At 46.7% G+C, this 70,761-nt stretch overlaps 5 protein-coding genes across 6 annotated transcripts; all 5 read right to left on the bottom strand.

The window, feature by feature from the left end:
* Window positions 1-3,112: 3,112 nt before the first annotated feature.
* Window positions 3,113-3,951, bottom strand: LOC123142092 (protein LITTLE ZIPPER 3-like). Its single transcript, XM_044561111.1, has 2 exons — window positions 3,875-3,951; window positions 3,113-3,701 (listed from the first exon to the last, which is right to left on the bottom strand). Exon 2 carries the CDS (start codon window positions 3,678-3,680, stop codon window positions 3,441-3,443), a length of 240 nt encoding a protein of 79 aa, XP_044417046.1. The 5' UTR covers window positions 3,681-3,701; window positions 3,875-3,951; the 3' UTR covers window positions 3,113-3,440.
* Window positions 3,952-26,601: 22,650 nt separating this feature from the next.
* LOC123145999 (uncharacterized) lies at window positions 26,602-29,707 on the bottom strand. The gene is made up of 8 exons (XM_044565558.1): window positions 29,400-29,707; window positions 29,147-29,234; window positions 28,955-29,043; window positions 28,388-28,466; window positions 28,244-28,303; window positions 27,594-27,715; window positions 27,439-27,510; window positions 26,602-27,064 (listed from the first exon to the last, which is right to left on the bottom strand). Exons 1-8 carry the CDS (start codon window positions 29,654-29,656, stop codon window positions 26,962-26,964), a joined length of 870 nt encoding a protein of 289 aa, XP_044421493.1. The 5' UTR covers window positions 29,657-29,707; the 3' UTR covers window positions 26,602-26,961.
* A 289-nt stretch (window positions 29,708-29,996) lies between these two features.
* Window positions 29,997-32,577, bottom strand: LOC123145998 (pentatricopeptide repeat-containing protein At5g38730). 2 transcript variants are annotated; one of them, XM_044565555.1, is made up of 3 exons: window positions 31,279-32,577; window positions 30,393-31,024; window positions 29,997-30,307 (listed from the first exon to the last, which is right to left on the bottom strand). In XM_044565555.1, exons 1-2 carry the CDS (start codon window positions 32,531-32,533, stop codon window positions 30,486-30,488), a joined length of 1,794 nt encoding a protein of 597 aa, XP_044421490.1. In that variant the 5' UTR covers window positions 32,534-32,577; the 3' UTR covers window positions 29,997-30,307; window positions 30,393-30,485. The 2 variants fall into 2 exon arrangements, with proteins under 2 accessions (XP_044421490.1, XP_044421492.1); XM_044565557.1 differs by having other exon boundaries at window positions 30,410-31,024.
* Window positions 32,578-34,420: 1,843 nt separating this feature from the next.
* On the bottom strand, window positions 34,421-40,206 carry LOC123145997 (betaine aldehyde dehydrogenase 2). Its single transcript, XM_044565554.1, has 15 exons — window positions 39,920-40,206; window positions 39,680-39,822; window positions 38,891-38,971; window positions 38,660-38,805; window positions 37,943-38,035; window positions 37,741-37,864; window positions 37,587-37,652; window positions 37,359-37,425; window positions 36,451-36,527; window positions 35,970-36,083; window positions 35,392-35,469; window positions 35,161-35,312; window positions 34,985-35,045; window positions 34,729-34,835; window positions 34,421-34,651 (listed from the first exon to the last, which is right to left on the bottom strand). Exons 1-15 carry the CDS (start codon window positions 40,032-40,034, stop codon window positions 34,564-34,566), a joined length of 1,512 nt encoding a protein of 503 aa, XP_044421489.1. The 5' UTR covers window positions 40,035-40,206; the 3' UTR covers window positions 34,421-34,563.
* Window positions 40,207-58,352: 18,146 nt separating this feature from the next.
* Window positions 58,353-59,061, bottom strand: LOC123142091 (uncharacterized). Its single transcript, XM_044561110.1, has one exon. The coding sequence runs from the start codon at window positions 58,968-58,970 to the stop codon at window positions 58,650-58,652; it is 321 nt and encodes a 106-aa protein (XP_044417045.1). The 5' UTR covers window positions 58,971-59,061; the 3' UTR covers window positions 58,353-58,649.
* Window positions 59,062-70,761: the final 11,700 nt, after the last annotated feature.

Below are 70,761 nucleotides of genomic sequence, written 5' to 3'. Positions count from 1 at the left end.
AAGTGGACAAAAAACGGATGTTTTTTCGTTTGCTCCGGCGCATTGGGTCGCGGTTTAATTTGTGTCCGTTTAGCCCCAAACGGACGCGGCCTGACCATTTGGGGTCGTGCATTGGAGTTGGCCTAAGGTTTGAGTTTCTTGACGTATGTGTAAGATAGTGAGATTTCATGTCAGACGCTTTGGATCTATTCAAGGGTTCAATGGCGACAACTGCAGCTTTGGAACGCTGGTCCTTAGGGCATGTGCACAAAAACTTTCTAGCTCTCATCGACAAGGTCAGGTTGATTCCGATAAGGCAGCGGCAAGAGCGGCGCGTCGGTTGCTCGTTCTGATGGCGGTAGTGGTCATTCGGTGGTCCAGGAACTCGATATAACTCTTATTATGTTTGGGTACTCTGTATTTCTGGCGAACATATATAATAGATCCGGCGTCTTTTTTGCACAAAAAAAGGTAAGTCATGAGTGTACAATTAGGGCTCCTCGTTTGATTCAAAGGAGTTTTATAGAAACTTTAGGGGATGATCCTTATGGAAACAAATTGCCAGGACGTTTGATTCACATGATTGATATTCATATGATTTTTCTACACTCTACAATGAAACTTCTCAAATCTATTGCTATAATTCCTTTTATTTTTATGGTGTCAACACTATTTGTTCTAAACTCATGTATTGTTTTAATCATGTGTGATTATATAGGACATATGATATTCTAACATAGACCAAATAGTGTTTTAGTGCAAAAAAATTAACTTGATTGCTTCAACGGAGAAATGCCAAAGCCCCTAATAGTAGTAAAAACTAGTATCTTAATTTTCTAGATGTCAACTAAGTAATACTCTCTCCGTCCTAAAATAAGTGTCGCTGATTTAGTACAAGGACGGAGGGAGTATGGCAGTTGGTGCTGAGGCTCATCTTTGCGCTTACTAAATTGTGTTGTACTCATCTTTTGTAGCTGTCAACTAAGCAATATGTTTGAGGACTTTTCTGGGAGTAAAAGTTTGTTAGCCAAGCGATGAAATCGATAAGTTTAGATAATCTATTTATCGTAGTCCACCGTGATGGCAAAAAGCATACTTAATGATGTTGTGCGATCATCCTTTTGTGAGAGATCAACCTGTTTTTCATTTCTGAAATGTCTAAAGCAGAACCGTCCCTTTGATGCTTTTCATTCATTTTATTATTGATCGTCATGTTTTCCTATTTAAACAACATTCAAAGTACACATTCACAACATGTTCCATAACACACATCTACATTCATGTCACATTTGCATTGCATTTTATAAATAGATTTATACATATCCAACAGTAAGAGACAAAGTGCTAAAATCTACAGTGTGTCTATGGTCAATATATGCAATATTTTTAAGATAAGTAAGGTCGGTGACGTTGCATATTTCACATTCCAATGAGTCCTTCAAATCACTGGAAAGAGTGCCATCTTCTCATGTTATAGGTGAAGAGGGGCGACACGGTCAGATCTACAATATAGATATATTTGCACAAGAATGTAGTAAGTAGTTCATATGGATTTAACAAATTTTAAAGACTTATAAATGATGCACTTGTAGGGTCCTCGTCGTACACCTCCTTTCACTATCTTTGCTTATTGCAACTAAAATATAGTGTCTCTACTGATGTGACATTTTAGTTACAGTACTGCGTAAGACACTCTTATCAAAATAAGTGTTTTGTGTAGTAAACTAAAAGGTCACAATAGCAACATGTGTGTAGAAAACTCTGGTTGCAAACAATAAGGCCTCCTTTGGTTTAGAGGAATCTTGTAGGAATTTCATAGAATAGGGTTTTTATAGGAAAAATTCTTTTAGAGCCCTTTGGTTTGTAGGAATGAAATCCTATTCCTATGGAGGAATTCTTCCTATCCTCCAGGTTTAAACATTAGCCTAGACTCAATAGAAAAAATCCTACGATGTGAATCAAAGGTCATCTCCTTTCCTATTCCTACTCATAGGATTTGAGATACACGTCATCTTATTTCCTATGACTTCCCTATTCCTGCGATTTTCCTACCCTATGAACCAAAGGAGGCCGAAGTAGAATAAGCTTAACGTAGGAAAATTAACAGTATGAAATTTAACACAGACATTGCAAAGCTAATAGCCAATTTCATTTAGCAACAAATATGCATACAGTTTCCTAACTAGGATTGTTTGACTTTGGTAGAACCATAGAAGAACCATGTGCTTGAGTCATTGTTGCATGCAAGGAATTAAATCAAATGCCCAAATCATACTGTGTCATATCAAACCTGGAAGCATACATATATATTATTAAAAAATTAGAAATTGTGAGTTGATCTACCTCTACCAAGTAGGAACTAGGGTTATTTCACGGCAACAAAAAAACTAGACCAGTAGGGGAAGAAGCCCCTACTGATTTTTATAATAAAGAAGGAAATGTGAGACCCGTGTAAGAACCAAGGTTCGAACACGCGCCGGCTAAGCACTGCCCCCTGACCACTGAGCTGAGAGCTCATCCACCCACAGAAGAGGAATGGATAAGGAGGAGACGCAAGGACGGCGGCGACGGTGACGGAGAGAGTTGAGGACAGCGCGGGTGGCACGGCAACAACATGCCGTACGTCTGCTCGGCGCACGCAATGACAACCGATAAGATCGCCGTCGCGGAGAGATCGAGTTGGCAGCGGTGAGGCAAATCTACTATGGCGGTTAGGGTGTGAAATGGGGGAATGGGCTAAAGTTTGGGATGAATTGATGATAGGGGGTTATGTAGTTAGGGTATAACAGCGCCAAAATTTATTGGCACCAAGGCTGATGTGGCAGAACAAGAGAACGATGTGAGCCGGAATTTACACGAAGTAAAAATTGAGCTCCAAACAGCTAGTTCCACACCTTCGCTCGTAATATGAGTGGTGTAACAAACTCTATTCTCCTTCTTAATTAATGGATGAGGCAAAGATTATGTCTTCATCTTGAAAGAAAAAAAAAACTTCACGCCTTCAGTCGGTAAGTGTAGTATTATTGCAATATTTCTGTCAGGAGCCTCCCTTTCTATAACTCCTTCACACCCCTGTCTGGCAGTCGAGCCATTCCATATACACGCCGTGTTTGTAAAAGAAAGATTTTCGCAAATTGTTCACATTAAACTACAGATTTTCATCTTACTGGTAGTCTAGTACGCTACGTACCCATCACCATCAAGGCAATCAGACTTAAACAAGAAATGGCGCCACAGAGGCAAAGCCATTCAAATACAAACCCCAAAAGCGCTAGCTGCCACCACCACTACTTCCTCTAGCTAAACAACCGAAAGTAGAACTAAATCGTCCACTAGGACTACTAGCTTGTGCATGCATGCCAGCTCTAATCTACAATCTGCTGAGTACATATAGTGCTACTTAATTAACTAGTACTCCTCTTCCACGACTGCATGCACGCACGCGCGCGACTCCGGCGAGATCACTGGGGCTGCTGCTTGCCGGACTTGAGGCTGGCCGCGTTATGGCCGGACGGCTCGCCGCCCTTCACCAGCTGGGGCGCCGTCTTGGAGGAGGCCGCCATGTGCTGCTGCTTGCGCTTGAGATCGGCGAGGAGCTGCTCGTTCTCCTGGGCCAGCAGCTGTGCCTTCCTCCGGAGCCGCTCGTTCTGCTGCATGATGCACAGGTTCTCCAGGTACAGCTCCGTGTTCGCCCGCTCCATCCTCCACGCACTGCTATCCACCTGCAGCACATTCACATCCATCTATAGTTAGATAGTACTCAAACTCAAACACATTCCAAATGTCTGCGCTTGATTTAAGAAGAACTAGCACCTAGCAGCCCTCAGGATTCAAGAAAGATGGCAAGAAATGCAGTAAGGATGGATTGTGAAAATGCAGTGCTACTTCTTCATACCTCTTTCTGATGGTAGTACTCGGGCTTGGAAGGCACGGACAGACACTGGCACTAGGAGCAGAGGAAGAAGAAGGCTAGGAAGAACTTGTGGGAAGGAGACGCGCGAGAGTGCGTATTTATAGGCAGGCCCCAGCAAAGCAGTGGATCGAAATGGTGTTCTCCTCTCCTGCACAGCTTCAATGCGGGCCGAGCTAGGGCTGGAGGATGTGTACAGTGTACATTCATGGAGGTGGTTAGCTGTCAATGAGAAAGTGTGATGATGGTGATGAATTGATGACGCACTTCTGGTTCTCGTCCAAAGATACGCAATCATTCTTATTCTCGGCCGTGCCGTGCGCTTCTCCCGGCCGGCAGCATTTCCAACGTAGTACCCATCCCTCCAGTCTCTCAGTCTCTCTCTCTCTCCAGAAACGGTCAAACTTATGGAGTTACACAGCCCTGAAGAATTTGCAAACCAGGCGCATGCATTCTCGACGAATTGGTAAGCTTTCTCTAGTCCAAAAATGAGCAGTATTTGTTTTTTAGAAAACTTCGGATCTTTTCATCATGCCATGGCGGTATAAAAAAGAAAAAAATCCATTTTACTACCCTGGACAAATTTATTACCCCCTGATTTTTTTTCGGTTCCCTTACCCCCTAAACAATCCCATAACGGACAAAAAACCCCGTGGGTGGTTTTCTGGACTTGCAGCTGATGTGGTGCTGGTCAATGCTGGTTTTGACTTGCGGGTGGGTCCCACTTGTCAGTTTTTTTAATAAAAACTAAGAAATATAAAAGAAGTACTGTACCTGGGCCTTACCTCTTGTAAATTTTGGCCCAGCCCAACCCAGCGAGGGGCAGGGTCGTCTTCAACAGCCGGCGCTGCTCGTTGAAAGCACGCTGCCAGAGGTAGACGTTTGCATCTACGCGGCCAACATCCACTCCTCGTCAGCAAACCTTGTCTACGAGGGCCTCCTTGCCCTAGAAAGCTCAAACGTCGACTCAATCGATCGATGACGCCCAAAATCGAATGAATCGAGCTCATCTTCCTCACTTCCGACCATCAGTTGCCGCCGTCGATCTGTTGCCTCTCGAGTCTCCCCGACCTTTGTGACCTTGCCGTGAGCTCCATGCGGTGCTGCCAATCTTCCAGACAGGTCGTTGATGAGCGCCTCTTCTTCCAACCCCCTCCCCACGATGCCTCACTCCGGCGACCGCGGGCGAGGTCCGTGACCTCGCCATGGGCCCTCCCCAGCCCATTATACCGCTTTGGCATGCTCACGGTGAGCGCCTAATGCCAGTGCATCCCTCTCCCCTCTTCCATGTGCCTTGTAGTGCCCTGCCACCTAGCTTCGAACGGCTCCGCCGCTGGCCTCGGCCATGCCTGAGGGTCTGACCGTCCCCGCTCGCGCTACCACCTCCGTTCTACGCGGAGCGAGCCCAGGAGCACGCAGGACGAATCCACCGGCCATTTGGTCGCCGGGATAGAGCTCCCACGCCCTCTGCTGTGACGTATGCTCGCCGGCGGCCTTAACACCGGTGGTTAGATTAGGGGATTAGTGTTAGGTTATGTTAGTCTTGGGTCACTGACCACAACCCCCATCTAATTAACTCTTGTGTTTAACCACCAAGCCAATGACGTGTGGCCCCCCTGGCCGGTTTGACTAGTCAGTGCTGGCTGGGCTGACTTTTTTAACAGGTGGGCCCCTCTCTCACTTGTCAAATACCGCTTTGACCTTGGGGAAAACCATCCAGGGTCCGATTTTGTCCGGTATGAGATTGTTTAGGGGGTGAAAGGAGCAGAAAAAAGGAACAGGGGTTATGTGAACCACCAACTTTGTTGAGGGTAGTAAAATGGACTTTTTCTATAAAAAACATAGAAATCCGAGCAAGAAAAGTAAACTCAAAAATAACAAAATTGCATCCATATTTGTAGATCACTTAGAGCAATTCCAACGCGCCGACTCAAACGGACGACGGATTTGTCCGCTTTTTGTTCGTTTGGATCGGCCACCCGCTCGGCGTCCGCCCTCTTTAAGATTTGGGTCGGCGGTGCGCCCAACGGCAGCGACCCATTTCATGTCCGCACGCAAATTTTGAAAAAGGCCCGCAGACATAGATCATGCCAGTGGCCATGTCATCACCCGAAGTCCATGCCGGCACCATGCTAGCTTCAGAAAAACAGCACGCAGTTCAGCTGGCGCACTTGCCAGCGGCCGGCACACATGCCAACACACAGAAAAGGGGCGGGAGAGTTCATCCACGCTTGCCGCCATACAAGAAAGGATGGCGCTCGCCGCCATAGATCACTCGTCGTCGAACTTGAGCATGTCAGCTTGCATCTTCTCGAACCAAGGCCTCTTCCTTGGCGACACGGTGTTGAGATCCACCTTCATGATCTCCACCCCATCATCATGCTTGCGAGAGCCACTTCTTTTGCCTTGGTCTTGGCATTGGCGGCCTCGATCTCTAGCATCTTCGATTGCCTCTCCACCTCCATCTCAAGCATCTTGGCTTGCTTCTCCGCCTCCATGTCAAGCCTCCTTCTTTGGATCTCCATGAAGGCGTTCATTTGTTCTTCCTTGTATCGCCGGCGCTCTTCCTCCCTCGAGTCCTTCTTGGTCATCATGCCCTCCACGCTTGCGATCAAGGCGTTCGACGCCCCATCCCGCTTGTCCTCCTTCTTGGAGTTGGTCTCCCCCCGAGGCCGTGGCTTCTCGCCGTCTTCCTCCTCCACGGCCTTCTTCCCCCCACGCGACTTGAGGGCGGCATATTGCGCCTTGAACTTCTCCTCGTCTTTGATGACCCTCCAACAATGGGAGAGGTTGAAGCACTTGCCATCATGTTGGACCTTGAATGCCTCCAAAGCTTGGAATGCCTACAAATGAATTGCATGCAAGTATATTGGCAAATGGATATGGAAATGAACATGCAAGAGCATAAACGGAATAACACAAAAAGAGGGCCGCTTGCTAGCATACCATCTCTTGCATGCCGATGCCGCTCACAGGGTGTGCCTTGATGCTCTCAAGAGTGGCACAAAACTTGTTGCACTCTTGTTGGATCACCTTCCAACGATTCGAAATGGACACCCATCCGCGCGTGTTTTGCATTTGGTACGGTGGAAACTTCTTGCGCTCATGGAACTCACGATGGACACGGGTCCAAAAGGTTGATGCCTTTTGTTCGGCGCCGGTCTTGGGGTCTTGCCCAATGTCCCTCCAACACTCACAAAGAAGCTTGTCCTCGACCGTCGTGTACGCCTTGGTCCACCAGCTCTTGCGCTTCGGCTTCCCCCCGGCGGCTTGGTTGGCGACTCCCTTGTCCGCTCGTCGGCCGTCAGCTTCTTCTTCGGCTTGGGCGCGACGGCGGTCTTGCGGGGGCGCGCGAGGCTTGCCTTTGTCGGAGGGGGCGAACGTGGTGCCGGACGAGGCGAGGGAGGCGAGGCCGGCGGCAGCATTGAGGTCGGCGTCCACGGTGAGTGGTGGGAGCGCGCGCGGGCGAGAGGGTTTGGGGAAAATGGAGGGAAATGGTGGAGGCTGCCACCAACCAACGGGCCAGGGGAGGAGTAGGCGGGAGCGCGCGCGTTCGTCTCGTGTCCGCACCGACGCAATTCCGGCTCAAAAATGGGTCGGCAGGCGGACGAAAAGCGGATGCGCGTCTGTTTGGGTCGACGAGTTGGGTCGACTTTTCTGTCCGCCCGACCCAAATGGACGAGCGCGGACGAAATGGGTCGGTGCGTTGGAGTTGCCCTTAGCAATGACTACAAGCACTAGTAGACACCCGGGAGTCGTCGTGCTAAGGCGCCCAGACCAGCGCACTAGAATAACAACCGCTAGGGCTGATGAAGAGAAGTATACATTGAAATAATCCAATTCGTACATACACGAACGAAGACGAACATGGACAGGATCCAAGTAGATCCACCGAAAAGTAGCACCGACCGAATTCTGCGAGATCCGCCGGAGACACACCTCCACACATTCTCTGACGATGCTACATGCATCATCAGAGCGCGGGCTAGGCGGGGGGGGGGGATCTTATTCCTATTTCAAGGAGCTACCACTATCTCATCCTCTTGAGTAGGACACAAAACCTAAATAAACTCACAAAAACACCTAAAAATGGAGCAAGATCCCTTCCGCACACAAGGGTCGGGGTCCACCGCACCTCCATGGCCCTAGGGCCACCGAAGATGAGGCGAAGAGATGCCGGCGCGAACGAGAGGCAGAGGAACCCTAAGTCTTTTTCTTATAGAGGACCGTTGGTTGTGTCTAAAAAAATAGTAGTATTATCCTTGGGGATATGTCAAATGTGTAACCGACTGAAATGTGTGTACAATGACAATAACTTGTTTTAACTATTGGATCCGGAGTATTATCGTTGAGGATACGTCATGTAATGACAATGACCGAGATATCTTTGTGGCGGCCACCAAGGTTACTGTGGTAAAAACAGAAACAAAGCAAAATTTTAGGATTCTCCATGGCTCAAGGGTATTGGGCCAAGAGACATCGCCTCCAAGATCTATGAGCTCTCGCGAGAAGAGTTGCATTGTAAGCAAGGCACTGATTGGTAACTTGTGGGTTAGCCACCTTGACACCCACCATGACATTTCTTTGGAGCACATTTCAGGAATTTCTCACCCTTTGGAAAAAGCCCTCTCATATTTACTCTCCCAAGGAATTCAAGACACCATAGCTTGGGAATTCACTTCCAATAAAAAATACTCCGTGTCCTCGGCATACAAGGCTCAATATGTTGGCCTCGCCTCCACTGTCATGGTTCCAACGGTTTGGAAGATCTGAGCTCCCCTTAAGTGCAAGTTTTTTCGTGTGGCTTGTCATCCAAAATAAAGGATCGGCGACCGATAGATTGCATCGCCATGGATGGACGAATTGCGGTATGTGCCCTCTGTATAAGCGAGTGCATGAGTCTACCGTGCATCTCACTTGTCATTGTAGATACATATTGCGCCGGGTTTGGAAGGAGATCACTAATTGGCTTGGGCTTCAACACATCATGGTTACGGATTGGCACCTTGTGACCCTTGTGAATGATTGATGGAGCGGTTGGCGGGCATAAGGGTCCAAAATAGAAAGTCCATCCACTCCTCGATGATGCTTGTAACTTGGGAAATATGGAAATAAGGGAATTTGGGATTTTTTTTCGCAACCTTAGGACCCCTCTTTGGGGTTTCTCAGGTGCTATGCATTTGAGTAATGTAATTCCACAATGTTTCCCCGCTTGGCAGGTCTTTGTTTAAGTGTCGTTCCTTAATCAATGAAAACAACAAGCTTTTTGTCTTGCTTAAACAAAATAATATAATCCCATACACGATTCAACATAATTACTACACATATTTGAAAGATTTGCCCAAAAGATTGATAGAAAAACGGCTTCGTGTTACTCAGATGGGAGGCTAACCTAGCCACCACCGGCGTGAGTCTTTCGTCCTCCTGATTTCCCAGCGCCGTGCCGGATGATGCCTGGGGGCCTCCTATGGTCGATGGTAGCAATGGGTCGGGCAGCTATAGGTGGTCGGATCTGATGTTCAGTGAAGGTGATGGCGGGCGTGAAGAGGCCTGGCATCAAAGATGATCGTGGAGGGCCGACGGATAGCTGGTGCTCGTGCTGTTGCGGTGGCTTGTTGTGGGGTACGACAAGATCTGGCTAGACTTGGTGTGATGCATGCAATGTGACGGCATGGTTGGGGGCGGCTTCCTCTAGGTGGGATGCACATGTGTGGAGGTGGCGCTTTGGCGAGGGAGCCTCGTCCGGATATGCTTGTCTACCACCTCCGGCAGCTCTCTCAGGAGGATGGTGTTGGATGGTGATGCGGGCTTCGGCATCAAGGAGATTGCGGCATGGTGCGGGATAAGACATGGCATGGTGCCTACGAGATGTGGGTGTGGACGCTGGGAGGGTGACCCTAGGTTTGTGGCATCGACGGCTTGGGCCATTGTGGTGGCTAGGGATTGGAAGGCAGTCGGTTCAACTAGTTTCGTCTCGGAAGTGTGAGGCGACACCGGGTGAAGGCTTGACTCCGATTGTGTGAGTCTGCAATGGTGGCTCCCATGGATGTCGTTGCCTTCTTGAAGACGTTGTTGTGGTAAAGTGCTCCTCTCCCCTACCAGTCCTTGCTCCGAGGGAAACCTCAGATCCGTGCTTTCGTAGATTGGACGATATCGACGCCTTGCATCGTGCCCCTGTTAGAGCAACTCTAGCAGACCCCGCAGAACGCCGGCCCGCAAAACGCGTTTGCAGTTCGCGCAAAACCGCTTTTGCGGGCCGGCGAGGGCTAGCACAGATGCAAACCCCCCAAACGGACCCGTAAAAAGGTATATTCGCAGAATATGCTTTTTTACGGGTCGGCTATGCGGGTTTTGCTCGGGCAACAGCGCAACAACCCGCAAAACAGAAAAACTGCAAATCTGAAATTTGTCATAGGGCCTCACAAACAAGTTCAAATTCAAATGACATAAACAGTTTGCGCGCGAATAAAAGCGAAGTTCATTACGCAAAAGAGGGCATGCAAAGGTATGCGCCCATGTCCGGCATCATCTTGGGGGTCGATCTTCACTCGGCGCCATGGAGTCCATCTTGAAGTTCATCGGCGCCACCGTAGCAACCATAGCCACCTCCGTCGCTTGTTCCAACTCCCGCACCGAAATCATCCACATTGCCACCGTATGGAGCAGAGAAAACATCACCGGAACTGGCAGACGGACCGGCCGAGGCGACCATTCTCCTCTTCAAGATCTCTCTCCTTGCCATATCATGCCATGTTTTGGTGACGTCGTCCATGTCATTGCGGTTCATTGACATGATCTTGTTCTCTTCGGCGAGCAACAATGACAGCGATTTGTTTTCAGAGGCGCGTACTTTTCTCTCCTCAATGGCAGCTCTGCGCAGCCCCTCTTCCTTGAGCATTTGCCATTTTTCTTGCTTCTCTTTTGCCTTCTTTTCGGCCAACTCTTTCTTGATCTCCAACGACTTCAACAACATTAACTCGTTTGATTGCACCATGGCATCAATCTTCTCCCTCAAGCTCGATGCTTCTTGCTCTCTCTTTATCTTCTCTCTAGTCTTCTTGTCGCCATCGGGCTTGTTCAAATTTCTTGGGCCATCATCATCCTCATCTTCATCCATGTTTGTAAGTGAGCCTCTCTTTGGTGGGGACTCTTTGTCGATCAACTTCCACTTGTCGCACTTTTGGAGCAACTCCCAACAATGCTCTAATTTGAAGAATCTGCCTTCCGAAGCTTCCATGTCCTTGTATCTATGTTGAGCAATCTTGTCCTACACAATGCGAACAAGATGTTGCAATCATTTTTCATGATACATAATGATGATGCACAACTTGAACAAAGGCAAAGCAAACTCACATAGTCGGACTCCACGGTGCCACTTGGAGGTGCATTGCGTACTTGCTCCAAGCAAGCTGCCCAACGGCTGCACATAGGCTTGATGTTCTCCCAACGACCTTGAAGCGACCGAAATGTGCGTGGAGTCTTGTTGGGGTAGTTTTTCATAATGCGGAAGTATTGATCTTCGATCCTTTGCCAATATCTCTTGGCGGTTTGATTAGTACCCGTGCATGCATCAAGAGACACCGCACTCCATGCTTTGATCAAAGCTTGATCTTCCAAGATGGTGTAGTTCTTCGATCTTTGGCTTTTCCCAGCTTTTGCTTGTGAATTCTCAAACGCTTCCGCTTCGATCTCAGCCAAGTCGTCCGCACAACCATGGTCGTCCACGCCGCACTCTGTTTCATTGTAGTCGAAAGGTTCGAAGGGGGCTTGATCAATGTCAACCGCGTTCGTGTCCAACAAGTTCACGAACTCGGTTGTTGCATTGTTCGAACCACCGCTATACCGAACGATAACAAGTCATGAGCTATTGAAAAACAATGGCAAAAATGAAAGAGAATCACCAAAGTCCGAAGAGATATACCTTCCGGCCATTTCGTCGAACACCTCGCCCGCGGGGCGGGGGGGGGGCGGCACCGTTGAACGGCATCGTCGGAGCACCTCCTTGCGGGGGGATGGAGTGAGAGGTTGAAGAAGATTTGTTCCTTGAAGTCGGAACCTTCCTCCGCTTTGCGCCCGTGGCCTTGCCGGCCTTCTCCGCTGCCGGCCGGGATCGCACAACGGCATTGCCGCCCGGAGTGCGGGCCATCGCGGCGGGGGCAGCCGGATTCCCGCCTTGCACAAGCACGTTGCCCTGCCGCTTGCGGGCAGGCGTGGCGTGTGCTTGGGCGACGCCGGCGGGGCCTACATGGCCGGCGACGAGATCCGCCCGAGGGGAAGGGGCGTGCGCGACCTCGACGGTGACGGGGGGCAGCATGGGGTCGTCCATGGCGGCAAGGGACGGCCGGGGAGGAGCAGCCGGAGCTTTCGGAGGGGGGCAATGGTGGTGGAGGGTGCGGGAAGCGGGAAAGGGGGCGCGGAAATGTCCCTCCCGCCAAATCTCGCGCCGGATGGGGGTTGAGCTCGGGTCGGCCTCCCAGCCCGTGAAGATAGAGGTTGGGGGAGAAGATTTGCCGCGCCCCGCAAAATTTTTTGCGGGCCGGGGCGTTTTGCGGGGTTTGCTCGTGCAGATTTTTCGGCCCCGACCCGCAATTTGGCGGTTATTTTGCGGGCCGGGGCGTTTTGCGGGGTCTGCTAGGGTTGCTCTTAGGGCTTTATTTTTGAAGGAGGGCTCGGCTAGAGGGATAAGTGGCAGGTGTGTGTGTATGATAGTAGTGTTGGCGTCAGGGATCCGAATGGCAATGATGATGGGGTGAGTGATGTCGGAGTCGTGGCAGTGGCTGCGGTAGTTGTGTCTTCTCCGGCGTCTCTGCAAGATTTCCTCAAATTGTTTGTTGCAGCGGCGTGATCCCGATGGCAACGATGACATGTGGTAGGTAGTTTGCTCGGTGATCTTCAGTGCCGCCAGCCTCGCATATCTCCCCTTCTTACATCTCCGCCCGAATAAGAGTTGTGTTGTCCTTGTCGCGGATGGCTAAGTGCTTGGCATGGATATTCATTTGACTCTGTGCGACCTCTAAAATACAGGTTGAGTCGGCGGTGGACTGCGGTAAAATTGGAGTCGCTTGCTCATGGAGAAGGGATGGCGATGACGCTTGCTCAAGGAAGTAGAGATGATGACACCATTGTGCTAGCTCGACGAGGCGTTTTTTGTGCTGTGGTATGCGCGGTATATTGTGTGTGCCGCTCAGCGGATCGTGACAGATTTCATCTGGTTTTCGTGAATTAACCAATCTTTTTTTAATTAATCGATGAACCAAATATTTTTCCTCGGTTTCAAATATTTTTTTAAAGATTACCATCATTAGAAAAAGATTTTCGTTCACTACATGTCATTACAAAAAGCTTGTTTTTAGTACTCAGTACGTCATGGTGAAAAAAACAGAGGTAAGCTTGGCCACCAAAGTCAATGGCAGAACATTTGATTAATACACTTTACTCCCGTACTCGAGTGCAGCAGCGCGGTAAGTCTTGCTTTCAAATCAGACTCGCCCTAGCTGATCTCCACACAGATCTCGTACGTCCCAATGCATCAACATGATGATGAGATGCATTCAAGAAGGTGCAGCTGGTCTTCACTGCTCTATGTGTTGCCAAGAGCAACCATCTAGCAGAACAGTAGTACCAGTACTGTGAATATCTATGTATAGCTCATCTATTCAAACGTCCATCATCATGGCACATCACTTCATTCTCCAAGATTCAATGTGGAACAATGATCGTATCTTGTTCAAGATTTTGGAAAATGTCAAGAATGTGATTATTTGTATATTTTGCAGACAGTTCTTCAACATCTTAACCGTCTAGTACTATTAAGTTTTTCTCTGTAGCAGAATGAAATTTAGCAGCAATGTGCAATTTTCCCATGAACAAAGTCCTTTCTGTATATCATCTTAGGAAGAATAATCCTCTCTGTATCTGTAATCAAGACCCAACTTCAGCTCACTTTTGTGGGTTTTTTATCATAGTTTGATCTATGAACTTTGCTTCGGTACAACCCCTAGAAATGTTTACGATTTTTATGTAGATTAGAAGGTATACTGCTTCAATAAATAAAATAGTCATTTGCATCCAAATCAATCTATCAAATATGTTCGATCTGGAAGCTAACATGGCGATAACCTTTTTAAGTAACTTTAAGATTCGTGCAAAGTTTTTAGGAGGGTGTACCGAAGCAAAACTTTTGATCTATTTACCGGTAAAGATCTTGAATATGAAGAAGTTTGCTACTTCCTCGTCCATAATATAAGAGCGTTTTTACACCAAAAGCGTTTTTACACTAGTGTAGTGTCAAAAATGCTCTTATATTATGAGGAGGGAGTAAAACAAAAAGATTTCTGAAGAAGAAGAATAAATTTCTCATAACACTCCGGATCCTGGTCAGATACGGTTGCTGTAACTGACCTCATTGCTTACATGAATCTAGTACTGGCAGTACTCCGTCTGAGACATGGAGCAGGCACGAGTGAGTGCCAGAGAGCAGGTACCCTGCAGAATGATCCAAGATTTGGATTCTTGGTCTGACTGGATTATTGACCTTGGAACCCAGCTGCAGATCTGCCTACCTCTGGCTCTCTGCCTACAAAAACTATGATGACAGAGCCAACTGAAGTCGCTGTCTGTTGTTCCTTCCTCCATTCCTGTGAAGGCAGTGCATGGTCATGGCTGAGAGGACTGAAAAACAGTACAGATACACAAGGGAGGAAGAATAAAAGCCTGCTATGGAATAAATACGAATGCACTGTGATCTCGGGGAGGGTTTGGACGAGTCCCGAGGAAGATCTATTCCCGAGCTCGCCATCCTTGCCATGACGTAGTATGCAGTTACTCAGCCGATGGGGTGCTGGACAGGCAACGTACCCCTGGCTCCTGCGTTTCTCTGGTCAAATGAAGCTCTACCTGCAGCTGCAGTGAGATGATCAGATGGGCAGACCAGGATTTTTACTAGTAGTACCTACCTACGTAGAGTATAGACACACTTGAGCACCTTCAGGACTGCGCGAGTAACAGTACACGCTGTAGATATGGTTTGGGCTGGTGAACTCCCAGGAAACTGTGGGGCAGGCCCTCTAGTTATGTAAAAAAAAAAGAAATCACCACCCTAATCAAACAACAATAACCCTTTCTTTTAAAGTGTTTTTCCGATCATTCATTTTTTTTAACTATATCTGATAAAAAAAACTTCCGCCACTAATCATCGAACGCCATGGCGAACACAAGAAGCTATAGAAATGACATTCATATCCGATATTGCTACTTAGCTGAATATAAATTACAACGGTTCAAAAAAGATATATGATGCATCAAACAATCGCATGAAACTCGTTCAAAGCCGTTGCCTCTAGCTCTATCTTGTGTGTCTCGATTTTTCTTCGAGCTTTCAGTGAAAATCACCGAAGACCAAACTTGCACAAGTTGGGTTATATATGTTTTTTTTTGCGGGGTGAAAAGGAGTTTCATTACTCAAGGTGGAGGAAGATCCTCCATACAAAAAGTTGAGGTACATTAGCAAGGCCCGAACGAAGCCAAACTATTGTCCTAGCTTCTACACGTCCAAATGAAGCTAATCTATGACCGACAGCATTTTGATGCCTGCTTACATGAGTAATAGAACACTCCCTTTCGCTAAGAAGCTCTTTAACTTCATTGATCACCATCGCGTTCTGCGATCTGTCCTTCGTATGCGCACGGATGGACACAACAGCAAGGAGGCAGTCCAGCTCCACATCGGCCGGAAGCTGGGACCATTGGATGGCAAACCGCAGGCCCTCCAAGCAGGCTAAGAGTTCAGCCTGAAGCGGGCTCGCGCAGTTCTGTAGACTCCTACAGGCCAAGAAGATGATGTCCCCCTTGTTGTCTCGTAGCACCATACCTGCCCCACTTCTCCCGAGTTATGACAGAAAGATCCATCCACACTAAGCTTCACTCTGCCTTGGGCGGACGGCTGCCACCGAGGCCTTGAAGTATGGTCACCATCAGCATGCGATAACGGCCTCTTTGGGCCTCCCAACAGCGGCATCTTCCCCTTTGGCAAGGTCGTCATTGGGGTAAAGCTTGGTGGCCAAAATTGATCCCTCGTAACTGAGAAGGAAGCGCGTCGAGGCATCGATCGGGGGAGGTTTTTTGTCGTGTACAATCTCGTTCCTCACATGCCACGCACGCCAAAGAACCATAAGCATCCTCATCCGATCATCCTCATTCATATTAGCCAACACGTTGAAGATCCACTCCTCTCCTGTCGGCCGGACAGTAGCAGGATCCGGCAGCCTCCAGAAATTGCACATGTTACGCCAGAGGTCCATGGCCCGAGGGCATCTACAAAATACATGGTATGTGTCCTCCCGTTCCGTTCCACATAGTGGACAAACATCATTGATCTCCAAGTTCCTCGCCTTTTTGTTCGCCCAAGTAGCCAGAGAATTAGATGCCAACTTCCACGCAAATATACATACCTTCGGGGGAGCAGGGCACTTCCAAATGAATGTCCAGGCGGCTCGTCGCCCGTCCGGGGCCCTGCTTGCAGCGACAGAGGATGGTAAGAGACGTTCGTCCAGGCCCAGGCGATACGCACTCTTCACAGAGAATGAGCCGTTCCGCGAAGCCGCCCATGCAATGCAATCTTCACGCCGTGGGGAAGCCTTGATCTTGAGAATCTCCATTACATCTATATGCAGGAAGTGTTGATTCAGCAGCGCCACCCTCCAGTTACCATACTCGTCCATGAGCTGGCTCACTCGCCGAAGTCTGCACCGGCCCTAGACAGAGATCGGTCCACGAGCCAAAGGGTGAGGGATCCACTGATCTCTCCATATACGTACCGAGGCCCCATCACCAATGCGCCAGATGAGCCCTTTCTTGAGGAGCTCCAAGCCGTGCACAATGGATTGCCACGTAGTTGAGGCGTTACCCGAGAAGACGGTGTCCTCCAGTTGTCCTTCCGGGTAGTACCTTGCCTTTAGCACCTACGCGCACAAGCTATCGGGGTTAGAGACGAGGCGCCAAGCTTGCCTTGCGAGCAAGGCTTGGTTGAAAATGCGGAAGTCACGGAACCCGAGCCCTCATTTTTCCTTTGGTTTGATAACGGTATCCCATGCCCTCCAGTGTGTTTTCCTCTTTCCTTGCTTCGACCCCCACCAGTAGTTTTTGACCATCCGTGTAAGATCATCGCAAATGCTCCAGGGTAGGCGGAACACCCCCATGAGATAGGTAGGCAGGGATTGTGCAACCGCTTTGATCAAGATCTCCTTGCCTCCCTGCGATGCACTATCACCCCAAGCTAGAATCCTCTTGGTGAGCTGCTCCTGGAGGCTTTGAAAATGCCCTTTGGACATGCGACCAGTAGGGGTCGGGAGTCCGAGGTAGCGTTCCTCAAAGTTCAGGTTCTGGACCTCTAAGACATGTGCTACAGAAGTTTGGTCCGCCGGTGGGCATCTCTGTCCAAAGAGAATAGAACATTTCTCTGGATTGATAAACTGTCCAGTACACCTTTCATATGTAGCAAGAACATCACGGACCGCCATTGCTTCGGCTGCCGAGGCGCGGAAGAAGAGGAGTGTGTCATCCGGAAAGAGCAAATGGGAGATGCCCGGCGCCCTCGGGCACACCCGCAAGGGGGTGATCAAGCCCTGCTGCACTTTCCATTTTAGTAATGCATCTAACCCATCCGCCACCAACAGAAATAGGAAAGGTGAGAGCGGGTCTCCCTGCCGTAGCCCTCGCGATGCGACAAACGAATCTGAGTTGGCTCCATTCACTTTGACAGAATAGGTCACCGAGGTTACGCAAGTCATGATCCATTGCACCCACCGGTGATCAAAGCCAAGTTGTTGCATCATCCGTCTTAGGAATTCCCAGTCCACCCTATCATATGCCTTGGATAGGTCAAGCTTATATGCACAAGCACTCCTGTCTGGATCCTTCTCCTGTTTTATAGAATGAATACACTCAAAGGCAATGAACGCATTGTCTGTTATGAGCCTACCTGGTATGAAGGCACTCTGTTCCGGCGCTATGATATCATCCAAGAGCGGTCGTAGCCGGTTCACAAGGCATATAGAGATTATCTTGTAGACGATGTTGCATAGGCTAATGGGTCAAAAGTCAACAAGCCTTTTTGGGTCCTTCACCTTCGGTATCAAAACTAAAGATGTAGCGTTCACCCCCCTCTGGCATAATACTTGTCTCGAAAAATAGCTTAACTGCCGCGTTTATCTCCTCTTTAAGTGTACCCCAATGCCGTTGAAAAAATCTCGCTGGAAAGCCATCCGGGCCTGGGGCCTTCAGAGGGCACATCTGGAATAGCGCATCACTAATCTCTTTATCAGAGAAAGGAGCACATAGTTTATCATTCATGTCACCAGTCACTTTTGGTTGAAACAATTGAATGATCTCCTCCGGGTCAATGCCAGGGTCAGCCGTGAACATGTGCTGGAAATATTCCTTGGCCATCTTCTCCATGGTCCGTTGCTCCTGTTGCCATACCCCTTGTGCATCCGTAAGCCCCTTGATTCTATTCTTCCTTGCTCTCCAAACCGCCTTCCGGTGAAAGAATTTCATATTTCTATCCCCCTCTTTGAGCCAAGAAATACGTGAGCGTTGGAGCCATAGCATTTCCTCCCGGTATAGCAACTCATTCATAGCATCCATCTCCTTCCATATCTCAGCTCTGTCTGCATTCATATTCATCAACTCCTCGAGGCGTGACCTGGATTTTTCCAATTCTCTTGTGACATTGCCAAATTTTTTGCTGCTCCAGGTGTGCAATTTGCCCATCAACTTGCCAAGTGCTAAGTGAACATCTTTGAGATTTCTTTTGCTACCCTCAGCCCTCCACGCCTCAGCGATCACCTCATCAAGTGCAGGTTCTCGCTCCCACATAAGCCCATACCATCGACAACGATGCGGTTTGGGCGCCGTGTCCTGGACACACCGGATGAGGACCGGGCAATGGTCGGAGCATGGCAACACCAAATGAACCACCGCCGCATCCGCGAACAAGTCATGCCACGCATTAGTGGCCACCGCACGGTCCAGCCGCACTTGCACATTGGCCCGTCCGGCCCTCCTGTTATCATATGTGAAGGGGGTACCCTGCAGAACCCAAATCAATGAGGCCACAAGTTTCAAGAGCATCTCTGAAAATAAGCATTTGTCCTGGGGCTCTCGGGGTTTCTGATAAATGCTCGTAGTCCCACATTGCTTCGTTGAAATCTCCGACAATCGTCCACGGAAGATCACTGTTTCCATGGAGGCGACGCAAAGAGTCCCACATGAGATGCCTGTTCTCAACCCTAGGTTCACCATAAACAAAGGTAACCCTCCATTGTGGGTCATTATTTGACACACGGACATACACATCAATCCATCTTTTATTGACTTCTTGGACTTGAACTGATACAGACTCATCCCAAAATAAAGCAAGACCTCCACTCATGCCTTCACTACTGACTCCTTCAAAACCCGAAAGACCTAAACGAGAACGAAGACGAAACATTTTATCTCTAGGTTGTCTAGTTTCACATAAAAAACAAGCTTCGGAGAATGGGCGGCCACAAGAGCCGCAAGATCGCGAACTGTTCGAGGGTTCCCCGCCCCTCGACAGTTCCAACTTAAGCAATTCATTGCTCCTAACGGGGCACCACACTTGGCCCCGTCAGTTTACCGGCGGCCCCATGGCCGGTTGCCTCCTTATCCTGGTCCTCCACCCTATTATGCATGTCCTCCTCCTCAATCTCATCTCCTTGCTTGTCATGAGAGACAGCTTCCAGCCTCCCTTTTTTCTGCACTCCGCCACTTGGCCTATCCACAAAAGGCACAAGGGCCTTATCGCTGTTCACCACTTTGGGTTGTTGATACACCAGCTTGCCCTGCCTCTTCCCAAGAACGGAATCACTGAAGTCCATGGATTCTGAGACCGAACTCAAGGAGCCCCCGCGTGCACTAAGATCTCGCAGTGCCGGGATCATATCCTTCTGGCTTGGGGTATTGTCACGGATAACTAGCGGCCCAGCCTTCCTGCTGGCCGGTTTCTTCGCAATTGTCGCCCCCTTTTTCCTCAGCTGTTTCGGTGCCGAATCCACCCCCTTCCCAGCAGAGTTGGCTTCAAACTTACTCGTCATTTCCTTCACCTTACTCGACTCCGGCTGCTCTCCCGCCAACTTCATTTTCGAAATTTCAGCTGCAAGTGCATTATCCTCCTTTGGGGCCGCTTCTCTCTCCTCATCCTTGAACCCATCATTAGCATCCACCCTCGGTGGAATCATGTCATGTTGCTGTACCGGGGTATTGTAAGAGCTCGTATGGCTAGTTGCACTTCTTGCACTATTCGCCGCAACTCCAGTGCTCCCCAAGTTGAAATTCAGGTCCCTTCTGGCCTTTGGCTGTCCTGGGGAGGGGGTATAAGCTTCCCTGAACTCAAACTTTTTAAAAGGGGAACATCTCAGCGTCGAGTCATACCCCTTCGATGCAAGCCCACGGATCTTCTTCTCACAGACATCCTTGTCATGTCCCATGAAACTGCAATGAAAACAAAAGTGTGGCACTCGTTCATATCTAATTTTAAAAGTGGTCTGCTTGATCACACCCCTAACCGAATATTCCAACGTCACCTCCTTTTGCAGTCTCCTGTTGTAAGCCAGCATCACCCGAACCCTCAAGAATTCTCTGGTTCCATGTCCGACCTCTGGTACATCCACGGCTAGTACCTCTCCCAGTGTGCTACCCAATGCTTGGTCGTAGACCTTAGTCTGCTTCTTGTATGGGACATCAAACACCCTAGCCCAGACTGGAACTGCATCTAGGGTTGATTCTGATGGTCTCGCCTCATCATCAAAAGGTTTTACCAGCAGGGCATCGCCATTGAAAATCCATGGACCTCCGCGAGCGACAAAACGGTAGTCTCCCTCGGATCCAAAAGTGATCGTGAAGTAATTTTTTCCCATGGGTTTGAACTCGACTCCAGTCCTCAGCCGCCAGACACCCTCAAAGTGATCTGACAACGTTTTTGCAGAGGGTTTCTTCTGAGACCTATAGAGCCCCATGAGCCGCCAAAGAGGCGAGGCTGGCACCTCATCATCATCATCATCACTGAAATCCACCGCCACAAAAGCTACATCATCCACATCCACTTCACCTCCAAGCTGTGAATCAGCCGCATCCGGTAATCCATCCTCCGAGTCCTTTGCGTCCCAGTTACCTGCCGATGGTGTATCCCCCTCCAACCCGGCATCCGGAGTCACTTCACGTGCATGCACTAACATCCCGCCGCCAGAAGGCTTCAGCTGGGCAAGAACCTCATCGATTCCCCCATAATCACCCCCACCTCCGGTGACGGATTGCGAGCGCTGCATCCTTGGCTTCTCCAGCTGCAGGTTAGGGCTTCCCGTGATGGGCCGCTGGCGAGGGATATGATCTCGAGCCGCAGTGCCCCCGCTATTTGTAGATATGTTCCCAGCCGTCCGGACTCCCAGATCGCCCGGGATGGCAACCCTAGTCGTCCTACCAAGACACGTAGATGTCGGAGACTTCGACGGCGTAGCCAGGGGGGCTCCTTGGCACTTGCCGATGGACTCGTGCGGTGGATTTGCGGCGGCGGAGCAGGATCGCCCATGGTCGCCGCTAAAACCCTAACCCTAGCGCAGCCAGACAGAGGCGACTCTTTTATGGGCTATATATGTTCCAGGAAGCCGTATGATCAGATTACCCTAAATAGGTGAGAAGAGAAGATCATTCAACTCTGGCCAATGACACATCTTGTCAGCACTCGCTCTACTACTCGTGGGGTCTAGCCGCCATAGTTGAGGAGGAAGAAGAGAAACGGCTTGTTGTCGTGTACGTCCACCCAACCACCTACGGGACCGACTAGGTGTCAATCGACTGAAATTTGTATTCGGTCAGTCACTTCTCTGTGTAGGTGTGAACATGCGCAGCCACAGAATAAAAAAGCCTAACAAGGCCGGCCGCAACTATGCGTGCGAGATGTAGACTGTGTGCGAGAGAGAGAGAGGGCACGCTCGTGAGAGATGGTGCTGTGCACATACATGCACGTCTCAGAGAGAGCTACCGAGAGAGATTTGTGATGTGTGCATGCATGTGAAAAAAATGAGAGAGAGAATGCATGCATGGCAGAGAAATGTATTAAGAGAGGGAGTCACAGTGTGAGGTAATTTTCTTTTTTGACCGCGATGGTTCAAATGCGGCCAAAACAAAGTATCTCTGTCCCACAACTTGCTACAGTATACTTGCAGTCTAAATGCAGTGTTATCTAGACAAAAATACCTGAGAGAAAGTCTGGCATGAGTCTCTCGCAAAGCTAAAACACTAATAATGATAAATTATGCACACAATTTACACATAATTATGCTTTTTTATAATATGCAATAATAAGCATATAATGGTGAAGTTTCGCCAAAAGGAAGATTGCTAAGAAAAAAATGAATTAGTGGCGCTGGCATTACTCTTAAACTAGAAAGAAAATAAAATATAAACTGAAATAAAATTAAAATAAAGAAGTTTTCTAAGGACAAATGAATTAGTGCCATTTGTATTACCTTTTAGGAAGAATAAAAATGAACTAAAACTAAATAAATAACGACAAAATTTGCACAGAATTTACACTTAAATTGCGCTTTTTCACAATTTGCAAGAACAAGCATATATTACACTTAAATTGCGCTTTTGCACACAATTTACACTTAAATTGCGCTTTTTCACAATGTACAGACAAAAAATTTGAACGAATGAATTGTGGAAACAAAATTTGCACACAAGTGACAATGCTACTGCCCTTTAAGAAGAAAGAAAGTGAAATAAACACCAAAACAAAAATAAAATATGATGTTTTTCAACGAAGAATGAATTAAATGAAAGAAAATCAAAAACAACAAATGTAAAAATTTGCACACAATTTACACAAAAATTGCACCTTTTATAATATGCAAGAATAAGCATATAATTGTGGAATTTACACAAAATAGAAGTTTCCAAAGAAGGGATGAATTACTGGAATTTGTATTACCCTTAAAAAGGAAGAAATGAAATGTAAATGTCACTAATGAAATATTATAAAAACAAAATAATGAAACCCTTTAAGAAGGAAGAAAATAAAAAAATAAAAACAAAAATAAAATAATTAAGTTTTCTAGGGAAGAATGAAACCCTTTAAGAAGAAAGAAAATAAAAAAAATAAAAAAATAATAATAAAGTTTTCTATGGAATAATGAAACCCCTTAAGAAAAAATAAAAAAAGCTAAAACAAAAACAAAATAATGAAGTTTTCTATGTAAGAATGAAACCCTTTAAGAAGAAAGAAAATATATAAACAAAAACAAAATAATGATGTTTTCTAGGGGAAAATGAAACCCTTTAAGAAGAATGAAAATTAAAAAATAACTTGCACACAAGTATGCCCTGAAATTGCACTTTTGTGATATGCACAAAATAAGCATATACAGTGCAATTTTTGCTCTCTACTAGTATAATTTACACACATGGTGTATCATACTTGCATGTATACTCACTTACAAACACAAATATAAAAGTAAAATTTTCAAAGAAGAAATCAAGTATACTGGCATTGGTACCACCCTTTAAGAAGAAGAAAAGTAAAAATATTTATGATAGAATCTGCACACAATTCAAACATAAATTGCACTTTTTTAGTTATGTAAGAAAAAACATATAATAGTGAATTTTACATAAAACAAAGTTTCTAAACAAGGAACGAATTAGTGGCATTGGTATCATCCTTAGAAACAGGAAATGAATTAAAAACTAGACATAATAAAACAAACAAAGTTTTCTAAGAGAGGGTAAATTAGTGACATTGGTATTACTCTTAAGAAGGTAGAAAAAATGCACACAACTTTGAAGTGAAATTGCACTTTTTATAATATGCAGCGAATACACATTTAATAATGCAACTTTAGCAGTCTAGTATAATTTACACAAATATTCTATAGTAATTTCATGCATACATACACATAATAAAAAAATGTATTTAATTAGCAACAGAATTAGCACAAAATAATTAGCATTGTTATTACCCTTAAAGAATAAAGAAAAAGGAAAAAAACAAAAATTCCATACAATTAGCACAAAAAAGCACCTTTTGATAATATATAGAATAAATGTATAAGAGTGAAATTTCCGTACTCTAATGTAATTTGTAGATGTATACATTTACATACACTCAACATCCGGAAATACACATAAAGAAAAAAAACTCAACTAAAAAATAGAAAAATAAAACCATACACGAGCAGAAAACAAAAGCAAACACATGGAAAACAGCATGCACACACGAAAATCCAGCCCAAGAAGGAAATTGACTGACCCAAAATAGGGGTCAATCGAATCCACATAGCCTAGTACACTAGCAAAACAAGGAAAAAAACTGCACAAATCTTAAAGCACAATCCAACGGACAGAAAATCGATTGACCACAAAACTAAAAGTCAGCTGACTGAAATCTAGCTAAAGTGACCACACGTCTATCGGATAACAAGCCAAGCCAGGGCCATCACCCATTTCTTCCCATCCAAGTTCAAAGAAGAGAATTTGTTAGCTATTTAAACTTGGGAGACTTTACAAAAGTTCAAAAGAAAAAGAACAACTTGGAGACTTTACAGAGTCATTTGACCCATTTTAGGCCTGTAAGCCTCTTAGTCGGAGCGAAAGTTTTCACGAGCGCGCCTAGGCCTGGATAGCCCAACATTCATAGTAGAGGCCCCGGTTGCCTTGGCACCCTTAATACTCCCCCCTTCTTCATATTCGGCTTGACCCCAAGCTAATGTCGGTGGGATTTGTTGTCGTAGAGAATCGAGGTCCTCCAATGTAGCACTGACAGCATCAATACCACTCCACTTGATAGACACTTGACAAATTGTCCGCACCCCATGTTAGCGAACACACCATTGCAGAATCTTGACTGGGACCTGTAACTGAGCATCGGCAAGGAGGTAATGTAGATTGTGCGTGCTGAGGAGGAGCGAAAAGTTGATTCAATTGGGAAACATGGAACACTCGATGGATACAACTTGATGCAGGTAAATCGAGACAATACGCCAATGCTCAAATCTTCTCAGTGATCTCATATGGACCATAGTATTTCAAGGATAATTTGTGATTGGTGCGTCGAATGATTGATGGCTGAATATATGGCTGCGGTTTCAGAAAAAGTCTGTCTCACAATGCAAAGGACCTTTCAGTGTGATGTTTATCAGCTTGTTGGTTCATCCTATGTTGAAATTTAGAGTATCGATTTTGTTTTTTTGCCACGACTTCTACGAATGTGATTTCATGATGAAATTTTTCAAGCTCTTAAAACTTTTGCCAATGTTTGTCACAATAAAATTTAGATTTTTTTAATTTGTTTCGATTTTATTGTTCACCCAAGCTCATTTGAGCTTGCGCTGAGAAGGTCACTTTCTGAATGAACCCTCCTATAAGTAACAAGGAACCATGAATGCCTTCCCAATGGACTATCATGAAAAACCTTGAATATTTACATATGTAAATCAGGACTATTGCCAACCCATAAGATGTCCTTGTATTTGAGTAATCCATTTTGTAGAAGAAAAAATCTTGGAGTTTGGGTTCAAAGTGAATTGTGGTAAAAAATCTTGTGCCTTCTGGTCATTAGAGTAAAATTCAAAAATGTCCAGTAACCAAGCTAGGGTAGTACTGGACAATGCCAGGATACGTTCAGAATAAAATGGCAAAAGAGCATTAGCTAATGAATTTGTAGTTCCTTTCTTGCAAGTGATCTTATGTTGTAGGCCCATATTTTAGTCGAAGCTTTCTGCTGCCAAGCTAGATGTAAACGTTATTGTTCCAAATGAGCTAAACTCTTTTGATCAGTTTTGATCTCAAATTCTTGCACTTGCAAATAAGACCTCCACTATTCAATATCCAAGTACTCCTTTTCATACACTAACACGGTTAGATTCCTAGGACCCAAGGATTTGCTAACATAGTAACATATGACATTGGATGTCCATCTTGCATTAGCACAACACCAACTCCCACATCACAAGCATGTGTTTCTACTACAAAGGCTTATTGAAGTCAGGTTGCCTCCTGTTGTGATGCACAAATCAATTCCTAAGCATAGTGCTAGTCCTGGTTGTTACATCGCTAAAGGCCTATATTTTGTTAAGATGATTGCCTCCTGTTGTTTCAAGTCATGCTATGTCTTTTCTGCCTTCCTGAAGGCTTGTGTTTTGGTACGATATTTCAAGGACATGTCTAGTGTTGTTTCAGGATTGTGCTAATTGATTCGTACCGTGTGATTGTCTAGCTTCTTTCTAAACTTGCCATGTTGATTCATCGCATTCATGCATCACAAGACACCCAAACTCTGCAACACAAATGAATAGGGTAGCAACATATGAACAGAGGATAGAAAAACACAAGTTTGATAAACTCAATTCCCTAAATCTTGGTTCATTCGCGGGAGTAGAAAAAAACTGTCAAGTTGAAGTCCAACCACATGAAAATGCTCTAGCCATCGATTCTACCTCTCAAACTCTCATAACCATAAAGACCCATGAAGCCGTCTAGCCTAAAATTCCCCCCTTTTGACATAAAAAAGAAGAGCTAACATCCCACTAGACTAAGATTCCGGAACAGCGGCGGCCATAGATGGTGAAGCCCTTGCATCTTGGCTACCAACGGTCACCGAGGGGGGAACTCAATGTGTGCAGGAGGCAAATTGCTTGAGGAATGGAGTGGCCTTGCCATCATTTACTGGACTGACTTGACACCACTAGCAAAGGAGGCAACCTTCAACTCCAAAGATGTGAATATCTCATCCACCTTCTTTGCGAATGCATCTTCGCGGCTAAGGAAAGCAGCCAAAGAGCCTCTATGCTCTTGACCATTTGGCACTATAGCCGGGACAGACACTAGCCTTCGGAAATTATTTACATACATACACACATGAGTGCGCGATCCAAATCCAGCCGGTCCTGCGAGCTGGGACTGCTCCTAACTCGTTCCGAAACAAAATTTATCTGGACCATTTGGGGGCTGCGTGATTGATCGGAGGCTTCGAGCCGCATACCACTTGTTGAATCCTATATTTTGAAGTGCTTGTATCCATAGTCTGAGCTCGTCATGCCTTCCTCCCAGTCACCCAATTTTCTGCCGCCAAAAACCACCTGTTTGATGCCCAAATGTCTGCAGTGTTTGCCAAATCAACAGACAGGGTGAGTTAGGTGCAAGATGATGGTTAAATTTGGAAAACTGTGCAATCACAATTTGTAATCTATATTATGCATTATGAGATGATGTTGCTTAGGAGGGCTTTAGAAACCAGAAATTATAGAGCTAGCAAATGAAGACATGATCATACATACATGAACAAAAAGCTGGTAGTTTGGTTCTAGAATTAGTTTAACCTCACATTTGGGGTTCAGCTAATAAATGGTTGCAGACTTAAGGTGCCAGTGCCGATTTATCTCCACAATCTAACTGGAAACCATGGTCTCTGATGATACTTCTTCCGAGCTAAACTGCTACGTATTCTACTTAGTCAGTGAGAGATGCCTTACTCTGAGCTTAATTGTGTAAGACAGTTCAGTAGTACATCCAATCCAAGATGATCTGAAGTCCCAAGGTCCACCCTGAAATAAATAGAAGATGATTTCCAGAATAGTATACACCACTTTACAAGGCCTCAGACTTACTGAATGTTTCCAATCCTTACCACACTCTGCCCCAACTGTCTTGAAACTCGACATCACTGATATCATGGAAAGATGAAGGCATTACAGCAGAAGCTTCTTCAGAATCGTACGAAGGGTCAAAGTCCAGCATTGAGTTAGCCAGCTGAGATCAAATTTTACAATATCACAAGTCTAAAAGAGCAAGGGAAAAACATAAATATCAAAGAACAGCAGAAGAAGCATGCAAGCTTTACATACATAAACTTGCAATGGCCACATAGATGTTGTAACCAGATGATAAAGAATAGCTGAATAGGTAAACACTACTATAAGAGATAAAACATTTTTCTTTATTCTAATATCTTGGCCTGTGTGACTGTGAGTAGAGTTTGCAACACTTTTTAGGTGCCAAGTTAAACCATGCCAAAGATGGTTCACAAATTACATAGAGAAACAAAAAGGGGTAGTTCACAGATCACAACAGTGTGCATTTTTTTCGAAATTTAGAAGACACCGAATATAATGTGCAAACTATTTTGTATTTCCAAAAAGCTCGGAGGGTTTCTCTTAGAACTGATGCACAGTATTATCTTTCAGTTATTGATTTGGCTTCATGAGTGGAGGAATCCAACTGGAAATGAGAATAAAAACATGGCGGCAATGTAGGATTCAAATATCAAACAAGTCCAACCTGCAAATTTGAAGAGTTGAAAGCTCCTAGCCTTCCCATGACATACCAAGCCTGAATAACCTGAGAAGAAACAGTTGCCGTCAAGACAGGGTGGTGGCTTTCTACCATGAGAATCCAAAGAAAAAATATACAGTGTCACTTTACACCGCCAAGAAGGTCAACATCTCGATCAGTTGGTTCTCCAAAGAGTTCAAACCAGATGAAAGCATTTAACGGGTTGAAGCTGCAAGGATACAAAGATAAAATGAGATTCAGAGTTCATAAGACTCCACATCTTTGAACTTGGAAAATTTCCTATTGCTTTCACTGCTATCATCATATCAACGTCCGTGTACTCCCCTCAAAAAAAAAAATCAAACATCTGTGCAATATTAATGTCAACTTAGCTGTTACATTGTTGATTAATGCACTAGAGTGGCCCAGATTCAGATTGTTGCCTCAGTTTGAAAAATGGGAAATACTGCACTGAAAGCAGAAGTTGTTTGGATTATGGATGTTTCTGGAGATGCTGTGCCATTATTATTTCACTAAAAAAGAATTTCAGTTATATCAATGAGAACAGAATCATGGATACAGAAAGAGCAAATCATGTTTGGCAATGAATAACGCTACTGATTGAAGAACATCATCTGGTCCAGAATCACTTTAAGATATCATGCATGCCAAGCAGATAAAAATACATGTGTGTTCATCATCTACACGACAACTCACTCTCGGAAGCTGACTTTGAAAGCGGCGACGGAGCCCGTCTTGGGTCTGTTGAACCCCTCCCTGCCTTTCGCGCGCACCCTCTCTTGTATCTGCACAGCAAGCACGCAAACCTCTACAATTTCAGTACAGCAGATGAACTGCACTCTGAGGCCCCAGGAATGAAAACCTCAGTTGTTTCTACAGACGACGCACCCTCTGCTTCATGAGCTCCGGGTTGCCGATGCTGTCGCCGAGGATGGCGCGCATCTCCTCGTCGTCCCTGCAGGCGTTCTCCAGGACCCTAAACCACCACAGCAACCACCAGTGAGCTAGCTAGCTAACTGAGCAGAGGGTTCACACATTCATTTCAACAGCCGGGATCCAAACACGGACAGTCCATACACACATACAGTAGCAAAGCAGAGAGATTCAGGGAGGAGGCGACGGGGGGAGATGGCCGACGGACCTGGCCCAGCCGGGGTAGGTGTGCTCGCGGTCGTACTCGCGGCGCCGCCGCTCCTCCCGCACCCTGGCCAGCCGCCGGTCCCTGGCCGACGTGCCGGACGCCGCCGACGCACCATCGCCCCTCCCGCCGGCAGCGGTGGCGGTGGCGCGGCGGAGGTGGAGACGAGGCGAAGTCGGAGGCTGGAGGCGGGAAAGGAACAGGGTTTTAGCGGCTGGGGCTAGCAGCGGCATGGTTACTGCGAGGTGAGCGCGCGGCATGGCCTGGCCACCACCTTATCTTCCTCTTCCTGTGGCTCAAGAAGTAACTCCAGTGGGTCAATACAGCAGTTTTGTCACTTGGGTTGGGCTGCTTCGCCCGGCCCAATTGTCAAGCAGGCCCAAGGCCACACAAATCTGTTTTTAGTTCTTTTCTTTTCACTAACTGAATAGCAAAACAGGATAGAAGTTTTGTCATCTACTCAGAAAAACATCCACATTTCAAATATATATTCTCAGAAAGGCAAATGAATGGATCCACCCAGAACAGAACAGGCCAAATGTAGTCTAAGCATCTGGGTTTTATTTGCCTATTTGTTGCTACCTTGTCGAGCTCAGAAAATAGATAAGCATGCACATTGCTTCCTTTTCCCTAAACGGAATTTGATATCAGAGATACATAATTGAGTTAGCACACTCTTAACTGAAAAAAAAAAACAGATTGCGCTGTGAATCCCTAGTGAAACCAAAGTATCAAACATGTCCTGCTTCTATCCGGCTGACAAGGTGTTTCACACCACCTCAACTGTCCTGTTGCTGCCATACATCGAATATGCTTCTGTTGACAAGGTTCGTGCACGCGATATGGATATGCGAGGAGCACAGTTCGCAACCTTCAGCGCCAACAAGATGGGACGCAGATTCACAGGGCACCTGAAAACAATTTTTGATAGGAAGTAAATACACGAGCTCGGCATTACAGTAGACCAACAAAGAACAGAGCGATGCCACGAATTACCAGAGTGTGTTTCGTACCCTTGCACGATGGAAGGTTCACGAAGGGAGCATATGGTAATGATACATGAAACTGCCGGATAAGTCCGCCGAGGTCTCATTTCGCAGACGCCGGTAAGCTAGGCCTTGAAACAGGAGCATGTCCCTCGTTCTCAACTCCAGGATTTGATGATTTCACCCTTGCTTGGTGCATCAGTTTGTACACACTCTTCCCAATCAGGGCTCTCTCGATGGCATGAACCCAGAACATGTTCAGTGTCTCCTTCTCGTCCCCATAAGAAGTGCACAGGCAGTTGTAGATCTGTGGCGTCATGGACAGCTGCCTCTTCGCCATTTCGTCCAATGTATCGGAAGCAGCAGCCAGCTTTCCTGTGCTCAGCTGTGCGTATGCAAGTGTGGCATACACCAGACAGTCAGCTTCTAGACCTTTGCCTTGCATTTGGTGAAATACTTTTTGTGCAAGATCAACCAGCCCCTTCTTGCAGAGCCTTCGGATCAGAGACCTGTATACCGATTTATCTGGAGGAAGGCCCCTTTTCATAAGCTCATCAGGAATGAGTAGCACTGCATCTGCATTATTCTTATTGTAGAAAGCATCGACGAGCCATGAAAATACACTATAATTGGGCGAAAATCCTGCATACAGATAAAACCAAACATCGTTAGTGGACACTAATATGCCTAAGTAACCAGTGAAATGATGTAAAGAGTTCTTTTTTACAATAGGTGATGTACAGATTTAGTCACTGGCTTGAACACCAATTGTTTTCTATTGTAACATAAGGATCACACACAACTCAAATTACTGGTTGGTGGTTAGATATTATATATTTATTCAGCCTTTAGTCTTTTACTGATTGAAGCCGCAAAATAAGGCAAATTTGGAGTACCTGCACCCATCATCTCAAACAAGGCCTCTTTGGCTTCATCTAGCTGCTTGGCCTTGCTGAATCCATGGATGAGAGCCTTGTAAGTGAACTGATCCAACTGCAACCCTGACTCCATCATCCTCGTCTTGACCTTGCACGCCGAGGGCATGTCCCCCTTCTTGGAGTATGAGTTGATCAGCGTGTTGCACGTCACATGGTCAGCCTGCACCTTCCTCTCGTCCATTTCACTAAGCAACCCATTCACTTCCTTCATCTTACCATCCTCACAGAGCTTCCTAATGATCGTGTTGTACATAGCCACACCCGGTAACATCCCCCTTGCCTCCATCGCCCCTCGCAGTTTCATCGCTTCCCCCACATCGCCCGCCCGGCAATACCCATCCACCAGAGTGGTATACGTCACCATGTCCGGCTCTACACCTGACGCCACCATGTCCCTATGGAGCTGGGCTGCCTCCTTCATCCTCCCCTCCTTGCACATCCCGTGGATCATGGTGTTCCAGGTGACAATGTCTGCCTCGACACCGTCGTTCGCCATCCGGTCCCGCACGCACATCGCCTCGTACTGCATCCCCTTCCTGACATACAGCGCGATGGCGGTGTTAAAGGAGAAGAGGTCCAGCGGGACTCCGGCGGCGTCCATCTTCGTCATCAGCGCCTCGGCGCGCAGGGCGTCGCCGGCCTTGAGGCACACGTGCAGCATGGCGTTGTAGACGTGGGTGTTCATGGCGACCCCGGCCAGGCCCATTTCGTCGAACACCCTGCGCGCGGTGGCCGTCATCCGGGCCCTGGCGAGCGAGGTGAGGAGCGCGGTGCAGGCATGGGCGTCGGGCGCGAGGCGCGCCGCGCGCATGTGGTCGAAGACCCGGACGGCGTCGCCGGCGCGGCCGCCCTGGGCGAGCGCGAGGAGGAGCCAGCTCGGGACGCGGGGCTCGGCGAGGAGCGAGGGGAGGATGAGCGGGGAGGAGAGCGGGTGGCGGAGGGAGAGGTCGCGCAGGAGGGAGCGGGCGGTGGGGTGGTGGCGCGGGTGCGCGGCGAGGAGGCGGACGAGGGCGAGGGTGGCGTCGAGCGGGTGCGGGGGCGGCAGCGCGCGGAAGAAGGCGAGGGCCGCGGAGGGCAGCGGGGAGAGGCGGCCGAGGACGGCGGCGAGGAGGGACGGGTCGGCGGCGAGGAGGTGGGCGTGCGGCTTGATGGAGTGTTTGATGACGGCGGCGCAGATGGCGCGCGGGAGGTCGACGCCGGCGTGCGGCGGCATCGGACCGCCACGGGGATTTTGGTTTTTAGGCAAATCAACTCTACCGCATGGCCTTCTCAGACACTAGCAAATTTTCTATACCCATCTCATTCTCTACAACTTCTCAAAAAAAAATCTCATTCTCTAAAAAAAAATGGAGAGCACTTCACAAACAGCTAAAGCTCACGCACGCTTTGCCACGCCGTTCTTCACTCGTGAGATTGTCTTTTTTCTCTAACATGTTATTGCGGTTGTTTGTTTCGTTTGGTTTTATCTGTGTTGGCTTTGGTATTAATTATGTTCTGACAATGTTCTTTTTTATTCGTATATCATGATGGGTGTTGCTAGAGACGGTATTTGTTTGAGAGGAGAGTGAAGTTGTTCGATGTGTGATTGTGGTGTTCTTATACATTTTGGTTTCGGTGTCATGAGTCGTGGCGTGAGCCCATTGCGAGCTTTTATTCCATGGTGAAACTGCCACTATAATGTTCACACAAGCTAGTCATTAAGCTCCTGCTCGCTTAGTTCGGCTCTTTGTTCCACTCGGTCGCATATCATTTTCTTCGCTCGCACCACTGCTATCTCATAAAAAGCTGGCTATCAGTTTTTTTGAAAAACATAATTAATTTTTATGGATTTTTACAAATGTTACAGATTTAAAGCATGAATTTTTAAAAAACTGTGATTTAAACAAATTCATGGATTTAAAAATATTCACAAATTTGAAATAACTTTGCAAATTTAAAAGGTATTCACAATCTTTTAAGTGTCTGTGAACTTTAATAATATTCATGAATTTTGAAAAAAAACAAGAATTTTTAAAAATATTCAAGAATTATAAAAATGTTCATGGATTAAAATGGGAAAATAAAGTAAAAGTAGAAAGAAAAGAGAAACCAAAAAAGAAAATAATAAAACTAAAAAACAAACATGAACCCTCAACCAATGACACACACCCTTACAAACGGGACCCAGTGACCCCTACCGCCTTCGACGCATCATAAGACTCCAAATCTAAGGAGCTTAGTATCTTAATTAATAGATGTAGCCTCCATTTTTAGAGGTTCTCAAAAAATATCCAAATTATCATAAATCGATGTTGAACTCCATCTCTGACTCGGAATTTTCAATAGGTAAATAAACACATTGCACAAACAAAGAACACCGGCATTTATGGAAAGAAACTTGTATGTTTACTTTGCATAGATTAATGTTGCATAACACTCCTCCTTGGATGTTTACTTTGAAATGCACATGCCTTCTTAAAAATTCCTCCAGTATGACCCGGGTGAGGTGAGTTCCGTAAAGGGACAGTGAGAGTGGCTTATCTGTTCACTTTTTCACTATGAGGATTGAGGATAGCTCTCACTGTCCCTTTGACTCTGAACTTTGGATCAAAATTCCTCCAGTATGACCCGTGGACCTTGCAACTCTTAACTTTCTCGTACTAATGACACGAAACATCTTTGGAAACTTGATGCAGGTTTGTGAATAGATAAGCAAGATTTGCAGCGGTAATAATGCCAGGCCTAGTGCAATTTGTCTCCAAAATTCCCCATTCTTTCAAGATTTTCATGTATCTTCATCTATGTTAAGGGATCTTACAACCATGATTTTTTTTTAAGAGGGTGAGGCTTGTCCATATTAAATATTTAAAGAACCCTCCATATATGCAGACTAGGGAACAAGAACTGCTCCAAGAAGGTGCCCAAGTTGTAAGCCTAAACAGAGCCTGGTTTTAGCCAAGTCTTTCATCTCAAACTCCATCAAGAACTAGCTTCCTCTATGTTCTTTGTGTTGCCGGTGATATTCAGATCATGGATATAGAGTGAGATATTATTGGGGAGTTGTTGGAGATACTCTAACCATCTTAATTTTGAAAAGTAAATCCATGCCACACACGGCCTATGTCCACAAAACTCATGCCATTTATTTCGCAAGAAAGGTTCAGCAGTACATGACAAACTACATTTATTCACCACTACAAAGGCCGGCGCACAGATTTATCCTGATGGAACAGATCCAGGTCCTCGAACCAGCTCAATTACATCTTAGTTAGCCGGAGCTTTGTACCATCCCCACGGCGCATCAGATGTGTACTCCGTGACTTGCTTGATGCTCAGGTAGTTATCAATGCCCCTGCAAAACAAAAGGCGCGGACGGCGTCAGGTAGAAACCCTAGACAGTTATAACATGCCTCAGAGAACACAGCTCACCCTTCTCCGAGCTCGCGCCCAAAGCCGCTGCGCTTGTTCCCGCCCCACGGAGCTTGGCAGAAGCAAGGCTGCGAGCAGTTCACCCAAATGCATCCCGCGTCAATCTCCTGTAGGTGGAATTGCCATTGGACACTTGTTAGCAGAACATCCCCAAGAGCGATTTGCAACAATACTCAAGTAACACCAACTTGGAGTAGCAGATAAAGCTATCAACATTATCAACAGAAAATGTTAACACTCATTCACTTAGACATACCTCGGCTAATCTCTGGCATCGCTCACGGTCACCAGAAATCACGGCACCAGCCAGACCATAACTGTGGAAAGAGGAACAGTTATCAGAGTAAGCTCACAAGCAACAGGCTATAACATATATGCTGCAAATCCTCATCAAAACAGCAGATGCTCTATTGAAAGGGATAAGTAGCTCACTGAGTATCATTGGCCAGTTCGATGGCTTCCTCTTCGGTAGAAAATTCCTTCACACAGAGGACTGGACCAAAGACTTCCTCCCTCCAAATCTCCATTGATGTGTTGATGTCAGTGATGATTGTGGGTTCAATGAAGAAACCTTTCTCCAGATGCTGCAAAAACACAGAACGTTAGCTCTAGTCTAGTGACACACGTGAATACCTGTACATCAAAGTGTGAACTGGGAATTACCTTGGGCCTGACACCCCCAGTCAGAATGGTGGCACCTTCACTTTTAGCATTCGCTACAAACTTCTTGATCTTCTCATACTGAAACCGGGCAATACCACAAGCATGACCACAAGTAAGACTACTAACAAGGAATGAGTCTAAGCAACAGGTAAGATGCAGACACAAAAAATATTTGCAAAGCTGGATGGTGATGGATTGGTCGTGATGTTTATTCTTCTCAGTCAGTGCATTTGGACACAGGTCCTCCAAGTATAAGTTGCAGTTTGTAATAACTAGCAAGAACAAGAGCGGCTACAGCTGCTAACTCAAAGAGCAAACTACTCCCTCCGTTCCTAAACATAAGTCTCTTTAAAGATTCCAATATGTACTACATACGGAACAAAATGAGTGAATCTACACTCTCAATACATCTATATACATCCACATGTAGTTCCTACTGAAATCTCTAAAAGGATTTATATTTAGAAACAGAGTATATCGCTATAAATAAATTAAAGGAGGACATAAATCCAGCAAAAAGACAAAAGGACCTGCCCTGTTTTCTCCCTCTGAATTTATATAAAGCTAAAATGTAGTACCTGTCCTTCACTAACAACTGGCCCAAGCCTGCAACCTTCCTCGAGCGGGTCTGACACCTTGATATTTTTGGACCATGCAACCATCCTGTCGACGAATTCTTTAGCGATATTTTTCTGCAAAGAGTTTGATGTCAGGAGTACAAAGCTGACTGCCATATGCTCAAGAGCAATAAATTAATAAATCTGGGATATAGCTTTCAGAGCAACATTTCGAAAATTGCTCCCGATTACCAGCCATACAGTACAGCAACCCAGCTTAATGTGCTAAAACATGTACTTTAAACAACGGGCAGTCCATATGTTGCTAAAAAAAGCATAATGTACACAACGCAATGACATATGTCATGTGAACTGACAGTGGTGCATCATACAATAATCATAAGTGAAAAGTTGATGACCGGGCTGAGCTATTGTTGAATCCCATCAAACATGTAGACTACTTCATTAGCATTACAGTTAAAGTTGCAACATCAATACTTACATGGATAAGAAGACGAGATGTCGCACTGCAAATCTGACCGTTGGTCCAAAAGCACCCAAATAGAGTCCACTCAACAGCTGTTTAAATAGAAGGATCAATAATCAGATTTAACTAAAGGTCGCAAAAGATAATTAACAGAATCATATTATTCAATCAAAATTTATGTATCAACTAACTTGAGTGAATCACTGTCTAGAAACATTTAGATCGTAAAGGTTTCCAGAGCTAAAGCAGACTACTCATGTTTTTATAATCAGTTCAAAATAAGTGCCTTGCTTGTCACCAAAAAGCAGTGATGAAATAATTTCCGGTAGGTTTGGGCCTCAAGCAAGAAAACCCCTAGACTAGCCCAGCAAGGTTGTGCATTTTGGAACAACCAGAATTTACTCTTCGGCGGCAATGTAGCCTAGGATAGTTTCATAATCAGCTGCGTGAGTCGAATCCGCTTGCACTTTTGGCTAAGAATCACACACCAGAACAGCTTTTTTGGTAATTCATATGGATCTCTGAGGGGGCTTCCCTACAAAACTTAACTATCCTCCAAAAGCTAGGATTAGTCAGATTAAACCAAACAGCTAGCCAAGGCTAGCACAACAAAGCCGGGATAAGTTACTTGGGCTCTAGCCCAGCTTAGCTAGGAACCAAATGTATCCTTCGTTTCATTATTCAGCTTGTATGTACCCTCAATAAAAAATTACGCCAGTTCGAACAAGCAGAAAGTCTGGTGAAATCATAGACATCATTCTTTTTAACCATTTTACAGGTTGCTAATCCGAAGTTCTAACAATCATTTATCATGAAAAGCCCAGACACCAAATAAAGGCTTTGGGCTGTGTAACACCATGGTCTATTAAGTGATTCCACACAGGGCATTTTGAATTGGACAAGTCTCAGCATGCAGCATGTACCTTTGTCAATGTCGACATCATCAAATACTACAATAGGACTTTTGCCGCCAAGTTCCAATGTAACAGGCTGTCAAGAAAAGATGCAACACAAAAGGTGAGAATGGTCTGCTCTCAGGAGAGCGCTCGTAGTATCTTGGTCAATATTCTAAAAATCTAAAGGAGGGGGAAAACAGATACTTGGTGATACATTACTACAAAGATTTAAAAAATAGAGACATGTGGACAAACCTTGACTGTAGGAGCTGCAGCAACCATAATCTTTTGACCGGTTGCATAGCTCCCGGTAAATGCAACCTAAAAGCACAAATAAGCCATGTATTGTGAGGAATATACTCCATCGACATAGATGGATCACAAAAAGATATAGGACAAATATATGTACCTTGTCGACATCAGGGTGTGACGACAAAGGAGCGCCAGCTTCATGACCTAATCCAGTCACAATGTTTAAGACACCTGATGGAAGACCAATCTCTTTACACACATCACCAAGCTCTAAGCAAGTCCTGGTAATTACAAAAATATAGAGATGTTTCAACTCCCATTGCTTATAAAATGGAAACACGGACAAATGTTAAACTTACAGGGAAGCTAATTCAGATGGCTTCAGTACAGCTGTACAACCAGCTGCCAGAGCAGGGGCTACCTTCCATACAGCCATCAGGAGAGGATAGTTCCTGTAGCAAAATATGTAAAACAAAGAATATTATATGCCAGGACCAAATAATTTGAAGTTATAGCATAAAACTATAAAAAAGAAAAATACAACTAAAACCACAAAGTTGAATGTAATCAATAACGAATTACTGGATCAACTGTACTCATTCAGTAGTAAGATTCTAAATAATGAGATCTAGATTAAGTGAGCAAGGCTGACAACAGATTACCAGGACCAGTAAGGAAAAGAAATATTTGGATGAGGAGAAAACAAAGGGTTGAGGGTCATATCGATCCATAATAAGTTTAGTGACACTAGCCAAAACTTTCACATGCACAGTTGCACACGCACACGCACACACAAATGACATTGTCTCAGCTGCGTGAGCTTGAACACTCGATAGTACTTACAAATCCGGAGAACATGAGCACAATTTGCGGACAAGGAAAGAGAGAGAAAGTGTACTAAAGCAGCGGCAAGTAGTATGGATCGGACGGAAAATCAAATTAATTGGATTGTGATGGCTAAGCCTAATAGTCGTCGACGCCAATTTAAGGCTCCTTTACTATATGAGCAATTTGTGGTAGCATGCTTCAACCATATATTTATAGATATAAGCAGGACAGGAGGGAATGGGAAATACCAAGGTGTGATTAGAGCAACTACACCAATAGGTTCCTTCTTAAGATGGCATTTAAAATTCTCCGGGAGAGCAACTGCAGCATTTTGCCTTTTGTCCAAGGCTTCAGCATGACCCGCGAAGAACTCAAAGCAGCCGGCAACATCGTCCTGATAAAAAGAACATCGTGCACATCAGTACATCATGTGTACAAAAATATGATGCATGCAGACATTCAAAAGGTGGATCGCATACCATGTCCCATGCCGCTTCATCAAGAGGCTTCCCGCAATCAAGTGCCTCTAGCCTAGCCAGATCAGATTTCCGCTCAACCATCTGAAGGAAAAGGAAATCAAATGCATCAAAAACTGACATACATGTGAAAAAATACCAGGTTTTACAAATTTAAGATCAAAGGCGGATTTAATTCCGTTTCCTCATGTAGAGTAAAAAAGCTATCATCCATATAGATGACAGCTCTTGGAAGTCTAAAATTCACCACGGCTTTCCTCCAAGCTGTTATTAATATTTTTTAAAATCACTTTTGGGGCACATAAACAGGGTGTACTACTGTGGTACACCGTAACAGCAATTGTGTGATCATGCATAATTCGATACAGAGAAACATATGCCAAAAAAGAAGACGCTAAACAAAAACTAGCAGCTGTTCCTATATGTTCATGGGGAAGCCAGATCCAGGACGAAAAGTGTTTTTTGCTATTCACCACTACCATTCATGTTGTTTTTTAGAGAGAGACCATTCATGTTGCCACTCGCCAATTTCTTCTACTATTTTGAAATAGACTGAGCTTGGTCTTGAGATTTATTTTTTACCTGACCTACAAATCATATATTCTTCAGAATTTTCTAGAACTTGTAGTATATGTGATTTCGTACCGGATCACTGACAAATCTAGCATTAATTTGGTACCCATGAGAAGAGGAAAAAACTAAGGAGTTGACTGATTGACCGACTGAGTAGGCGCCATCAATGCACACATGGCCTATTGTTGTAGTTGCGCGCGGGAGCGGCGGAGTACATACCTTGGCGGCGATTGCGCGGAGGTACTTGGCCCGGACGGCGCCGGGCGCGCGGGACCAGTCGCGGCCGCGGTTCCTCTTGAGGGCCGCCCGCGCGGCCGCCACCGCCGCGTCCACGTCCTCCGAGGTGCCCGCCGGGATCTCGCCTGCGCAGACCTACTGATGAGCACCCAACGACACGGGCGAACGGAAAACAGAGAGAGAGAGAGAGAGAGGCGCAGGATGGATGGATCGGGTACGGACCGATGGAGGCCTCGGTGGTGGGGTTGATGACGGGGAGGCGGCGGCCGAGCGCGGGCGCGCGCCAGTCGCCGTCGATGAAGAGCTGCCGCTGCGGGATCTTCGCCGTGGCGACCATCGCGGGAGGCGGGGAGGTAGTGAGCTGCGTCGGCCGGGGTTGGTTGGCGCGAGGTGGGAGGTGGAGGTGGGGAGCGCTATCCTCTCGTTCCGTTATTTGTAGACGGAGGACGCGGCGAGCACGCTTGGCGTTCGCGGCGCCGTTATCATTCTGGTCCCACGATCCGCAAAGCGCTCGATGATCTGCACGTCTTTTTTTTCTTTTCTTTTTTAAAGTTCGATGATCTGCACGTCACAGGTGGTTGGTGGGACGCCGCTATCCACTCTCGTGGTGCGGCCGAAGGAGGTTATGTCACGCCGAATATGCTTGTGTTGGGTCGAGATCGGGTCGACACCGATGTGGAACCATGGCACCCATGGTTCGTACACGTGGCAGAAGCAGACGCGCGCTTCGCCGCGGCATTCTCTGTTTGACGTCGACGTTGCTCCTTTGAGCAGACGACTGACAATTATTGAAATATCACGCAGACATGAACATCGGACTGAGATCCAGTGCCTTTATCAAGTGAAGTCATGCTGCAACTTTACCCTGGTAATCTCCATCCAATCCACATCCTACGGTCCAGATCACACAAGGGAAAAGGCTCTCAACACTTAGCAGTTTTCAGGATAGCAGCAAACATCAATAAGCTGCAAACAACGATGCAGTGGCACTTGAACTCAGTTTTATTTGAACAGATTGAAATCCAAAAAATAAAGAACTGCAGATACTCATGAGCAGACTATAAAACAAAATTTGGTTTGGTTATACAGTAGTGCATATGCAATCAAAGTGGAATAAATCAATTGCAGTTGACACTAAATCCAGTAGAACTTGATATTAAAAGGCTGCAGCGCATAATGTCCGAATGCTACAGCAATAAGTGTCAATGTTGAGTAATCATCTATACAAAAACTATGCTGAAAACTGCTAAGTGTTGAGAGCCTTTCCCCTTGTGTGATCTGGACCGTAGGATGTGGATTGAATGAAGATTAGAAGGGTAAAGTTGCAGCATGACTTCACTTGATAAAGGCACTGGATCTCAGTCCATGAACATCCCAACCATTGGTTTCCATGGAGACCAGGGGCAAGAATAAATCGGTTGAATATAAGCAACTAAAATACACTAGATCTTGAATAATTTTGAAACTGTGACCAGCACGAGTGCACCACCATTGCCTCTAATAACAAAGTAATGTTTGATACATCACTTTAACTACTACTATATGCTATGTTAAACTTAAAATAGAAAGATTCTTTACACACAACATGCATTGCGTCGACAACGTAGCAGCCTGCGCGATGTGTCTCAGTAGTGACACCATCTAGAGCTTGATCCTCATCATTCTGGACCATTGACCGGTTAAATCCGAAACTAAAAGCATGACATTCCTGGAAATATGGCAGTACTTCCTCCTTATAAATGTACACTGTTAGAATGTATGCAACATATGGCGTAACAACATAAGCAACATGTGATGCCAACATGGATAGAAGATCACTTCTCGACTCGATAAGTCTGTGATAATATCATCAAAAAGTCTCTATTTCCTTTAGGGGCATGCCTAGAAGGCTAGACCTCAGTCAACTGGGATGTACGTCGGTGTGGTTGTGGCGCTACGAACGGCGGTGCTGGATGCTGCAAAACGACAACGACAGTCGCCTCGGGACATGTTGTGAGCAACGACAGGATGCAGCAACCAATGAAACTTCATGCCGCAAAACGACAATGGCAGATGCTACGGGGTGATGGGACGACATGCTGCGAGCAATGAAGGGAACATTGCAATCGGTGAGACGACATGCTGCAACCAACACATACGGGCATTGCTACTGTTGGGACGACGTGGTGCGAGGGCAGTCGGACGATGCTTAGTCTAGCACGAATCTCCACACAAAGATCCATTGACTAAGCAGTCGACCGAAACTTGGTTAAGTATCAATCGACTGAGTTTTAGAAAACTCATTCCTTCAGTGAATCCAATTTACATGCTTCTTGAAGACCTTCCTTCTCTGTTACGGTATGGCAATCATTTCTTTTTATTTTTAGCTTTCTGCAAACATAGAACCCATGCCAAAAAGAACCAACCCTAAAAACTCATGGCTCCCCGACGACAAGGGCCCAAATCGTCAAGCGCCTCCTTCAAGCCCCAACAAGAACCCGGTTGAAATCCCAAACGCGAGCAAAGATTCCAGGACCTCCTATGCCCCGCTATACGCGGTGGAAACCAAGGTAATGAGCACCCCCTCGTCCCCCACGCGCGAACTTGGACCGGCCTAGGTGCGAGGCGGGGCTCCCCTCTTTCATTTTCATTTTTTCTTTTTTTTTAAATTTTTTTTGCTTCTTTAAAAATGTTTTGGTTTCATTTTTTTATGAATTTGAAAATGTTAATGAATTAAAAAAAATGTTCAAATGTTGAACAAATGCTTGCGAATTAAAAAAAGTTCATTATTTCGAAAATAGAACTTTTTTTCATCAACAAATTTTTAATTGTTGATAAAAAATTGTATTCGGTGAACTCATTTTTAAATCGAGTAACATTCTTATGAAGTTCATGAACAAAATTTGAATTCAAGAACATTTTCGAAAATTCGATGGACATATTTTGGAAATAGATGAATATCTTTTGAATTTGATGAACATTTTTTAATTTGGTGAACAATATTTGACATGAACATTTTTAATACAATTATTATTTTAATTTTATGGGTTTTTAAAAATTGATGGACAAAAATGTCCACAGTTTTAAAATATGTTAAAAATTTGAGAAATTTTTTAAAATGTAAATGTAAAAGAAAAAATACAAAAAAGTAAAAGAAATAACGGAAAAAACAAAAAAAAAAAGTATAGAAAGGTTCTAGAACCTTCCCAAAACCGGAAGAGGATCATGCGCTGGGCCGACTCAACTCTCGTCGATGTCCCCTGGTCGTGGGGCACGGAGGGGTAGATCCTCCTCGCCCGGCGGGTGTACGTCACCGCCAACAGGAATGACACAACGAACACGACCAAATCAATGGCCAATTACTACAGTTGAGTAGTTCTAGTGGTTATGCACACTCGTACGTGAAGGCTTTGACTCGAGCATTCGGGTGGCTCCTGCTGCATCACCGGTGACCCACCTCCTCTTCGCTGACGACTCTCTTCTCCTAATGGAGGCTACGGAAGATAGTGTGTTGACGGTCAACAATATCCTGGAGGTTTATGGACGGGGATCTGGACAAACAATAAACCGGGACAAAGTCTGCGATTCTCTTTAGTAAGAACACGCCACGCCAACAAAAGGATCTTCTGCTGCAGTTACTTGGGTTGCATAGTGAAGGGCATCAAGGGAAGTACCTCGGCTTGCCGCTCTATGTTGGCAGGTCTAGGCAAAGCTGTTTTATAAAGTAAAGTTGCTGTCAAGGAAGGGCAAGGAAATCTTGATTAAAACGGTGGCTCAGGCTATACCCACGTATGTTAACAGTAGCTGCTACTCTACGTGCATGCCCATGTCTCATCCATGCATGGGCACGTCCTGGCACACGATCTCCATCTCCCTCTACGCATGACGCACCTCCCTCTTTCTCTGTAACTGCGCTACGCGCACTGCGGCAACCTGTATATAACACAGAGTAATAGAGTATCGGCACTCAAGGTGCCTTACATTCGCATTCTACTTACTCTCATGGTATCAGATACCGGCTACTCCCTCTGATCCTAGCCGCTCCTCCGCTGCCCTCCCTCCCCTTCCCCTAGTCCGGCCATGGCCGTCCCCCCTCCCCCTCCTCCTCCACCCCCACCTCCGTTCCGCCCTCCGGGCACCAACGACACCCCTCCCACGCCTATCCGCGCCATGCCGCCGCTCCTCACACCCGCTGCGCTGGCACAGGGCAACCTCGTCGCTCGCCATGACTCAGAGGCGAGCTCCTCCAACCCTTCCCCCCTCGCCGGCGTGTTCATCAACCAGCACGTCCCGGTGGTCCTCTCCCTCAACCCGCTGAACTTCTCCCAGTGGCGGACACTCTTTGAGGTGCAGTTTCAGAAGGCCGGCGTCGTCGACCACATCACCGGCCCGCCTCGCCCCTCGGACGCGGCATGGCTCCAAGACGATGCTCACGTCGTCTCCTGGCTCTATAACGGGGTGAGCCCTGAGATCTTCGGGCTGATCCATCAGCGCGGTGCCACGGCTGCCGCCATCTGGGAGTCGATCTGTGCGCTGTTCCTGGAGAACCGCGAGCACCAACTGGTCCTCCTCGCCACGGAGTTTCGTCGCATCGAGCAGGGGTCTTCGTCGATCATCTTGTACTTCGCCAGGCTCAAGGAGTGCGCCGACCGTCTCTCCGACCTCGGCGAGCACGTCACTGACCGCGATCAGGTTCTTAACATGATCCGCGGCCTCCACCCCCGTTATCGCTATGCGGTTCCATTCTCACCATGCAGACTCCGTTCCCGTCTCTTCTTCGTTGTCGCGCGTTCTTGCTCCTTGAGGAGAGCCGCAATGCCGAGGAGACGCACCAAGACGTCGCCCTTCACGTTGGCCGTGCCCCTGCGCCGTCGCCGGCCGGCGGCGGCAGCGGCACGCCCAGCGACAACGGACACCGCTCCAACGACGGAGGCCGTGGCGGTGGTGGCAACCGCTCCAGGGGCCGGGGCAGGGGCTCCAACTCCGGCAGGGGCAGTGCACCCCCGCATCCTGCTGCTCCAACCGCGGCGCCTTGGAATGGCATGGTGCACGCCTGGCCCATGCCGTGGCGCCCACATGCACCGGGTGCCGGCATCCTTGGGCCGCGTCCCGGCGGCACTGCACCGTTCGTCGGCATGGCTGTTCACCCCTGGACTCCACCAACACCCGCTGGTGCACCGCCGGTCTACTGGCAACCCGGCGTCGTCCCCAGCCACCCACTCTACGCCCCCCCCCCCCCCCCGAGCGCAACCCCGAGCGCTCCGGCTCCTGCATGGGATCAGACCGCTCTCGTTCACGCCCTCAACAACATGAGCGTGCAGCAAGGGCAGGCCTCCAACCCTGGCGCTGAGTGGTACCTTGACTCTGGTGCCACCTCCCACATGGCTGCATCCCCCGGTATACTATCTTCATCCCGTCCCTCTTACTTACCTGACATTGTAGTTGGTAATGGCGGCACCATGGCAGTCACACACACTGGTCACCACCACCTACCCACCATAGCCCAACCCCTCTCTCTTAACAACGTGCTAGTCTCACCACACCTCATCAAAAACCTAATCTCAGTTCGCACTCTAGCCCGTGAAAACCCTGTTAATGTTGAATTTGACGACTATGGTTTCTCTATCAAGGACCGAAGCACGAAGGCGGTGATCCTCCGCTCTGACTCGCCGGACGACCTGTACCCTCTGCACCCATCGACCCCAACACACGCCCCGCAAGCCCTCGTCGTTGTATCCCGTGACGTCTGGCATCGCCGTCTCGGCCACCTTGGCGACGAAGCTCTGGACGCCACTCTTCGGCGTGCTTCCATTAGCTCGGATGCTGGCCGATCTACCTGTACCGCTTGTCATTTAGGCAAAAGCCATAGACTTCCCTTTAGTTCGTCAGATCATGTTTCGTATTTCCCATTTCAGCTTGTACATTGTGATGTGTGGACCTCCCCTGTACCTAGCATTTCCGGATATCAGTACTATCTTGTGGTTGTAGATGATTACAGTCATTTCATGTGGACATACCCGCTCAAACACAAGTCAGAAGTACTACCCACGTTGCGTCAGTTCGTCCGACTAGCCTGCACCCACTTTAACCTACCGGTCCTCACTCTCCAATCTAACAATGGACGCGAGTTCGATAACAACGCCGCACGTCACTTCTTCTTCTCGCTAGGGATTGTTCTTCGTATGTCATGTCCATACACATCACCCCAAAACGGGCGCGCCGAGCGAGCTCTCCGCACACTCAACGACATCGCGCGCTCGCTCCTCATGCACGCTTCTATGCCATACCCATACTGGGCTGAGGCAGTCCAAACCGCCACCTTCATCCTCAATCGCCGGCCATGCCGACCACGCCATGACCACACACCCTTCTTCCTCCTTTATGGCGCTCATCCGGATTACTCCGCTATGCACATCTTTGGGTGTTTGTGTTTTCCCAACCTCACTGCCACGACACCGCACAAACTAGCTCCCCGGTCTGCGCCGTGTGTCTTCCTTGGATACTCACCTGAACACAAAGGCTATCGGTGCCTCAACCGCACCACAGGGCGCGTGATCATATCGCGCCACGTCGTCTTCGACGAATCTCAGTTCCCCTTCCATGTACAGAGCACGCCAGACAACACACCCTCGCCTGATCTTACTGATCAAATGCCTCTCCCAGCCGTCCCTCGCCATGCACACAGCACACCACCGACACGCACGGCGCCCCCGCACAAAACAACCAAAACGCCCCCCACTACACCTGTCGTGGCCACCCCTGCTCCCTCTCCTGAACCTACACCGGTGACCACTCCCTCGGCACCTGTTCCAGTGCCTCGACCTGACGATGCCTCCCGCCTCGTCTGTCACACACCCCCCACGGCCACCCACACCACCACGTCCCCGAGCCGCACCCATTCCCACACACCAGATGGTCACCCGTGCCCAGGCTGGACGCTTCTTTCCCAACCCTAAGTACCAGCAGTCCCTCCTAGCCACCACAAACAGCTCCGTCTCCCCAATCCCCAAAACTGTACGTGCTGCCTTGCGTGACCCGAATTGGCTAGCTGCAATGCAGGTTGAGTATGCGGCGTTGATGCAGAACCGGACATGGAGTCTTGTTCCTCGACCGCCTGGAGCCAACATCGTCACCGGCAAGTGGCTTTTCCGTCACAAGTTCAAGGCCGACGGGAGCCTGGAGGGCTATAAGGCAAGGTGGGTGGTCCGTGGGTTCTCTCAACGGCCCGGTGTAGACTTCGACGAGACCTTCTCGCCAGTGGTCAAGGCGGCCACCATCCGCACCGTCCTCTCCGTTGCAGCGACACGCCAATGGCCAGTACACCAGATGGATGTGAACAATGCCTTCCTCCATGGACACCTCACCGAGCGCGTCTACTGCCAGCAACCAGTCGGGTTCGTCGACGACAGCCACCCCGACCATGCCTGCCTCCTCGACAAGTCCCTCTACGGGCTTAAGCAGGCGTCGCGCGCCTCGCGCCTAGTTCGCGCGGTTCGCTGCTTTCGTCCTCACCATCGGCTTCCGCGACTCCCGCTCCGACCCGTCGCTATTCATCCTACACAGCAACGACGGTGCGGCCTACCTGCTGTTGTATGTTGACGGCATCGTCCTCGCGGCTTCCTCGTCGGGCCTGCATCACCGTCTCCAACAGCAGTTGTCAGCGGAATTCTCCATGAAGGACCTCGGGCCCCTCCACTACTTCCTGGGGATCGCCATCACCAGGGACGCCCGCGGCTTCTTCCTCTCTCAGCGCAGCTACACCGAAGAGCTTCTGGAGCGTGCCAACATGATCGCCTGCAAGCCTGCCTTGACTCTTGTTGACACTCACTCCAAGCTCTCGGCCACGGACGGTGCACCGGTCGCCGACGCGTCGGAATATCGCAGCCTCGTGGGAGCCCTTCAGTACCTGACGATGACGCGGCCGGACATTGCGTATGCCGTGCAGCAATGCTGCCTGGTCATGCATGATCCGCGTGCCGCCCACCTCGCCCTGGTGAAGCGAGTGCTCCGCTACCTACGCGGCACCAGCGATCATGGACTGCACCTGCATCGCGCTCCCTCCGTCGACCTCGTCGCGTATTCAAACGCCGACTGGGCCGGCTGCCTCGACACGCGACGCTCCACCTCCGGCTACGCTGTGTTCCTCGGCGACTCCCTCGTCTCCTGGTCGAGCAAATGCCAGGCCACAGTCTCCCGCTCCAGTGCAGAAGCTGAGTACCGCGCCGTTGCCAACGCGGTCGCGGAATGCTGCTGGTTACGCCAACTCCTTGGCGAGCTTCGTGTTCCACTGCCCAAGGCCACGGTTGTCTTCTGCGACAACATTTCATCTGTGTACATGGCGCACGAAACACATCGAGCTCGACATCCACTTCGTACGTGAGAAGGTGTCCCTAGGTGAGTTCCGTGTGCTTCACGTCCCCACCACGCAGCAGTTTGCCGACCTTCTGACGAAAGGGCTTCCCACACTAGCGTTCCAGGAGTTCCGGTCCAGCTTGTGCATCCGGCCGCCGGATGCTGCAGCTGTGGCGGGGTGTTAACAGTAGCTGCTACTCTACGTGCATGCCCACGTCCCATCCATGCATGGGCACGTACGTCCTGGCACACGATCTCCATCTCCCTCTGCGCATGACGCACCTCCCTCTCTCTCTGTAACTGCGCTACGCGCACTGCGGCAACCTGTATATAACACAGAGTAATAGAGTATCGGCCCTCAAGGTGCCTTACATTCGCATTCTACTTACTCTCAACGTATGCCATGGCTTGTTTTGATCTTACTAAGTCTCTGTGTGAGAGTATTAGCCAGCTGATCTGTCGCTTTTGGTGGTCAGAAATGGATGATGATACAAGACACCATTGGGTAGGATGGGATAAGATGAAGCTTCCTAAGGAACAAGGAGGACTAGGGTATAGGGATCTCCACTCGTTTAACATCGCAATGCTTGCCCGGCAGGTGTGGCGTCTGATCCAAGCCCCTGACTCTCTTTGTGCTCGTGTCCTACAAGCCAAGTATTATCCGGACGGTGACATTCTTTCTGCTGCAACTGCTCCTGGCATAAGCTATGTTTGGCGGAGCATCCTTCAGGGAGTAGAGGTCATTAAGGAGGGGATGGTGTGGCGAGTTGGCAATGGCGACAATATTAGGATCTGGCAGGACCCATGGCTACCTTCTCGTGCGGTCAGGTACCCAAGAACGAGGAGGGGAAGCACCCTGCTGACTAGGGTTGCGGAGTTGATTGATCCATAAACTAACTCTTGGGATACTCAGCTGGTTAGGCAAACATTCTGTCAGGAGGATGCAAATGTGATCTTGTCGATTCCCATCTTTGAACATCACGAGGACTTCGTGGCATGGCAGTTTGATAGGAAGGGGTTATTCTCTGTCCGCTCAGCATATAGGATTCATGTCGACCTTCTTCGGCGCCAATGCCAGCGGCAAACTGGTGAATGCTCATCAGGGCGGGAGGAGGAAAAGAAAATGTGGCTGCACCTCTGGCAAGTGAATTCCCCCGGGAAGGTACATCACTTCATGTGGAGATTGGCACACAATAGTCACCCTTTGCTGCGAAACGTGGAGCACATTGGAGTTGAGCTGGACACAAGTTGCGTGGTGTGCCATCGACTGCCGGAGGAGGGAGGGCACTTGTTTCTGCGCTGCAAAGAGGTAAAGAAAATGTGGAGAGCTTGTGGTCTGGAGGGTGTTCGTCGAAGCCTGCTTGAATGCCAAACATCTCGCCGGCTGCTGGAGGAGCTCTTTCGTATACCCGAGGATGTAAAACTAAGAGCAATTTTCCTCATGTGGTTGTGGTGGACAGAGAGGAACAAAGCGAATCATAACCAAAACAGAGCATCAGTGGAGGAGTTTCAGTCTTCAGTTACCAGACATGTCACTGAATGGCGGGAATACAATGCAAAACCTGTACAACCAAGAGTGCAGAGGATTCAGAAATGGGTCAAGCCAGCCCTGGATGTGATTAAAATCAACATTGATGCAGCTTTTAGGGGCCTGTCACAACCTGGTGGCTGGGGGTGCATTGCTCGGGACCATGCTGGAGACGTCCTCTTCGCGGCCGCCGGCGTGTTGGAAAACATGTCCGATGCTCTTCATGCCGAAGCTTCTGCCCTGCTGCATGCGGTCCGGTTTGCTGAAGACCATGGCATGGGTCGTGTTGTTTTTGAGACTGATTGCTTGGCTCTTGTGCAGGCCATCAATTCTGGAACTCTCGATCGATCCTCACTTGGTGCCATCTTTCGCGAGCTCAAATACCTGCTCCAGTTCGGTTTTATTAAGTGGAATGTCTACCACTGTCCACGCGCTTGTAATGCCCCAGCCCATGTACTGGCTGCTTTAGGCTGTAGTGGCGCCTATGGGAACCAATTTGTTTGGCTTTCAAACCTCCCTGACAATGTAACTTGTGTTGTGACCACCGATCTGGTTGGTCCTTTGTAATTGGAATGCACGGTGTTCCAGTCAAAAAAAAAAGTTCACAAGACTAAGAAACTGATCGCAAGTTCTAAACAAATGTTCATGACTATCTGAGAAATTCTCATCCTTTTTAAACAATATTTACCATTTATTTAGAATTTTTTATGTGCATTTGAAAAACATTTAAACATGTATTAAAAATGGTCAACATGTATTGAAAAAATATTCAACATGTGTTTGACATGTATACAAAAAATGTTAGACATGTATTAAAAAAAGTCAATGTCTGCTGCAAGGTTGGAAGAAGAAGTGTGATAAGCCCCGGTAAACAACGACAAAAAAGAAAAAAATGAAATAAAAGCAAAAGAAAATAAAAGTAAGAAACCAAAAGGATGAAAGAAGGGAAAATCAGTAGAATTCAAAATTTATGGTGGGAGCCCATAAAACTTCTAGACGATGAGTCGATACATACGCTGAGTCAAATTTCTTTTTTTTTTCCTAAGGGATTCTAAGAATTAGCTTGACAGAGCCCAGATAAAAACTTTTCAGTAGGAAAATAATATTTTTCAGTAATAAATAATTTTTTTGATAAACTAATCAGAATGCATCATCTCGAGGAAAAACCAAGATTCTTGTTATAAACTACTCCCTCCGTCCACAATGTAAAACATTTTTGCAAGGCTATGTTAGCAAACGTTTTATACTATGAGACGGAATGGTAAAAGTTACATCGCATATCTTGGAAGTCATCCTCTCTAACCCCACCTTTTACATCTGCATTCCCCCAAACCTCGAACGCATATGGAAAGAAAATTGTGCGCAAGAAGGAAGAAGAACACGGGAAATAATAAAACTGTGAGTGGAAACAGAAGCCCAGCAGGTCAAAATTGAAGCCCAGGAACTAACAATCCCGAAATGTTCCGTAAAAAAAAAAGTACAGTCCCCCAAATCTTGGAGCGCCTCCTTCAATCAATCCCTAGCAGCCGGCCGATCGAAATTTGAAACGTCCGGCGGATCGATGACCGACGGCGGCGCCGACAGCGCCTCCCCCTGGCCGGCGTCGATCCTCCTGGCCCGGCAGGCGTACGTGGCCGCCAGCAGGAACGACACCAAGGCGAGGTCGACGGGCAACCACACCGTGGAGGTCACCTTCTGGATCGCGGACCCACCGGCGGTGTCCTTCTGCACCTGGCACTGCTCCAAGGCCGCCGACCTGAAGGACCCGCCAGAGGTGGTTGGCGCGCAGGGCAGGTTCGTCCTCCTCCGCGCCGTCTTCGCCTCCGGCTACTACTACAGCAAGGACGAGGAGGAGGAGTACTTGGTCTACACGGGCGACCCCAGGTCCCCGTCCCTCGAGAGCATCCCGCTTCCCGAGGACGAAGACGGGCTGCTACTGCGCCTGGTCGACGAGTTCGGGATCGTGCCCCGCGGCGGCGAGGATGCCGGCGGCCACTACCTCCTGGTGGCGCTCCGCAGCGCGGAGACCAGCTTGAAGGAATACCGGCTCCACGTCTACTCGTCCGAGGACAGGACATGGAGGAGCAAGGAGGTGGCCAACCCATGCCCGGGGGAGTACGCGATCTGGCCGGACAAGGTGATCACGGTGGCAGACGGCGTGCTGGCGTGGGTCAGTTTGCAGCAAGGCATGGTGGTGTGCGACGTGCTTCAGGAAGATGAAGAACCCCTCCACGAGCGCTACATCCCATTGCCGGCGCCATTGCTTGAGAGCAGACAAGATACCTATCTGAAGCAATTCCGGGATGTCGCCTGCGTCGATGGGCTGATCAAGTTCGTGGAGGTGGAGCACCGTGTGATCGTGACAGAGATCAGAGAAGAGCCGCTGCTGGATCCCAGGGACAAAGGATGTGCTCTACGATTCAGACCTTATCGCAATAAGCAAGCGCAAGCATGCACACATCAAGCCCAAGATCCTTCGCACCATGAACGGTTGGAGTGCCATGACATGGACCAGGGAGCTATAGGGTCCGACTGCTGGCGCAAGGGAAGCATCGTCGATGTCGATGACATTTCAGTCGATGACGCGGCGTTACGGTCGGGCCAAGAGAATGATGAACCCACTGGGATCTTGCCATGACATGAACCTGTACTCGGCTTGGCCCACCCTGTGCGAAGATGGTAATGACATGCTTTACCTCAAGTCATCCCGGCATTTGACTGAATCAAATAAATGGGTGGTTGCTGTGGATCTTGCGAAGAAGACACTGAAAGTGGAAGCACCCGGGGAGCACCCTTTTGGAGGATGCCCCCCTTGGCAACAAATATGCCATCCCTGCGCATTGGCGAACCATCTGAAAATGACTCTAGGTAATTGTTCTTGGCCCTCTCTTTTTATCAACATGCTTGTAGTACTTGTGATTTTTCTTGTTTCTGCTTAGACCCCTAAAACATCCAAGGCAAGTTTCTTATCTTACTTTGTTATGAGAACACTATTCTTTGAATATCCGTGCCATGATGATCTGTTTTACACCATCAAACCATAAAATATTCTGAAAGCTATTGCTAATCAGTTGTAAGCTGATATTGGAGCTCTTTCATGTAACTGTTTTTGCTGTTCCTCAGGCTATCACCGGCTGCGAAAGCTAACCAAGGACAAGATGGAGCTCAGAGATCTGCACAGAATGATCTTAGCTCACAGGCTCATCCTAATCAAAACAATAAGGTATGCTGAATCTACTATGATCACTGACTTTCCCCTTTTTATTATCAATGCATCGAGACACAAGTTTTGTGTTTTATCAAGAGAAAATCAGAATCAAGTAGAATGTGCCACTTCCAGCCTCCACAGCTATGCTTCAACAGGTGGGCGGAGCCCGGCTACGGTGGGTACTCGTCATGGTCATGGCCCCATCAAAACATTCCGGTATGCTGTATTTCATATGCACTGTTTCCCATGTTTCCATATTTCATCATCATACATCAACATTACCCCGCAAAAAAAATCATACATCAACATTAACCAGAACGTTTCTGATAGTTTGGACGCAACCGCCCCCGCGTCGTCCGGACGGACGGCACGGGCGGCTCCCGATCCAGTTTCTTCGGGACCTCCCCACCTCTCTCGCTTCCCTCGCCGCCGCCGGACGACGCTGCCGGGCAAAGCCTGTGTGGCTGACGGCGGCGGCGGGGCTCCGGGCGATGGCTTCTACGCAAGGCGCTGAACGGCGCGCGAGGTGAACAACAACTCAGCAGCGATCTTCATGCAACGTCCGAAGGCTAGAGCGATCTGCGCATGGACATGCAGCGGCAGGCGATCTGTGCACAGGGACATGCATAGGTCAATGGCTAGAGCGATCTGGGATTCTGAACTGGGCAGCATGGTGATGCCTTGGCAATGGCCTGGGTGGAGATGACCATCCATTCTCCTCCAGCAGCCTGCGGTCAAGATCATGCAGGTTCGGACCGAAGCTTCCTCCGGCTGTCCAGTACGTTGAGCATGGCAGCGTTGGTGATAAGGGTCATCTTCCCAAGCGACCCAAGACGCTCGCCGCTGTTGCCGCCGGCAGATCACAAGGCCGAAGGAGGTTGGTGGTGGCGCCTTGGGACTTACATCGGTTGACCGATGCTTGTCACTTGGCCGCAGGTGGTTCGTCCGATCGATGCGAGGGGGCAATTTTCGTCCTGACCATGGCGGCACCGTCCGGCCACTCGAGCCGCAGATTGCAGTGGCCATTCAAGGGTCTTCATGAGAGTTTTTTCTTAGGATCCACTGGTTGTTGCCAGCAGCTCGCACTGGCGAGGTTGTGTGATGTAACCGGAAGGCTCCATTGGGAGTTTCGGTGGCTCTCAATCTGGCCAGTTTGCATTCAGCGGTGAGATAAATTCTATGGATGACGGCTTGACGCAGAGGAGATGGTTGTGCAGCGGCAAGCCATGCCGGCATGTAAAGACTGTGCCTCACTTTTAGCTGCTGGGATCGCGGAAAGTGGTGGCGACAACATGATGACTTTGATTTGGTGGTGCTTCTTGAGTACCCGGTCTCGAGTTCCGGGGTGAAAACCCTAGGTCTGACCTGAATTGGTTATACCTGGCGATGGCGATGTTTTTGCGTCGTTACCTTGATGAAGGCATTGCTCGGATGTGCTCGGACTTGTTCTTCAGGGTGAAAACCTAGAGTCTGACCTTTGTTGGTCGGGTCCAGTGACGGCGACGTTTAAGCGTCGTTTCCTTCCTGAAGGCGTTGCTGTTGAAGAAACTTTCTCGTTGCGCTTGTTCTGTCAAGAGATGGTTGGTGCGGATATGGTCCTTGATGTAGTTTATCAACCGTTGTTTTGATCGTTTCAGAGTGTTTTTTCTTTTTCTTTTCCCTCGCTTAGGCATAGCTTGAGTCTTGTATGACTTTGCTCTTTGCTGGCGTTTTTTTTCCTCTTTTGTGTGTGTTGGTGTTGGCTGTGTGCATCCTGGTTATGCAGAGGCCGGGTGTGTGCTCAATGTGTTTGTATCCCCTTGATGCTTCATTTTGAGTTAATAAAATCCACCCTTTGTCGAAAAAACATTAACCAGAACGTGCCACTCCAGCCACCGCCACCACCACTGCCACCGCAATGTTTGAACGTGTGGCCCGGACCCTGCCCCAACCCTATGTATGCGCTACGGGCCCCTTGTCCTGACATGTGTGCCTACGACAATTATCAGCCGCCGTGGCAGCAGCCACTACCGCAGGAGCAGCAGACGACACCTAGCATAGCATTTGGACCTCATCAGGTAAAGAAACTTGTGAAGCTTATGATATATGATCCGGTGTCCTCATTCGACCTGCGTTGGTAGGAACTGCTACAACATTCTCGTCCTTGTGCTCTATGATTAGAAAGTTCAAGAAAATCAATCATGGGCGCCATGTTTGTTTACAAATGTGCTAAGAATTCCTTAAGGAGGTTCTAAAACATTTTAAAATACGTTTGATTCTAATAACTTCTTGTATAGTAACAAGTTAAAAAGATGGAATTATTCATGTCTCCTATGCGGTACCGCTTTTGTCCTGCTGCATACAGTTAAACTAAACCATCCTTCAACAACTGGTGGGGAGCCAGTTACCATGGAAGTTCACAGCAATGGCCTGCCGGTAACTCATTTTCCTACGGTGCGCACTCAGGCAATGCCAACTTCCATTGACGGTGATAGCGGCTTACCCCTACTCAGTTGCAGCAAACACGTAATGGTGTCAGCAGCACACTCGCCTTTTCAATTTTCCTTCTTCAAGGTGGCTATTACTCCATTTGCTAGTAATTCATCACCTGGTGTGGTGTGCATCTTGTTTCGAACTGAAAGTTAGGAAATTATGTAAGAAAATATTAGCCCCACATATTCTGATACTGTATTGAATCGTACAAGTAACAACTGTCTTTTCACGGGTGTGAAACATGAAAGGAAAAACATCAACTATTTTGCTGAAGTGTGAGCAGTGAATGGGGCGACGTGGGTGATAAAGGTGTCTTTGGAAGGAGCAAATGTCTCATGATAAAGGCGTGAGAAGGGATTAAGGGTCGGAATTGTTTTATTTATCGAGTTCGGTAGTTGAAGGATGAACGGGGTGCCTCACTCATGGTTCAGTACTCTTTTCATAAAGGTGTCTTTGGGAGGATGCTACACCACTCATGGTTCAGTACTCTCCTAATCTCATGTTTGAGATTTACTTTTTTTCTTCTAAAAAACAATTATCCTTCTGAACTCGATAAATAAAATAATTCTGACCCTTAATCCCTTATATGACAAATGCACGATTAACATTTTTTTTTTCGAAAGATGTTTTAACGTCCACTTTGTTCATACATGGCGTACATTTTTCGTGTACATCTAAAACATTTTTTATACACGTGTTAGCATTTTTCAAATATATGATTAACGTTTTTACATTTTTTTGTAAATACATGTTAAACATTTTTGAAATACACATTGGAACAAATTTTGGATGATAAAATACTATGTTTTGAACTATACAATCATTTCTTTACATTGTACAGACATATTTTGAAATGTCACAAACACATTTTTTGAAATTTTTGGACATTTTTGAAATGTAATATATATTATTTTAAACTACGAATCATTTGTTTTTGAATTACACCAACATGTTTTATATTGTATAAACATTGTTTTTGACTTGGCACACGGTTACTGGGCCGGGCTAGTACCGGTCGCTGCAGGCGAGCCGTGACTTGGACTCACTGCGGGTGGCGCATAGACGCACCCGCACTGAATAATGGCTGACTAGCCTCTGGGCCGCTGCTAGCAGGCCTTGAGCGCGTGGCCTGTTTGCGCAAAGACGAAATTATTTATGCAGACGATTCCGATCCATCCTATGCATAGAAAAAAAAGATCCCTAGCGGAGTACTACCTCCGTCCTGGTTTTATTAGTCCCCCTTGTAATCCTAAAAAAGAGTTCCCCGTGTATTTAGTGTCATATTTTGATCTTGATTTTAACTAATATAAAATATAAGTTATATATAGCAAAAATAATATTATTAAAAACTATGTTTAAATACGAATTGAACAATATTTTTTGTGTGACATGTATTAACAATTTGTTAGTTAAATTTATGGTCATAGTTTGACACAAAATACAAAGGGGACCAATATACCAGGGCGGAGGTACTACTACATGCATGAAGGCGAAGAGGAAGCAACAGGTAGACATGAAGTTCCTCGCAAGGTTGCAAAGGCAGCAGCATAACAGAGCAGGGATCATTTAGCTTAATGAACATATATCACATGAGATGCTTTTTTATTTTACTTATGAAATGCTCCAACCTATGTAGTATGTATAATTTCCTAAGACATTTGTCATTGACGAGTTCATTTTAGTGCTGTGTGATCTTGATTTCTTGACTACAAATAGCTAGCTAGCACCAAGAATTGCATAGGAATTAGTGTTTCATAGCAGCCAAACAAGTAGGAGTAGATGATAGAAACGTATGATGATGACGATTTGGAGAAACAAGTAATCAACAGAAACATCATATCATACACAACCAGCACACACATACAGTCGGAACAAACCAAACAGGTACACTCGAAAATCGGCACACAAACGAGAAATGAGATCGATACACTTGTAGTAGGAAGCAGCTAATAAGGTGGATGATCACGCAGTAGTACGCAGGCCATCGCGCGTCAATCACGCGTGCTTGCACTTGAGGTCCTTCATGCAGGGGAGGTTCATCTCGGCGATCTTGACCTTTTTGTCGTTGCGACTGCAGTGGTGGCCAAACGCGCACTCGATTTCCTCCTCCCGCTCCACCTCGCAGTAGCACGCTAGGTTCTCCACCATCCCGAAGCAGCACTTCTCGCATTGGCCCAAATTCTTGTTGTGGTGTAGTGGGCCGGCCCAACTTCTCGTCCGTGAGAGTAGCAGGTTATCCCGGCCAGGATTGTAGTACTTCCAGTGTGCCAAACAGGTCAAGGGTCTAAAATAGACCGGGATGACAAGTTCAGAGTGCCAATTTCTGGGATTCAAAGTTCAGGGTTTGATTTAGCTTTCGTCTACAACTTCAAGGTTTGTTTTGGACTTTTTTCATGATCTACTAAATATTAGTATGCATACACACATGACATTAATCCATATTTGTGTTCTTGATAGACTAGCCTTCGTCAATTTTGTAGTTTTTTGAGAAAAAAGCAGTACACATCAGTCTAAACAAACCAAACCACCAGGACCACCGTAGCACTTGAAAATCGATACTCATACACAAACATGAATATCAAAATGTTTTTAGGGGAATATCATTATGTTATTGATACACGTCCTGTACACGGGTATCAAAATCTTATTGATACTCATACACAGATGCACTGTAACACCAAGGATACATACTTTTATTGATACATTTTCTCTCAGTGCTACATTTTGAGTTGATGAAGTACGCCCTGGCCCTAGCTTTATCAAAAAGTTAGAGTCGCAGGATCATTAACTCATAGTACCAAGAATGCGTAGGAATTATTGTTGTCATAGCACCAAAAGATGCACACAACATCATACGATGGAAGCCAGTACTAGAATACAAAAGAACAGACAATATTACAGGATACAGTTGATTTTTTTTTTCTCAAACCATATAAAACGTGATTTGGACTGATAGTTTTAGAGTACCATGTGTTATATACAAGTTTGGATCCGGTTTGTAAAAGCTGACGTACGAATTTGGAAACCATCTTGGGTGCTAAGTTGTCAACCGAGAAAATGCACGCGAAAGAGGGTACTGACGCGTTCTAATATAAATGTGAATTTGGGAACGATAATAAGAAATTAAAAACAACAGTTGCACACTTTTGTCGAGGTAAATGTCTTGATCCCTGAAGAAGAATAGTAGAGATGCATATGCATGCATCAAGTGATCTCGACAGACAAAGTACATGATAGAAGCGTACAGCGACGATGTGGATAGTTTTAGATCGAGCACCATGTTATACCAAAGTTTACATGAGGACGACGACACAACATAAACATCATAGTCGGAAGAAAGCCAGACCACAAAGTCGATACACAAACGAGAGACGAGATATACTTGTAGTAGGAAGCAGCTAAGGTACCGGCCTTCACGCACGCTTGCACTTGAGGTTCTTCATGCAGGAGAGGTTCATCTCGTGGATCTTGATCTTCTTGTCGGCGCGGCTGCAGTGGTGGCCGGGCGCGCACTGGATCTCGGCCTCTCGCTCCACCTCGCAGAAGCACGCGGGGTCCGCCACCACGCCTGTGCAGCACTTCTCGCACTCACTGACGAGGAGGAGGCAGTTCTTGAAGTACATGGCCTGCGTCTTGCAGGGCTCGGGCTCGGGCCGGTACGGCGCGTACGCCGCCGCCGTCGCCATGAGCGTGGCGCACGCCAAGAGGACGACGGCGATCTTCACGGACGCCATGGATGGATGCAGATGGAGCTTAGCTAGTGGAGGAAGTTGAGTACACCCGACGACAGGGGTCAGCGCGGATCGATGGATGGGCTCAGCACACGGCGTCTTGGTGTATCTTATAGGCGCCCGATGCCCTCCTTCGATGGCAGTGGCGGGCTAACGTGCGGCGGAACCCCCGGTCCTGGTTGCGACCTCTGTCCTCTCGCGTCTCTTGTTTTCTTAATTGGTGGGGTTGTCGGGTCGAATCAGGCTTATGCATGTGACGATCCACTGGCGCATGTGATTGGTGGGCGCATGCTGGTTATCATGCACATCCATGCATGTGCTTGCTAGCTAAGCGCACGCGAATTAAGGGAATATAATCTTAGTTAACTGGGTGTTTGGTGAAGCTCTCTGATCAACGGATCCGAGAAGAACAGCTAGCGTAGGAGGGTAGATACGCTACGTCTCCTCGGGGTCTGCGGGTGTAGGTTTATCTTAGCCGGTGCAAGTTCTACCGGGCCATGCTCAACCGTGGTTTTCATCTTAACCGTGGTTTCTACCGGGCAAGTTGCTGCAGACGTCTTCGTAATCGACATGAACATTTTCTCCCACTGAACGCACATCACTGAAAGACCTGGAATTAATTCAGAAAAATATGAGCACCAATGTCAAGTGTACGACTTGAACTCTGGTGGACTGGAGATACCACTGTCCTCCTAAGCATCTAATCATAGGTTGGTTCGCCTCAATCATGTCTTCTGTTAGGAGTACTATCTACCACTAATACTCTCTTCGCTACACCATCCAATGGTACAACTTTGCCTTGTGTTTAGCGACACCGCATGACACGCCCTCTTCATCTTCACACTCCGTTCCGCACCAATCGCGGGGATCAGGATTTGATCATTTGCTCCATTTCACCTTGTAGTTTGATCATTTGCCCTAGTTTATCTCAATGGAAGGTGGGCCCAGATCAAAGTGAGAAACAAAACGGGGCAGGCGATTAAATCTTTCACCTAATCGGGCCCCGTCTCAGGAGACGCCTCACCGACTTTGCCTTTCATGATGTCACACTTGCATCGCTCCGAGTGGCGCTTCCATCGCTACTACGTACTCCCGGTAGGGTTGCCCCTACTCGACATCCGCATCCCTAGGAAAATACATAGAAAAATGATGTCATTAGACCGTTCGCCAAGGACTCTATATGGTCCAACGAGTGTGGTCATGCAACCTTGGTCAAGCTCGACCGAATGTTCTGCACAGTGGACTGGGAGGAGTGGCACCCAACTGCTCACTTCGATGTCTCTCCATCGTCATCTCTACCCATTTCTACATTCTCCCGGACTACACTTTGTGACCCACTTGTTGGCGACGATTCTAGTTTGAGAGGTTTTGGATCAAGAGGGGGGTTTCATGGAGTGGGTTGAGGAGGGTTGGGCGCTCGCTGGTGATGAGGCCGACCTGCCGGCTCGTCCTTCAGTTCAAGAACATGGTCCGTCAGGTGATGAGTGGGAGGGATACACATGTGGGTTGTGCTAGGATGCGACTCATGATGGCTCACGAGCTCATCTTCCAGTTCGATGTGGCTATGGAGTTGCAGCAGATCAAGGTATCATATTGGAGACTTACCGGTTGTCAACTTCCAAGGGATAAGTATTTCTGAAACATATGAGTAACTACCTATATAAACTAATAAGTAGTAAAAAACAATATAACTTGAATATTGTGAACCACTACTAATCTGCATGAAAGACACATGTGAGCAGTCCGACTTCTTATGCTTCAACATGTTGTGAATTTTTTGTTCCGAGGGTTGTTTTATGCTTTGATTGTTGGAACTCCATAAAACCCAAAACTTTATTTTCAAGCCCACCAATTTTTTTACCCTTTCCCAACCCGCTGATCATTTTCTGTGATGTCACAAATCATCGCAATATGGACATATGTAGTGACGGTCAAATGCTCGCGTAAAACAAGGCTAGAACGTCACCAACGCATCCAAGGGGGCTACCCTGGGAGGAAAAAAGCTGGTGACGGTTGGCCGTCACAAAAAATGATTTTAGACGACGTTTATTGGTTCGTCACCAGGGTTTTGTCATTCATTAGAGCAGATTTTGTGGTGGGTGGAGTAGGAGGCTTTGTAGGTCACATGACTATGGTACTTGCATGATCCGTTCATGATTTCCTCATAGGTGCGGCTTGGATGCCTGGACTTGTTGTCCCATCACTGCTTCTTTGCCCCACCTGAACCGACCTCATTCGTTGCCGCGATGAGGCCAGATTGTAGCTCATCCTTTCTCTTGCCGTCTCGATTGTTGTTGTGGTTTTTGTTTTGGTTGCCCTCGCCGTCCCGGGCTCCAGATTCTCTAGAGTCGCGGTCAGGCAGCAGCCTGTGCGGGCCGTCTCTTCGTCGGTTGTGTAGTCATTGTCGACCTTCATTAGTTCTGACATTGTTCTTAGCTTCCCATCGACCCGCTTCTTGCCCAGCTTGTGACGGAGAAATGAGGCCTAGGCGCAGTTGATGAAGGCATCTATTGCTTATTCTTCGTACACCATCATCAGCGTGTTTCTCCTTTTAAGCCAGTGTGAGATGAATTCTCAGAGAAGCTCATTATCTCCTTATATGCAGTTGTGGAGGCCGTACGCGCTGCCAGGGCATTGATATGTGCCCTCGAAGTTGTTGATGAAGGCGGCTTCAAAATCTGTCCAGGTGTGGATGGAACTAGGTGTGAGCCCATTTAACCATGTGCATGCTGAGCCTGTTAGGCATAAGGGTACACAGTGTAAGGTGTTGCCGATGTCACCGCCTGCCATGTAGCCGTGAGGTAGTCACTGAGCCAGTGGTCCGGCTACGAGTCACTGGATTGCTTGTCAATGCCCCGGGCTATGAAGGGCTTCAGGAATGGGTGTGTAATCACCTCATACACGAAGCATGGAGGAGCTATCTTGGCTGACATGGGTGTGAGCGGGACACCACGGGTTCATAGTTCACTAGTGCAGAATCGGGCTGTATCAGAAGGGTGGGGACCTTTAGTCCCCCTTAGTACTGGTTCAACACGAACCGCTACTAAAGGGCCCCCACGTGGCACGGGCCAGAGCCGGGGCACCAACCGGTACTAAAAGGTTGGGAGGTTTTGGGTTCATGATTTCTTTTTCCTTCAATTTTGTGTTTTTATTTAATTCTTTTTCATTTGCTGGTATTTTACAATACTACATATTGTACACGTTATGCATATATATAAATAGAATTCCTCGTAGAACCGATCATATATATATCATCAAATGTCTCGCAACCACCATTAATTCACACATACACATGTATATATATACAATTAGGTATATACAATTTCTCCTACATGTTGCCTTCGGAGCCAGTGGCATTTGCCTTGGTGCCTTGTATTGCTCGTACGTACGCGCTCTATTAGTAGGAGCTTATCCCGTACCGAATTGAACTGTTAAGAAGGAGATCAATATGCATGTATTAGTTGTGTGATTAGATATTGATAATGATGTAAAAATTATGAATAGTGTTCTGGCAAACGTACCCATAGCTGTTTATCATCTTTGGTCATTTCAGACGCCATCATGCGAATGTTCTCGCAAACGTAGTATGCACATAAATCAGTCCCCGGCGCCTGCTTCATGGCCTTTACGAGAATATAGAATTCAATCAGATAATAATTAATCAAGCATGATAATTAATGGTATTGAAACTAGAATTAAAAAGATGGTAGCTAGCTAGCTAGTACTACTTAATTACTTACCTTGGGTCGAAACTAATACAGCTTTTCTTTCCACGGGCCTGGAACCTCTTTGATGAATTTTTGCCAAGCCCTGCCCGCCAGCAAAGAAAATGAATAAAGGAGTTATTAATTAGTTGATATCAGGAAATGACGAATTAAAGAGGCCGACATATAGTTCAATAATGATTGAAATTACCTGTTGACTATCCCCTTCACGATTGAGTAGTCTTTAGGTTCTTTAAGCAGTGGGTCCAGTACTTCAACTGTTCCTTCTTCAACTTGAATGATTAACAAGATCCAGTGGTACCTGCATGCGCATACATTTGCATATATAAATTAAGCGAGCATGTGCATAATACTCATCAACTACCCTAAACCCTATACACTTATTAACATCTAGCTAGTAAGCAAAAACAGAATTTGTACTACAAGACAGTGTGACTCACTGGAAGTTGTAAGGAAGTAGTATATCTCGATTGGTATTGAGGCGCTTCAAGAACTCTAGCATGTTTTTCTCTACTTCTTGTTTAGACCATTCATATGTCCATGTCTCTTCATTAATGGTATTTGGGTCAATGAACCAATGCCATAGCGTCCAACTTTTTTCATTTCATACATCTTCATCCTGCATAATACCACCGAAAAGAATAAAGTGAGGATAATTACAGGTAATGATCAACGAAAGCACTACATCTAGCTTGAGACTTAAATTACAGAAAGAAATCACTTACAGACAATAGCAACTGACGATAGATTTGTCGAGTGCGTCTTGATTGAATAACTGAAACAGTTATGTATACTCAACAAACAGAGTTGTCTCATGGAAGTAATGCTCTTCCTTGACTTTCACCATGAGGGACTCTCGATTGGTAGTCTTGGTAATTTCCATGTACCATTGATGCAATTCATACATTCTCGTTGAGAGCTTCTTGACCTCCTCAGGCTTGACCATAGGTTCGCCGCGAACATATTTCCGTTTTAGGTCCTCCTCTCTAAACGTATCCATGGGCTCGATCTCTAGGAGTTGTCCAACAGTGATATCGAGCTCTTTAGCCTGCCTTCTATGCTCGTCGGTTATTACCAGCTGATCGGCCCCAATACTCGCATGTGTTGGTACAATGAGCGGGGGATCGATTACACCGCCTGTTCTCCCAGCTGGGGAACGGTTTTCCCGCTTTTATTGGCAGCTGCTTGGCTCGAGCTCGAGCTCGACTCCTTTTGTTGTGCTCGATGTGCCTTTCTGATTTGCCGCTCATAGTCTGAGTTAACAGGCTTGGGAACTGGTGGTTTAGCCATACGAATAAAGTGGTCAATCTTATCCTCAGGCACTTTATCCTTTGGTGGCGGTGGCGGTTTCGGTCCAAAATGGGCGTCCAATTGGGCCCTCACTTCGGCTTCGTTTTGCTCGTCGGTCATGTCGTAAGGCCTCATCGGAAGAGGCACGAGGCTTGGACCATATTGAAATCGCTTGCCTCCGCCTATACGTCCTGTAACTCGACTTGTATTGCTACGCACCATAGCTGCGGCGGCTCTCTTCTGCTGTTGCTGAGGCAGCGGAGACGGCTGACGTGGCTGACTTGGAGGAGGAGGAGTGGGCTGATGCGGTGCCGGACTTGGAGCAGGAGGAGTGGCCTGACGCGGTGCCGGACTTGGAGGAGGAGGAGTGGCCTGACGCGTTGGCAGACTTGAAGGAGCAGGACTCTGCTGAGGCGGTGGCTGATGACTTGGAGGAGCGGGAGTCTGCTGACGCGGTGGCGGACTTCAAGGAGGAGTCGGCTGACGCGGTGTCGGTGACCTTCGAAAGATGATGTAATCCTTTCTCCATAGGATGATACGATGTATGGCCTCTCCCAGTGTGTGCTCCTCGTCACCTCCAGGAATGTCAAGCTCTTGCCCCGAATATTGGTCCACCACTTCATCAACCACGACACGAGCATAGCCAGCTGGAATCGGGTTGCAATGGAAGGTTGCTTCGGGGGATTTGTATAAGCAACAACGTCCGCCACCTTCATGGATATGTTCTTCATTTTGAAGTGTAGCTCACAATTAGTGTTCTCCATGATGTCATCCACAAGGTATCTATCTAGCAGTGCATCGCCCGGGGCGGAACCCACGCTGCTTCTCGGCATGGATGGGACGGTGGTATCCAATGCTGGATCATCCGCTAGCTACTGCCGCTGCTGAGACCCCCTTTCTTGGCTAAGTGAGTCGATCTGCTGCTGCTGCCGCTGGAATTTGAGTGCCAACTCCGCGTGCACTGAATCTAGGCCTTTAAGGCGTTCTGCTTCCCGCTTCCTCTGCTCCTCCTCCAGCTTCCTCTTCTTCTCCTCCTCCATCTTCCTTCTCGCACGGCTTCTGTAGTCGGCGTTCCAGTCCGCAAACCCCTCATACCACGGAACAACGCCTTTGCCTCGTGTTCTTCCCGGGTGTTCAGGATTTCCCAGGGCGCGCGTAAGCTCGTCGTTATAATACCCCTGTTCGAGCCTCTTCTATTGCAACAAGTAACTTCTCTTCGGCTCCTTTAAGACTTGCCTTCTTCGAAACCTTGCCTGTCTTCGGGTCCAACGCCCCCCCATGCGCATAGAACCAAGTCCTGCACCTGGGGGGCCAGCTCAATGTAACTGGAATGACCTCTGCAACCACCATCTCTTGCTCAGACTTATCCCACTTAGGCATTGCCACCGCGTAGCCACCTGGCCACAGCCTATGGAACTGCTCCTTTTTGCGGCATTGGCTTTGTTTATTCTCGGCCATTCCTTAGATAATTCCGATTCCTTGAATTTCATGAAAGCGGGCTAGTGATCTCTTTGCTTCTCCAGTGTTCCCTTGAATTCTGGAGTCTTCTTTCCTCCTTCGACGTACTTGGTCCATATAGTTTTCTTGTGGTTGTTGAATGCAATTGCCATCTTCCTAAGAGCAGCGTCCTTGACTTTCTGCACATCTGCATCTGTGAAATGATCTGGTAGGGTGAAATGTTCCATGAGAGATTCCCAAAGCAGAGATTTTGCTCTGTCGTCGACAAAAGTAAGATCTAGACGTTTCTTTGCTGGCTCTTTTCATTCTTGAATAGATATCGGGAGTTGGTCCTTCAAGAACTCTGCACTGACGAACGAACTTGTTCGCAATGTTCTTAGGCTCGCTTGGTTCGCCATTAGTTTTGATGGCCTCGATGTTGTACTTTACGTCCTCCTTCAACTTTTTAGTCGGGCCTCGCACTGTCCTGCTGCCTGTAGAAGATTTGCTCGATCTGGAGGGTTGAAAGAAGAAAGATCGATTCGTTAATATATCTTCAAATCATTTAAAACATGTGATGATCACCAGATGCCTGCTTATATAAATATACCTCGCCGGTCTCTGTTATTTCAAGATCAACATTTTCTTCGCCATCATAATCATAGTTCATGACTTCATCAATTCAGTCGTCGTGATCGAATATCATATCACCCTTCCCGGTATTGTTCAGATATTGGGAGCCGTCATCTGCTTCATTATGATCATCTGGCCCGCTGATACGTCTCCAACGTATCTATAATTTTTGATTGCTCCATGCTATTATATATTCTGTTTTGGATGTTTAATGGGCTTATTTATACACTTTTATATTATTTTTGGGACTAACCTAATAACCGGAGGCCCAGCCCAAATTGCTGTTTTTTGCCTATTTCAGTGTTTCGCAGAAAAGGAATATCAAATGGAGTCCAAACGGAATGAAACCTTCGGGAGAGTTATTTTTGGAACAAACGTGATCCAGAGGACTTGGAGTGGACGTCAAGAAATCACTGAGGAGGCCACGAGGCAGGGGGCGCGCCCTCCACCTCGTGGGCCCCTCGTGGCTCCACCGACCTAGTTCTTCCTCCTATATATACCTACATACCCCCAAACCATCGGGGAGCACCACAAAAACCTAATTCCACCGCCGCAACCTTCTGTACCCGTGAGATCCCATCTTGGGGCCTTTTCCGGTGCTCCGCCGGAAGGGGCATTGATCATGGAGGGCTTCTACATCAACACCATAGCCTCTCCGATGATGTGTGAGTAGTTTACCTCAGACCTTCGGGTCCATAGTTATTAGCTAGATGGCTTCTTCTCTCTCTTTGGATCTCAATACAAAGTTCTCCTCGATTCTCTTGGAGATCTATTCGATGTAATCTTCTTTTGCGGTGTGTTTGTCGAGATCCGATGAATTGTGGGTTTATGATCAAGATTATCTATGAACAATATTTGAATCTTCTCTGAATTCTTTTATGTATGATTGGTTATCTTTGCAAGTCTCTTCGAATTATCAGTTTGGTTTGGCCTACTAGATTGATCTTTCTTGCAATGGCGGAAGTGCTTAGCTTTGGGTTCAATCTAGCGGTGCTCGATCCCAGTGACAGTAGGGGAAACGACACGTATTGTATTGTTGCCACCGAGGATAAAAAGATGGGGTTTATATCATATTGCATGAGTTTATCCCTCTACATCATGTCATCTTGCTTAAAGCGTTACTCCGTTCTTATGAACTTAATACTCTAGATGCATGCTGGATAGCGGTCGATGTGTGGAGTAATAGTAGTAGATGTAGGCAGGAGTCGGTCTACTTGTCACGGACGTGATGCCTATATACATGATCATACCTAGATATTCTCATAATTATGCACTTTTCTATCAATTGCTCGACAGTAATTTGTTTACCTACCGTAATACTTATGCTATCTTGAGAGAAGCCACTAGTGAAACCTATGGCCCCCGGGTCTATTCTCCATCATATTAATCTCCCGTCAACAAGCTATTTCTATGTTTGTTTACTTTGTAATTTTTACTTTTAATCTTTATCATAAAAATACCAAAAATATTATCTTATCATCTCTACCAGATCTCACTTTTGCAAGTGGCCGTGAAGGGATTGACAACCCCTTTATCGCGTTGGTTGCAAGGTTCTTATTTCTTTGTGTAGGTACGAGGGACTTGAGCGTGGCCTCCTACTGGATTGATACCTTGGTTCTCAAAAACTGAGGGAAATACTTACGCTACTTTGCTGCATCACCCTTTCCTCTTCAAGGGAAAACCAACACAGTGCTCAAGAGGTAGCAAGATGGATTTCTGGCGCCGTTGCCGGGGAGTCTACGCACAAGTAAGACATACCAAGTACCCATCACAAACTCTTATCCCTCGCATTACATTATTTGCCATTTGCCTCTCGTTTTCCTCTCCCCCACTTCACCCTTGCCGTTTTATTCGCCCTCTCTTTCCGTTCGCCTCTTTTTCGCTTGCTTCTTGTTTGCTTGTGTGTTGGATTGTTTGCTTGTCACGATGGCTCAAGACAATACTAAATTGTGTGACTTTACCAATACCAACAACAATGATTTTCTTAGCACTCCGATTGCTCCTCTTACCGATGCTGAATCTTGTGAAATTAATGCTGCCTTGCTGAATCTTGTCATGAAAGATCAATTCGCCGGCCTTCCTAGTGAAGATGCCGCTACCCATCTGAATAGCTTTGTTGATTTGTGTGATATGCAAAAGAAGAAAGATGTGGATAATGACATTGTTAAATTGAAGCTATTTCCTTTTTCACTTAGAGATCGTGCTAAAACTTGGTTTTCGTCTTTTCCTAAGAATAGTATTGATTCTTGGAATAAGTGCAAAGATGTTTTTATCTCTAAGTATTTTCCTCCCGCTAAGATCATCTCTCTTAGAAACGACATTATGAACTTTAAGCAACTTGATCATGAACATGTTGCACAAGCTTGGGAGAGAATTAAATTAATGATACGTAATTGCCCTACACATGGTTTGAATTTATGGATGATTATACAAATTTTTTATGCCGGATTGAATTTTGCTTCTAGAAACCTTTTAGATTTGGCCGCGGGAGGCACTTTTATGGAAATCACTTTAGGAGAATCTACTAAACTCCTAGATAATATTATGGTTAATTATTCTCAATGGCACACTGAAAGATCTACTATTAAAAAGGTGCATGCAATTGAAGAAATTAATGTTTTGAGTGAAAAAATGGATGAACTTATGAATTTTTTTGCTAATAAGAGTGTTTCTTCTGATCCTAATGATATGCCTTTGTCTACTTTGATTGAGAACAATAATGAATCTATGGATGTGAATTTTGTTGGTAGGAATAATTGTGGTAACAATGCGTATAGAGGAAACATTAATCCTAGGCCGTACCCTAGTAATTCCTCTAATAATTATGGTAATTCCTACAACAACTCTTATGGAAATTTTAATAAGATGCCCTCTGATTTTGAGACTACTGTTAAAGAATTTATGATTTCTCAAAAGAATTTCAATGCTTTGCTTGAAGAAAAATTGCCTAAGATTGATGAATTGGCTAGGAACGTGGATAGAATTTCTCTCGATGTTGATTCTTTGAAACTTAGATCTATTCCACCTAAGCATGATATCAATGAGTCTCTCAAAGCCATGAGAATTTCCATTGATGAGTGCAAAGAAAGAACTACTAGGATGCGTGCTAAGAAAGATTGCTTTGTGAAGGTGTGTTCTTCTAGTTTTTATGAGAATAAAGATGAAGATCTAAAAGTTATTGATGTATCCCCTATTAAATCCTTGTTTTGCAATATGAATCTTGATAATGATGGGACTGGAGATGAGTCAACTTTAGTTAGAAGGCGTCCCAAAAATTCGGAGTTTTTAGATCTTGATGCTAAAATTGTTAAAAGTGGGATTGAAGAGGTTAAAAGTTTAGATAGCAATGAACCCACTATCCTGGATTTCAAGAAATTTAATTATGATAATTTCTCTTTGATAGATTGTATTTCCTTGTTGCAATCCGTGCTAAATTCTCCTCATGCTTATAGTCAAAATAAAGCTTTTACTAAACATGTCGTTGATGCTTTAATGCAATCTTATGAAGAAAAACTTGAGTTGGAAGTTTCTATCCCTACAAAACTTTATGATGAGTGGGAACCTACTATAAAATTAAAATTAAAGATCATGAATGCTATGCTTTATGTGATTTGGGTGCTAGTGTTTCTACAATTCCAAAAACTTTGTGTGATTTGCTAGGTTTCCATGAATTTGATGATTGTTCTTTAAACTTGCACCTTGCGGATTCCACCATTAAGAAACCTATGGGAAGAATTAATGATGTTCTTATTATTGCAAATAGGAATTATGTGCCCGTAGATTTCATTGTTCTTGATATAGATTGCAATCCTTCATGTCCTATTATTCTCGGTAGACCTTTCCTTAGAACGATTGGTGCAATCATTGATATGAAGGAAGAGAATATTAGATTCCAATTTCCGTTAAGGAAAGGCATGGAACACTTTCCTAGAAAGAAAATTAAATTACCATATGAATCTATTATGAGATCCACCTATGGATTGCCTACCAAAGATGGCAATACCTAGATCTATCCTCGCTTTTATGCCTAGCTAGGGGCGTTAAACGATAGCGCTTGTTGGGAGGCAACCCAATTTTATTTTAGTTTTTTGCTTTTTGGTTCTGTTTAGGAATAAATAATCCATCTAGCTTCTGTTTAGATGTGGTTTTGTGTTTTAATTAGTGTTTGTGCCAAGTAGAACCTTTGGGAAGACTTGGGGAAAGTCTTTGCAATCTTGCTGTAAAAAACAGAAACTTTAGCGCTCACGTGATTAGCTTCAACTTTTTACTGGAGAGTGCTATTTAGTTGATTCTTTTTGCAGATGATTAATAGATAAATTCCTCACGTCCAGAAATTTATTTTAGAATTTTTGGAGTTCCATAAGTTTGCGTTAGTTACAGATTACTACAGACTGTTGTGTTTTTGACAGATTCTGTTTTTCGCGTGTTGTTTGCTTATTTTAATGAATCTATGGCTAGTAATGGAGCTTATGAACCATAGAAAAGTTGGAGTACAGTAGGTTTTGTTAGCTAATCTAGTCATTGTGCTTAGCTTAGTTTTTCCCTTCTGAAAATAATCACATGAGCCGCGACATGTGCGTGCCATGCACGTAGCTTTGCATGGGCTTGAGGGCGGACGTGATCACGTCGAACGGCCCGGTAGTTTAGCAGGTGGATTAGGAGGCACGATCAGCTCTCGTGGGATGGCGCGAGTCATGCGGATCGTGGTG

This window comes from Triticum aestivum, chromosome 6D, assembly GCF_018294505.1.
Source record: "Triticum aestivum cultivar Chinese Spring chromosome 6D, IWGSC CS RefSeq v2.1, whole genome shotgun sequence".
Taxonomy (NCBI): domain Eukaryota; kingdom Viridiplantae; phylum Streptophyta; class Magnoliopsida; order Poales; family Poaceae; genus Triticum; species Triticum aestivum.
The sequence above is the reverse complement of the archived record's forward strand: the minus strand, read 5'-3'. Positions and strand labels throughout refer to the sequence as shown.

Bases quoted from the DNA above. Each gene is read 5' to 3' on its own strand.
- LOC123142092 (XM_044561111.1), bottom strand. From the start codon at position 3,680: ATGGAGCGGGCGAACACGGAGCTGTACCTGGAGAACCTGTGCATCATG.
- LOC123145999 (XM_044565558.1), bottom strand. From the start codon at position 29,656: ATGCCGCGCGCTCACCTCGCAGTAACCATGCCGCTGCTAGCCCCAGCC. The intron at 28,304-28,387 runs GTAAAGTGACAC...GTTTCTTCTCAG, and splicing joins ATGTTGACCTTCTTGGCGGT to GTTATTCAGGCTTGGTATGT. The intron at 27,716-28,243 runs GTTGGACTTGTT...ATTTGATCTCAG, and splicing joins TCAACTCTTCAAATTTGCAG to CTGGCTAACTCAATGCTGGA.
- LOC123145998 (XM_044565555.1), bottom strand. From the start codon at position 32,533: ATGCCGCCGCACGCCGGCGTCGACCTCCCGCGCGCCATCTGCGCCGCC. The intron at 31,025-31,278 runs GTACTCCAAATT...ATCTGTATGCAG, and splicing joins GTTTGAGATGATGGGTGCAG to GATTTTCGCCCAATTATAGT.
- LOC123145997 (XM_044565554.1), bottom strand. From the start codon at position 40,034: ATGGTCGCCACGGCGAAGATCCCGCAGCGGCAGCTCTTCATCGACGGC. The intron at 35,470-35,969 runs GTACTACATTTT...GCCCGGTTTCAG, and splicing joins CAGTTGTTAGTGAAGGACAG to TATGAGAAGATCAAGAAGTT. The intron at 35,046-35,160 runs GTGAGCTACTTA...CTCTTTCCACAG, and splicing joins GAACTGGCCAATGATACTCA to TTATGGTCTGGCTGGTGCCG.
- LOC123142091 (XM_044561110.1), bottom strand. From the start codon at position 58,970: ATGGCGTCCGTGAAGATCGCCGTCGTCCTCTTGGCGTGCGCCACGCTC.